This window comes from Triticum urartu, chromosome 3A (genome assembly GCF_056163025.1).
Source record: "Triticum urartu cultivar PI428250 chromosome 3A, HENAU_Tu73, whole genome shotgun sequence".
Classification (NCBI taxonomy): Eukaryota; Viridiplantae; Streptophyta; class Magnoliopsida; order Poales; family Poaceae; genus Triticum; species Triticum urartu.
In genome coordinates this window covers 681,324,084-681,393,410 of record NC_141875.1, presented here as the reverse complement: position 1 = coordinate 681,393,410, position 69,327 = coordinate 681,324,084, and the positions used below count along the sequence as shown (strand labels likewise).

Below are 69,327 nucleotides of genomic sequence, written 5' to 3'. Positions count from 1 at the left end.
AAGGTTATCTTGTCTCATTCATAGAAGATGTTGAGGCCTTCAAAAATAGTCACTCTATCAGCCCAAATTATACTAAATACGTGCCACTAGTCCATACATTGCTTGATGATAACTTCATTGCCAAAAACTTGGTAAGATTTTGTTAATGATGGTAACTTCATTGCATACATTATTCTTAAGTAAACCATTGCTAACTATATATGTTACTATTCCATTTTGGAACAGAGGCTCCCGCAGCAGGTTGTGCCTGATATGCTATTTACTGAAGGTGATATGCATATGGTTAGCTTACGACCAACTCCTTCGGAGGCTTACCATACTGCATACTCGATTTCTTCAAATGATGGAAGGCTCAAAATCAAAGAATGGAGCAAAGTGATGAATGCGCACACGCAAATAATTGGAGACAAAATGAATGTGCGCAAGCCACAAGTTGGAGATAGGTTTATGTCCATTCTCCATTATGGTGAAGGACCGGTTTATCTGTTTTATGGTATTTTAGCTAGGAGAGAGGAGTAGGTCATAAGTATTAAGAACAATTAGTTAGTGTTGATTATATATGACTACAATGTCTTAGACTTGATGGTGATGCTGAGTAGGAGTAGTGATTATGATTACTATGATGATGAGGAGGAGGAGTTGTTATTATAACTAGTGACGAAGTTGTTATATGACATTGGACGAAAATGATGATTATGAGGAGTTATGTGACAATGATGTATTATTATGATAAGTTGTTAATGATATTATGATGATGATGATAAGTTATTATGTCATTGGGTGAAAGAACCGCCGATTAGTTTCAAATGGATGGATCCAAAGTGACCATTGGTTACTTTGGATCCATGCACTTGAAACTAATCCAAGGTTCTTTCACCTAGTGATTTAATAACTCATTATGCTGTAAAAACAATCTCTAAATTGCTATTGTATGAAAAATTGTATACAGGTATATGAATACGACCTAAAATTCAAGAGAAATGGAATAGGGAATAATAGTAGTAGAGATTGTTTTCGAAAGCGCTACTAGTAATTAGCAGTAGCGCTTGACTAGGCAACCGCTACTACTAAGTAGATATAGCAGTAGCGAGTGCATGTAGGCGCTACTGCTAAGCATTAGCTGTAGCGCCTTATCAGTAGCGCGCCTACCCGCGCTACTGATAGGCCAAAAACCGACGCTACTGCTAGGCTTTTCCCTAGTAGTGATGAGGCGATGGACGCCGAGTGAAATGGCCATACGCAACCCATACAGAAGTGCCTCGTATTCAGCCTCATTGTTGGAGGAGTCAAAGTAAATCTGGAGAACATAACTGAGTTTGTCACCACGGGGAGAGACCAACACCGGAACCATTCAGCATCTTGGACCCATCGAAGAACATGGTCCAATGCTCCAAGTGAATTTGGGATGGAAGTTGTTGTTCGATCCACTCGGCGAGGAAATCAGCTATTGGTTGGGACTTAATAGCCTTCTTTGCTTCAAACTTGATATCCAGGGGAAGGAGTTCAATCGCCCACTTTGCCACTCGACTAGTTGCATCTTTGTTGTTCAAAATCTCCGATAACGGAGCATCGCTGACGACTGTAACAGAATGATCAGAGAAATAATGTGCAACCTTCTTCGTGGTCATGTAAATTCCATAAACAAGCTTCTGATAATGGGGATATCTTTGCTTTGATGGAGTCAGAACTTCAGAAACGTAATATACTGGGCGCTGAACTTTATAAGTTTTTCCTTCTTCCCGCTCGACCGTGAGTACTGTACTGACAACTTGTCCAGTGGATGCAATGTAAAGCAGTAAAGGCTCTTTGCTGATTGGTGCAGCAAGCACCGGCTGGGTGGAAATCAGGGCTTTGAGCTCTACAAACGCTGCATCAGCTTCAGGAGTCCACTCGAACTTATCAGACTTCTTCATCAGTCGGTAAAGAGGCAGTGCCTTTTCACCGAGACGAGAAATGAATCGACTCAAGGCGGCCAAACAACCAGTAAGCTTCTGGACATCGTGCACACGCACAGGGCGTTTCATCCGAAGAATGGCACCAACTTTCTCTGGGTTAGCGTCGATCCCTCGTTCGGAAACGAGGAAACCGAGTAACTTTCCACCAGGAACTCCGAATGTGCACTTTGATGGATTAAGCTTGATAGCATACCTTCTAAGGTTGGCAAATGTTTCGGCAAGGTCAGCCAGCAGGTCGGAACCTTTACGTGACTTGACCACAATGTCATCCATGTATGCTTCCACATTCCGACTGATTTGAGTGAGTACACTTGTGGATCATCCTCATGAATGTGGCTCTGGCGTTCTTCAGGCCGAATGGCATAGTGACATAACAGAAACTTCCGAATGGAGTGATGAAACCCGTTTTTATCTCATCGGGTCCATACAGTCGGATCTGATGGTACCCGGAATAGGCGTCCAAGAAGGACAAACGCTCACACCCCGCAGTCGAGTCGACAATTTGGTCGATGCGGGAAGAGGAAAATGATCTTTCAGGCAGGTCCGATTGATATGCTTGAAGTCAATGCACATGCGAAGTGAATCATCCTTCTTGGGGACCATGACAACATTGATGAGCCACTCGGAGTGGTAGATCTCTCGGATGAACTCAGCTGCCAGGAGCCGAGACACTTCCTCGCCAATTGCTTTTCTCTTCTGGACGGCGGACCGTCGAAGATGTTCCTTGACTGGTTTTACTTTTGGGTCAACTCGCAAACGATGCTCAGCCAGTCCCCTGGGTACACCTGGCATGTCAGAAGGTTTCCATGCAAAGATGTCCCAGTTCTCACGGGGGAACTGGATGAGCGCTTCTTCCTATTTGCTACCGAGTGTTGTTGAGATATGGGCCGGAGCAGCATCGGGGTCGGTCGGGTGAATATGAATCGGCTTCGTTTCACCGGACGACTGAAATGCAAAATCCGTGGCAGGCTTCTTGGCTCACAGCAAATCAGTCGGATCTGCATTTTCCTGATACTCGTGCAGTTCCACTACTGCCATCTGTGCATCGGCAAATTTTGAGCCCTTTTGGAAGCACTCTTCTGCCTTCTGTCGATTGCCAGTGACAGTGATTACTCCTCTGGGGCCAGGCATCTTCAATTTGAGATACACGTAACATGGTCGAGCCATAAAACGTGCATAAGCGGGTCTCCCCAGAATAGCATGGTAAGCACTCTTGAAATCCACTACCTCAAACATCAACTTCTCTTTGCGGTAATTCTTGGAATCACCGAAAACCACGTCAAGGGTGATCTGGCCGAGTGACTGAGCCTTCTTGCCAGGTATGACGCCATGGAAACTCATGTTGCTTTCACTAAGCTTGGACATCAGAATGCCCATTCCTTTCAAAGATTCAGCGTAAAGGATATTCAGGCCACTGCCTCCATCCATCAGCACTTTAGTCAGTCGAGTGCCTTCTACAACCGGGTCGACCACCAATGCTTGCCTCCCGGGGGTGGCTATATGCGCTGGGTGGTCTGATTGGTCGAACGTGATGGCAGTCTAGGACCACTTCAGATAACTGGATGTTGTCGGAGCAAACATGTTCACCTCCCTGTTAATAACTTTCAATCGACTTTTGCTTTCAACATCAGCAAAAATGATCAGTGTGGAATTGACATTGGGAAAACCATCATCATCTTCTTCTCTATCTTCACCTCTATCCGACTCCTTTTCCTTCTCCTTGGGTTGTTTCTCTCGAAACTACTGGATCAGGAGACGACACTGTCGAGTGGTGTGTTTAGGGTAAATGAAATTCCCCTCTTCATCTTTTTTGGTATGAATATGGCATGGTAAATCCAACACATCATTCCCATCTTGATCTTTAACTTTCTTGGGAGTCCAGGTCCCTTTGGGCTTTCCATTGAACTTTCCTTGGGTAACAGCTAAAGCTTCACCAGGAGCAGCTGGTTCGGCCTTTCGCTTCTGTTTTTGACTGGAATTCCCTCCTCCGGTTTCTTGGGCGACTGTTTTGTGTTTGCCACTCCGGAGTCGGTCTTCCTCTTCACCATTGGCATATTTGGTGGCAATCTCCATCATTCGAGTCAGAGTCATATCTCCTATCTGGTCGAATTTCAGATTCAACTCTCGATACTTAACGCCTTCCTTGAAGGCACAGATTGCTTAGTGATCTGACACATTCTCCACTGTATGGTGTAACATGATCCACCTCTAGATATAATCCCTCAAGGTTTCATTCAGTTTCTGGACGCAACACTGCAATTCTGTCAACCCTGCCGGCCTTTTGCAAGTGCCTTCAAAGGTCCTAACAAACACTCAAGCAAGTTCCTCCGAACTATATATGCTGCCAGGAGCCAACTGATTCAACCACACTCTGGCTGAGCCCTCCAACATCAAGGGGAGGTGCTTCATAGCCACATCATCATTGCCGCCACCAATCTGCACGGCCACTCGGTAGTCTTCAAGCCAAGTGTCTGGCTTGGACTCGCCGGTGAACTTACTGACTCCAGTCGCCAACCTGAAGTTAGGAAGAATCACTGATGCTCTGATGGCTCTGCTGAAACACTCGGGTCCTGAGACATGCACCCTGCTAACAGTCGGATGATCTCTATCATGGCCTTCTCTGTGAGCCCTGTTCCTATCGACCAGACCTTGGACGAGGATAGATCTTGCATCAAAATCTGGCTCTCTGGGGTCGACCAGAATTCTTCATTCGTTGCTGTGGGGGCGCCTGTCATCTTGTCGCCGAGGTGTGTATGACCCACTCCTCGGAGGAGGCGTGGGCACTTGACGACGGCCATCGTGGTCGGGTCGATGATCATACTGCCCGCGGTTCCTGTACTGATCTTGCTGGTGCCCACGTTCCTCACGCCGCGGAGGCGGTCTTGGCTGTGAGCAGATTGGACAGTGTCTGCCACTACAGATCTGCTATGAATCATGTTCCGCGACTGAGATGCTGCTGTGTTTTGCTCTCCCACTGCCCGGAGTAAAGCCCAGATCCGCATCAAACCTCGGCCAGCTTCTGACTGGGAAGGTTGAATTGACTCTGCCATTCGAGCTGCAGCCGTGAGATTCTAGATCAAAGTTCGGTATACCTGAGTCGAAGGCGGAAAAAGTTGTCGTCGACTAGATTCGGGAATCCGCTACCGAGCACGCTCGTCGAGTGCACGCTGGAGGTTCTCCAGTCGAGTACGCTCAGCCAAGTTGGCTAGGCGCGCCTCCTCCAAGGTCTGGGCCTCAAGGGTTTCTCCAACGATAGGAGTGTGAAGTGCATCCATATTAAGGCGGCGAAGATCTTTCCTCCGCTGCGAAGAGAGGGGTTCGGGGCGGTACTCCTCGTGAACATGCGATGGGTCGCCGACGCCATCGCCACCGTCTTCACGGGCGAAGCCAGGAGGACTGCGTGGTCCATTGACCATCAAGACTTCGGCCGCGGGGTCGCTGTTGTCGCACTCGGATGCAGTCTCGACAGAGCCAGTCGACAGATCGAACAGGCCGTAGAGAGTTTCATCGGGCTCTATCACCGTGATTTGTGAGGTGGTCGATTGGCGGGCCACCGCCTGTCTCATCCATCGCTGAAGCCGCGACCGATCGGATCGCTGACGCCGGCGGACAACGGGAAGCGAGGATGCCGTAGGAGCTGACTGATACTGAGTCGACGGCTGCCGAAGAAGGATGCCGCGGACACATGCGTAGAAGTGCATCGCCCCGTGGACGAGGAGCGCCTCGACGTCGAGTGGAGCCTCGTGGAGCCAAGCGGAGTCATCGGCGATGGAGACGAGCGCGCCGAGATGGATCTCACGGCCCTCAGCCAATCCTCCACCGGAAACCATGATGATGGGAATCAGAAGAATCGCAACTTCTCCAATAAACTGCTAAGACACCTGCCCCACGGTGGGCGCCAACTGTCGTGGATCTAAGACTGACAGTAGAATGAGGGGTAGGTATGAGGAGGCAAGATCCTAGCTATGGAGTAGTTGTACACACGAGTTTACGAGTTCAGGCCCTTCGCGGAGGAAGTAACATCCCTTCGTCTCGGTGCCCTGAGGCGGTCGACTGGATTGTGTGTGTGTGTGTGTGTGTGTGTTTACAAGAGATGCGAACCCTTGTGCCTGTGGAGGGGGGTGGCTTATATAGAGTGCGCCAGGACCCCAGCCGACCCACGTTACAAAGGGTTTAAGGTACATTAAAGGGGAGACGTTACTGGTAACGCTAGTAAATAAAGAGACATAATGACCATTAAAGCTATGAGGTGATGTCCGACCATTGTAGTTCGGAGCGACTTTAGACCTTCTGGTGGTCGAGTGATAGTCTCCGCGGTCGAGTGACTTCAAGTCTTCCGAGTGGAAGTCCTCATGGTCGAGTGGATGATGACTCCTCTTCGAATGCTTCTGGTTTTAGGGTGATGTCCTAGGGGAGGGTGTCTAGGTCAGGCCTATGACCCTACCCTAGGTACATAGCTTCATCATGGATCTTTTCTAGAGAAGGAGTTTCTCTCGAAAGAAGTGAGTGGGAGGAAAGTAGAACTTGATGAGGTTACAGTACCTTCTCCCGAATTAGAAAGTGCTTCATCACAGAAATCAGTTCCAGTGATGCCTACACCAATTAGTGAGGAAGTTAATGATGATGATCATGAAACTTTAGATCAAGTTACTACCGAACCTCGTAGGTCGACCAGAGTATGTTCCGCACCAGAGTGGTACGGTAATCCTGTTCTGGAAGTCATGTTACTTGACCATGACGAACCTACGAACTATGAGGAAGCGATGATGAGCCCAAATTCTGCAAAATGGCTTGAGGCCATGAAATCTGAGATGGGATCCATGTATGAGAACAAAGTGTGGACTTTGGTTGACTTGCCCAATGATCGGCAAGCCATGGAGAATAAATGGATCTTCAAGAAGAAGACTGATGCTGACGGTAATGTTGCTGTTTACAAAGCGCGACTTGTTGCGAAAGGTTTTTGACAAGTTCAAGAAGTTGACTACGATGAGACCTTCTCACTGTAGCGATGATTAAGTCTGTCCGAATCATGTTGGCAATTGCCGCATATTACGATTATGAAATTTGGCAAATGGATGTCAAAACTGCATTCCTGAATGGATTTCTTAAAGAAGAGTTGTATATGATGCAACCATAAGGTTCTGTCGATCCTAAAGGTGCTAACAAAGTGTGCAAGCTCCAGCGATCCATTTATGGACTGGTGCAAGCCTCTCGGAGTTGGAATATACGCTTTGATAGTGTGATCAAAGCATATGGTTTTATAAGACTTTTGGAGAAGCTTGTATTAAAAGAAAGTGAGTGGGAGCTTTATAGCATTTCTAATATTATATGTGGATACTGTTGATCGAAAATAATACAGAATTTCTAGATAGCATAAAAGGATATTTGAATAAGAATTTTTCAATGAAAGACCTCGGTGAAGCTGCTTATATATTGGGCATCAAGGTCTATAGAGATAGATCAAGACGCTTAATTGGACTTTCAAAAGCACATACCTTGATAAGATTTTGAAGTAGTTCAAAATGGAACAGTCAAAGAAGGAGTTCTTGTCTGTATTGCAAGGTGTAAAGTTGAGTAAGACTCAAATCACGACCATGACAGAAAATAGAAAGAGAATGAAAGTCATTCCGTATGCCTCAGCCATAGATTCTATAAAGTGTGCTATGTTGTGTACCAAATATATTGTGTACCTTGCCATGAGTTTGGCAAGGGGGTACGATATTGATCCAGGAGTGGATCACTGGATAGCGGTCAAAGTTATCCTTAGTTACCTAAGAGGACTAAGAAAATATTTCTCGGTTATGGAGGTAATAAAGAGTTCGTCATAAAAAGTTACGTCGATGCAAGCTTTTACACCGATCCGGATGACTCTGAGTGTCAATCTGGATACATATTAAAAGTGGGAGCAATTAGTTAGAGTAGCTCCATGCAGAGGTCATGCGCTAATTTATTAGAGGTCATGCGCTAAGAGAATGGTTAATAATATAGCTAGCTGATGGATATATGACGTTGCCATGTCATCTATAGCCAAACTTATAGCTGCCAAGTACCATAATTAGATATAAAGATGTGATAGTTTATTAATACATGGCCCACCTCCCACTCTCACATAGTGCCTAGGAGCACGTGCTGCAACTGACTCTTATTCTGTAACTGGCTCCTCTTCTCTCCCCTCCATGTAAGCTGAAAAATAATATTCGAACTCTTATAACCTTCTTACATAAGCTGATTTATTACTTGCTCTAAGGGACTTGGGTCCAAACCATGGTTTTCGCTTTCAGTGAGATTTCGGTGAAATTCATTGAATTTCAGTAATTTCAGCAGGCACTGAAATATTATGTTTCGGCCAAAATATTTCAGAAATTTCAGTATAGCACAACAATTCCAATATTTTTCAAGATATTTTTAAATTTTTTTAATTGAATTCAAGTGAATATTTCGGTCATTTGGCTGAAATGAAAACTGAAATCACTGAAATTCGATTTCGGTTGGTGCTGAAATTTTTCTGAAACTGAAATTGGAAACCATGGTCCAAACACATGAACAAATATTTTAAATAGTTTGCTATAGCATTTTTGTTGATGTGAAGAAGAGAGATGTGAAAAAGTAAGGGGAGTAGGCTCTCATGCAAGAGCCTAGCGTTATAATGATGTGAGCTATAAGGTAGCTTAATAATTACACACAGATATTAGATAGGATATTAGTTGTGTGGTGTGGCGCTTACAATGCACATATCGTACTTGAAATTGCTGGAATGCTGGCCTATCAATACCCTTGAAGAAGCATAGGATCAACAGATTTTAACTAAAAAGAGAGAGCAGTCACCGCGTGCCAAGAACCGTTAGCTATCTCCAAACTCATCAAAAAGATAGAAAGGAATTATTCCTCTTGTGGGAAGCTCTCGGTAGTGGAAAAAAGACATGGACGCTTCTAGTGTGATAAGGACATCTCTGCGCCCATATCGTCATGCATGCTAAAGAAGATACAATATTGCAGGGGCACTCCTAGGCCCTGGCGCGTTGGCCCAACAGTTCGGTCTGTCACGCCCCAGCCCATCCGATACAGCGAGCCCCAGCCGTCTGATCCGCCCTGGCCACCGGTCACCACCCCACTCACATCGACCTGCTTCTATCGCAGTCCGGCGCTGCTGGATGCGCTCTTCGTCCCCATCGCCATCCTCGTTGCCGCCGGTCGCCGTCGCAACATCCGTCCTGGCCCGGTCCAGCAGGAAGCCGTCGCCCCCTTGTAGCAAACAAAATGACGATGTCTTGAAGCACACCGACACCCTGTGTCGTTGTAGCACCTAGCAGCCGCCGTCGTCACTACACTGTCGTTGATGCACTGTCATGCTGCCGGTGCAGCTCTCAACGTTGCTGCTCGCCACAATTTCCGCGTCAGTTTGAAGCTTTTCCCATGCCGGTTGAAGCTTTTTTCGCAGATTGAAGCTTTTTTCATCTACGATCGAACCTTGTTCTGTAAACGGTAGCAATTTTTTTCATCTTCCAGTGCCCGGTTGAAACTTTGTATATCTTTCGGTTTAAACTTTTTTGACCTAAGGTTGAAGCTTTTCTCGTAAGGGTTGCACCTTTTTCAGTTTGATAGTGGCTGGTTGAAGCTTCCTCTGTTGATGGTTGAAGCATTTTCTATATAGGCTTGAAGCTTTTTTATCAATGGTTGCAACACTCGTATCAGTGGTTGAAGCTTTTCTGTCAATTGTTGCAATTCTTATCCGCTTGCGCGGTGCCGTGGTTGAAGCTTTCTCTATATATGATTGAAGCTTTTCTATCAAATGATTGCAGCTTTTCCTTTGTTGGGTAGTACCAATTGAAGCTTTTCCTATCTATGGTTGAAGCTTCTTTCAACAGCTTTTGAAGTTGTTTTAGGTGATGGTTGCAACAATTGCGTATGCACGGGGACTTCCATTCCAGCAGGCAGCCATGACATCTCCCCTGGCTCGGCCCCAGTGCCGGCGACGGCCGAATCCAGTATTAGTGGTTGCAACAGCATAGTGTCCCCCTTGTACATCATCGTTGGTCGCACCACTGCTAGTCGGAGGCATCCCGTGCTTGGCCTCGTCACACGCGGCCATGGCGAAGGGCGCGCTCATGGCGACGTACGTGTCCATGGCAACAAGGGGCCAGACGGCGTCCGTGAGCTCGTTGGGCGGTGGCCTGTGGGGCGCAAACGGCACGAGGGGCGCACGGCAGTGCCTGCGCGGGAAGGGGGTGGGGGCAGACGGTGATGGCAGTGCCTGCATGAGGGGCACGCACGGTCCACAGGAATCGGACATGCGTGTAGCGATTTGCCAAAGCTTCGGCCGGCGCACCGACTACAAACATTTTCCATATTGCGTCCGATAGAAAAGAATCCTTTAAGATAATACTATCGGATCTGAATTATACTCCCTCCGTTTCTAAATATAAACATTTTTAGAGATTTTTCTATGAACTACATACGGATATATATAGACCTATTTTACAGTGTAGATTCGCTCATTTTGCTTCGCATGTAGTTCATATTAAAATTTCTAAAAGGTCATATATTCAAGAACGGAGGGAGTATTCGTTAAGGCATCTCAACCGAACACCGCATCCGTCTGTGGACTGAGGGGCCAGCCCACGAACATAGATGTGTGAGCCGATCAAAAGCTATCCCCTAAATGTCCACTAGTACGCGCAATTTCAAATTCAAATCCATATGATCATAAAACGATCGTCGGATCACGTCAGCCCCCGATCACAACCAAAAAGGGGGCAAGTATGCATAGGTTTTATATGTCCCATCAAAAAAGAATATCAGTCAACAGTTTGTGGAAAAAAAATGGATTTTCTGCCCTTCAGACCGACAATCCGAGCCTCCACGCTTAATCTGTCGTCGTCACCTATGCCTCCTTCTCCGTCGCTGCCGCTGCCTCGAGCTCTTCCTTATAATGCTTAAACATCTTGAAACGAACGGCTTGCACAGTCATCCTTGCTTCATCATCTAAATCCTCCATCTTCAAGCTAGGTCAACATCTTCGCGTCCTCCGAAGCAGTTGCGATATCAACCTTCTTCTCTTCGAGCATGGTCTTCTTCTCTTTGAACTTGAGCTTCTTCTCGGTCGGTGCCATCAACATGTTTAACCTCTGTCCTACATCTTCGATAAGATATCCTTGAATCTCTCCGTCTTCCATGCCACCGCACCATCTCGCTTTGCCCTCTCCTCCGTCCACTTCTTTCCTCGGAACCCTCTTCTAACCTTTTTGGGTGGTTCTTTTGTTGGGTAGGTTGGATCACCGATTTCTTCCTCAGTGCCATGGGCGACGGTCTTGGCAATGTATTGATTTCACTTGGGTTATCCATTTAACTTCAACCAACAATGCATGACGGTGAAATTCTTCTTCTCCAACTTCAAGAATACACTACACGCACGGAAAGGCTACAAAATAAAACATTCTCAACAATGCATATCCGACCAAATGATCTTCACAACAATGCATATCCGGACAATTGATCTACACAACAATGCATATCCGGACAATTGATCTACACAACAATGCATATTATATCCTGGTCTTAATTTGATCGAATCTTATATTCAACCTTTCTATTAGCTGGCCCTAGGATGGATAAGCACGTTGACCCTATTATTCGACCCAATAAGCAGCCAGAAGAGCCATCTCCAGTTAGCATAAGACAAGCAGCCAGAAGATCGCTCTCTCTTGTTCAAAGTCTCTGGAGGTTCACCCTGCTGCAATCAGAGCCATGGATTCCTAACAGATGGTGCATATGAATCTATCTACTATCTACTACCACTATAAAAGCACGAGAGGGGCAGACATTTTTAATCTGATCCGTTTAACCGATAAATCTAATGGTCAAAATTCTCTTCGTGTTTAACACCAAGCCATCAACCATGGTGGCGTACGCTAAACACAGTTAACGCAAATCCCATCTGCCCCACCCAGTCACCCACGAAGCCACGAGGCCACGACTCACCGCGCCCTTCGCTGTCGCCTCTCCCATCCCCCACGCCCTCGCCGCCGCTGCCTCTCCAGTCCCCACGCCCTCACCGCTGTCGCCCCTCGCCTCCTATGCCATCCCGACGGCCTCATTGCCCCGCGTCGCTCCGGCCACCCTCACCCTCTCACATCTGCACCGCCGTGGCGCCTCAACTCCATGCCGCCTCACAACCCCGCTGCAATCTTCGAAGCCGTCATAAGAGGCGCATCAAGGACGTCGACGAGTTCCGCCTCCCCGAGGTCTGGATCAACGCCAGCAAGCCCCTCCGGGAACCAAGACCCCTCCCCACCCGGAGTCCTCTGCCGTCGACGGAAGTGTAAGCGCACGAGTTGCAGCAGCCAGCGAGTACTCGGAGTAAGACCAAGGACGTCCTGTTGGAGGCGGAGTACAAGGAGATAAGCGAGATCATAAATTAGTTACGTGAGGTAAGTGTCCGGCACTCAAAGTATCACAGCAATCAAATTGATGCTAATTGACTGATATACCTTTCCTTTGCATCCTCCCAAACAAAGTAAGAAGCAACTTGTATGTGATATTATCTTCCTAGCAGTAATGAATAGTAATAATCAAATAGAATAAGACAAACGTATAACCCAACTTCTGATTCTCTTGGTGCATGTACATTGTGTTTGTAGCTATAATAGACAGTGCTAAAGATTAATCAATTTTGTAACAAAAACATTTGTATACTGCTATTTTCCAACATGTTTTTGTGACAATGAAAGGATTAAACATCGGTCATGATCATTTTTAACCTGTTTTCCACTTTGTTTGGTGATTACAGCACAAATTCTCGCGATACTGCAAAGGTCGGCTTAGATGTTTAATCATAACTAGCCTGGGGCGCGGCGGACGAGAAAGGCAGAGGTACGGCAGCACAAGAGCAGGATGGAGCCGGCCGCCTCTGCGTCCCGCGGTCCTCCTGCTGAGGACGACAGTGATAGCGCCATGGACCACCGTGAGGAGAAGACTGGAGCTGCGGCGTCATCCTGCAGGACGTACCCGCGAGCGCCGGCCGGCGTCACGTATCCCGCTTCACCGCGCACCACGGATCTGCTTCTCCGGTGCCGATGCCTCACCACCGCGCACCCCCTTCTCCCATCTCCTCTGCAACGGCTCGCTCCCTCCTCGATCTCACATCCTCTTCTTTGCTGCACCATCATCGATCCACACCTCCCCTGCCTCTGAACTCCGACGCGGGGCTGGGAAGGGGGCTCCTCCGTCGGCTGGGAAGGGCTCTAGATGAGGAGGGCAGGGGAGAGGCGGCGGCTGCGCGGGGGAGGGTGGGGAGTGGAGAGCGGGGGAGGAGGATGGACGCGGGGCTCGAGGAGCACGAGGGATTGGCTGATAGGGTTTCACCCCACGTTCTCGTCGTCCCCACTGCAGTAAAATTCGCTCACGTACGCAAAATTAAAGCAAAACCACCTAATTCTCTCGACCCCACAGCCAACGAGCCCCACCCATCACTGACCTATAAAGTTGCTGCTGATGTACAGAAGGACCAACGGTTGACCAAACGCCAGCAGACAAAATCGATCAACAGTAAAAGATCAAACGGACGACGAAGCTCAGCGCGCGCAAGGCCTCCAGAATGGCGGGTTGCGTAGAAGGGTTTATATGTTCAATTGTTCTGCTCAATTGTGTCACTCGGCATTTCTTGGACTACTATTTGACAGGCCTTTCCAAGTTCCAACATTAATCTTTCTATCCACGGAATGCAGATAGCTTATGAGTTTTCTCTGCAGGTAACCAAACTGAAACGTGCTTCTCTCTGAAACCCTGATATTGTAAAGCTTCTTTGTCATTCACTGATTCAAGTAGCAGGAAAAAGCCTTCTTACTCTTTACACAGATTTGCTATTTTTGGGAACCAGGTGGAAGAATCCTCCACATATTATGCCACTAAGGTAACAAAAGTAGTGCCCTTCTATTTCCACTCTTACTTAGACTATCCTACTGCATGGAAACAAATTTACCATTTTGAATATTTTGTCTATGCTATGTAGAACAAGAAGCAGATCCGCCACGTACTTTTGTTTCTATTCTAAAATCCTACCTACAGAAAGAAGCTCTCTTCTGGATGAAAAAAAAATACATCCTTGCTTGAGTGCCTGTACTGTTGCAGACAATATGTGATTTTCTGTGTTATTTGTGTGATTTACAAAGAATTTAAATGGTCAGTGTAATTATTATTTTTAAAACTTTTCGGCAGGGATCGAGCCATCTACGTTAATGTTTTCTTGGGTAAAGAAACAACCAACTTTCAGGTTCAAGTTAGATTGCACGAGCAGGGGGTGAGAAGTTTGCGATGGTTCTTCATGTATGTGCCATTTAGGTTTTATTTGAAAAGACTTTTCAATGCTTTTTGAATGTACCGATTAACTATTCCAATGGCAGATGAATGCTTATGATTGCCTTTTCTTGTGGGTTTTGGATACTTATGATTGCCTTTCGTTGAGGATTATGTAATCATGTTCGTCGACAGAATTGGTTAGTTGTCTACCAGAGATTGATTTTGGTAATATTTGTGCTTGTTTGCTGACACTATGGTCACCACACTGATATTAGTACTGTATTTTCTTATTAGCTTACACTTTCATTTTCCTCACTGGACCGTAGTTATGTGGTACTATTGTGAGAACTACTTATGTGTTATCTTTTTCTTTGTACATGCAGTCAAATGCAATGCGTCTCGGAAAAACATGTCATGACTATTTCCCTGATATTGTTGGATCCAAGGGGGGAGCAGTCCAACTACACAGAAAGAGATATAAGGGCTATGAGAGGCTGTGATACTAGGAGATGCACTTAGAACACTATATTACAAGGTGTTCTTATTGTGTGCCCCATGGCATTATTGGGTCAATGGAAGGTAAGCATGCTTATGTGGGTGATCATGAAAAGATGTAAAATCTCAGGGATTACAATTATTTAGTAGATTTTTAGCGTTTTCTATCCAGTTAAGGGCTTAAGTCTGCCATCTTGCAGGCAATCTTGGTAGGTTGAGATGTTTGAATAGCCTTTGATCCTAGCATGGTGATAAACCACTATGCACATTACCGGGCAAACTAAAAATACACAGTTCTACACATCATTCTTCCCAAACCGTGCAGATTAACTAGGTATGCACTACATGATTATTGCTATTACTCACTGGAATAATTAATAAACATGAAATTTGCAATCGATAGAAACCTGAGAATTAAAAGATGTCCTTGATTTGGCTTGTTCTTTTCTCTTTTGTAGTACACAGTGGTACAATTATATATGGCAACTGTACAAGTATTCATTTTCCTCTCAAACTTATAATTTTATTTTAAGAAATTAGTAGTAGATGCAACAACAAAGGTGCTATTGGTCCCTAGACACCTACATATTCTTCCAAGTACAGAAGGTACAATTGTTGATTAGAGCTTGTATATACACATTGTAAGGAAAGTTTTAATTTCACTCGACTGGTATGCAGGTAGATGAAATTGAAACTTTCCTTTATTGCCAATGAGTTATTGTTGTGTATTTTTACATGCCGACAGTTGAAAGGTGATAATAATTTGTGCATGTCTAACACATAGTTTATTCACCCACTAGAAAAATCACCAAGAATGTTGTCTGCAGAGATGTCTTGGAGGGACACCACAGGTTTGTTTTCCGACACGCCAATCCATCTTGTTATATTATTAGGACATATTACTCACCTCCTTTAATTGATTTTTAGTGATTTATTTGCATATTATGCATACAATGATGAGCTGTTATATTAGGATAATTGAAACCAGGGAGCTTTTTACTAAATAATAGTATAAAGATGGTACTGAAGGAGGCTTTGCAACTAGCAAGGTATTCTGTTTACAATCTGATTGTGATATTTCTTAAAAGATGTATGGATGTTGTATTCTCCCAGACAATTTAAAGCACGGTTCTATATGCTCACCTAATTTGGTAACTTTCAATATTTTGTCGGGCCTTTCACCTCAACTGTAGGGATTCTACCTAAAGGTTCGTCTCTTATTTCTCTCTGTGTGTGATTGTAGCTATATTTTACTTCGTTTGTGTGAATAATATTTGCACTGGTGTATGTATTTTACTATAAGTAAACATGTGCTACAGCAAGGCAGAGTTGGTATAGTTTCTTTGTTGATATACTAACAAGTTACCCTGTGTGATTTCTCTACTGTTTGGTGCAATGTTCGCGTGCAAGATTACTAGGAGCACCTGTGCAATTCCTCGACTGTTTTACACAGTGAGTGTAGAACGGGAGGACTCCCAGGGAGGCACAGCATCCAGGGGCATCTCCTTCATTTGGCAGCCGCTTCCATTTGCCACCAGTGAAAAGCAGACGTGGCACTGCATCATTCACTTGCCTATCATAGATTGACCGATGATGCGGCTCTCCGCTCCACTACTCTATCTTATTTTGTATATTTCCTCTCTTTATATCCACACCTTAAAGTATAGCATGTAAATATGTTTAAATTCAAAAATAACGTTTTGCCTGTTTGGATTAGTAAAAATGTAACTAAATTCAGCGGGTGGTGTTATTTGAAGCCCGATTATGGATTTTTCCTTTGGTATTATTTCTGATCTGATCTAGAATTTGGTATGATGTATAACCATCAGTTCAGTACATGATTCCTTTATATCATTCCAAAGGATTAGCAATGAATAGCCTGTTTTCTCTTTCTTTTTTCTAAGAGGGGTGAAAGTTATCAACACGATTCACTAAAAATTGGCAGAAGATGTCATGAATATGTAAGTATGGGAAACTGCACTCTCTAGGTCTATTTATCTATGGTCTTGCTTCTTAATTCGATTTTATCCTGTATGGATTTTCAAAGCAGACATGAGTGTTATCCTTTGTGTTTATCATGCCTTCTTGACTGGTAAAAAACACATTCCATATGTTTGAATTTTAGTTGAGTAAATGAGCATGAGTAAAAATAAATTCAAACACACAAAAGCAAAAGCTTTGTCGTTTAGTTGATTAAGCATAAGATAGTTAATCATGGCAAACCAGGCAAAAATCAAAACAAGAAGGCGAACCCCACTCTCGACGGCGTGCCAAATGCCATAACAAACACCAGCAAACGAAAAAGAAGTCATGAGGCACTCTTCCGGGGCAATGAAGAGACAAGCATTACACATGCCTACAATACTTGCAACCCACGACACAAGGTCCATGTCGTTGAAGATGGAAAGCTCTCAAGGTCGCCGCCCCGACATCCACTGCTCCAACATGCCTTGTGCACTCAAATGATGTCGCTTCTGAGGTCGTCGCCCCTACATTGCCATTGAAGAGACGTGCGTTGCAAGTATTGTAGGCAAGTATTCAGGTGTCTTAATTAGTTCAGGAGTGTTGTTTCTACGGTCCCTTCTCCTGAAACTTGGCTTCTGAAGACTGACTCGTCAAGAATTTTTTCACACTATCTCTACTCCTAATGTCTCAGTCCGTACGTGGTTTCGTTCGCTCGTACCCTTCCCCTCCCATGAGAGGCCACCCCTCGATCCCATCCCACTTCCACCGATTTTTTTTTGATTTTTTTATTAACCGAGACAATCCCAAAGAAACCCTACAAATGCCAAACAATATTAACCGATGACATCCTTTCCAAACAATAATAACCTTTCCAAATAATACTTTCCATACACAACAGGAATCAAATATTAACCGATGGCATCCTTTCCAAACAATAATAACCTTTCCAAATAATACTTTCCATACACAATGGGAATCAAATATTAACCGATGGCATCCTTTCCAAACAATATTATCCTTTCCAAATAATACTTTCCATACACAACAGGAATCAAATCGCATCGCAATCGCAAACAGATATACAACGCCAATCAATCTTTCCGTTCTTTCCATCTTACACCTCCAATGCCCAAAAATAAAGCGACCAATCATACTCTGTCCATCTCACGCCTTCCATATACAACAACAAACCAATTTTCAAAACATTTCTGAGCGGGACGGGCGAGGCCTGTTTCTCCATGCTTCCAGGTCTCGGTTTGGGATCCTACCAGTTTGCCATTGGAGCGGGTGGGCGAGGCCTGTTTCTTTCAAAGTTTGCCATCGGAGCAGGAGGCACCGGTGCCGCCGCGGCTGCGAGCAACAGGTTAGCACCTACTGTTGTTCGACCGAGTTTAAACCATAGGGCAGTAAGTTGTGCACGCTTCACAATTTCCAACTTTACCTTTGTTGGTGAGTGCCGCAACTGTTCTTATGTAGTAGCCCCAACTGTTCATTATAGCTCCAGCGACGCACACATGGCCTTCTTATGTACGAGCGAGGCATCGAGCTGTTAGATTTAAGGAAAAAATGGTATTAGAATCGCTGTAAAAGAGGTAAATCTCTGCGATTAGAATCTATACTCCTGTTCTTGATATGTACAAATGCAAAGCTTCGATTGTCACAATTTTTATAGATGGCAGAGTGTGTAAATCACTTTTTAGTAAATCACCGGTTTTGTTCTACAATGCCATATGGAGATATACAGTAGTTCTCAACTGTTTTTCTAAGAACTCTTTCCTCAAATAGTATGCAAGGGGATGAAAAGGTTACTGCCCTGTTCCGATGAGCTCACAGATTTTAATGTGGCCCATTAAAACTCCTTGAGCTTCTTGCTGGACGTCGACTTCATCATTTCTAAAATATCTTCCAGACTTTGATGTTTGTCTCTTCAATGAACTAGGAACCCAGGTAGTGATGCCTCGCTGGGGTATTGGTGAGCATGTGATGAGTTTTTTGCACGTTTTATAACCTGATGAGTGCATTCAACAACATAAATCACTTCAGTAACAGGGGAAAATCAGCAAAACTAAAAACTATTTAAAAGCAGGAAGGAATAAATCCAATGCAAGCTTCCATTGTCACAGTTTTTATAGATGGTAGAGAGAGGGCGTAAATCACTTTTTAGTTAAGCAGGAAGGAATAAATCCAACATTTGTTGCATATATATGTTTAGTTATCACAAATATTGAGGGTTTAATCTCTGGCGCTTCCTTAGTGCTGAGTCATGGGCTTTCCAAGTAGTTGATGTTAATGGGTCTGAGATATTGTAGGTTAACGTATGTTAAATATACTAGATGGTACTTGTTGATCTGTTTTTCCAATGATAGTTGTCTGTGACAGTGATGTCCTCAAATGACTTGACCCCGTTTGGTTCTCGGTGGGAAAGGGTGAATCTTTATAAGCAACGCCGACAGCGACAAATGGAGGCAACAAATAACTTCCGACGCCCTCTTGGTGATATCACCAATGTTGATATACTCCCGAGCGAGGGTCCGGGTATATGGAATTTGAACAATATTGATATACCCCTGAGCGAGAATTTTCATCCGCTTGGTTATTTTCTCACGCCGTGCCCATCAAAAAAAGTAGACTTTCAGCGACCAGATTTGTAGCTTCTGTAATGGGGAGTGTGAATGTGTATCCATGGGGTGTATAAGAATACACAAATTCAAAAGGAATACATTTAGAATAGTCAAAACTGGAAATTGTGCATTGAACTGACCCTTTCTGCAAGGCTATGGCTGTCAGTTGCTTGACCCCTTCTTGCCCTCACATGGATGAAACCTTGCTTTGGTGGTGGAGGATTTTGATCAACAGCCATAGTAGTATTTCTTGAATCAGCTTCATCATCTTTTCTGAAACTACCACTCTCATCATTGGATTTATGTGCCTTGAAACACTTTGCTTCTGTGTCAGTCTGCACATTAAGATTCCAGTGAATTAGCAATTAGGACAGACGGGAGAAAGAACAATGATCACTTGCTCTCTGCATAAGCTGTGTTGTGGGCATTTTTCTTTATTACTAGAATATAACAAAAATATTGTAAACCTCCTTCTGGCCTGCCAAGTGAAACAACTATTAAACTGTCAATCGGCACAGCACAACTTTTATAAGGGGAACAAAAATGGCACTACTAAAATCAAATATCACATATGACAATAATGATAGCTTGCAGACCATCACGAATATGATGCCTGCTAAAATATCACAGTAGGTTATCATGTTTATACTCAATCTATACTGTACTCACTGGACGATTTTATACTCCCTCTTCAGTTATAAAAAAACACAGTACTCTGTATTCCCGAGTAGTCTCATTGCAAACAATAATATTACACGAAAATATCACAAATATATTAACTTTGATCTCTGTTAATAATTAGGAAGAAGGTCATTTCTACTGAAACCACAATGACAATGTCAATACACTGCAAATGCCAGTGAACCTGTAATCCCAGTCCACGTTGTCGGATGAGTGGAGGAAGGGGATGGGAGGGGGCGGCGGTGGGAGAGAGGGAGCCGGTTGTGCTTGCATCTGATCGCCGTCGGCGTGGACTGGCCGTAGTAGGCGTGGGCGGGGACGCCGGCGTGGGCGCGCACGAAGTGCTCAGGGCGGTCAGCGTGTACCGCCTCCGATTGTCGTCGGCTGTGTGCTCGGAGAAGAAGCCGCGGGAGGCGAGCAGGCGGAGGAGACACTCGAGGACGGACGGGTCCGGGTGGCCCGTCGGGAGCAACTCCGCGGCCAAGGGAGAGGAGTGGACTGGCCGCTGCCTGATCTCTCGATCTGCCACTTCTCTTTTCTGATGAGAACAGGGGAGGGGATGAGAGGGCGCGGCAGTGGGAGGTGAGGGCGGAGGCCGGCAGCTGCGGGGGTGAGGGCGGAGGCCGGCGACCAGCAAGGGTGAGGGCGGAGGCCGGCGGCCGGCGGCGATGCGGGGAAGAGGAGGGCGACACGGGCAGGGGAGTGGATGACGTTCAGAGAATGGACTGGCTGTGGAGTCAGTGGCGTAGCCACAGGGGGTGGCCAGGGTGGTCCATGGACCACCCTGGGATGCGGCCCATTACCTTGCTACAATATGTGAAAAAAGAGTTGGGTTAAGGCCCAAGTCCAACAAGTCACGAACAGGACCACGTCTACACGATCAGCTCGTTCGTTTCCTCTCCTTTTTAGCTCGTACAATCCTCTGAATTTTTTTTCTCGTCGCACGCTGAACCGCTGGAAGACTCAAACCGACGCAGGGCAACACAAGATTGGCCAATCTCAAAAATACAGAAGCCCTAGCGTCTAGCAAGACGGTGATCGCCGACCCGCGGCCAGCTGGCCGGCGGCACTAGCAAGACGCAGGGCGGAGGTAGACTATGCACCAGAGCCCGGAGGCCGCGCACAGCGCCGCATCGGTTAAGGAAGGAGCCCCACTTCTCCACGGACTTCACATCTCTTCTAATTCGAAGTATGATTTCCAAATCCCTTAGGTAAAATACAATTTCACCTTTATAGTTTGAACAAGTTTAGCCGTGAGTGCAAACTTTAAAGTTTTTCGCAACTTGGAATTGACAAGTTGAGCTCAATGATTACATGAGTTCATTTGAACTGATAATTGGTAAACTGAAATTCCTTTTATTGTATAATTGTTGAAAAATGAAGAGAACCGAAGACATTGCATCACATACATTAAGTGATATGCTTTCTTTAGAGTAAATGAGAATGTTATAATCAAGACTTTCCGGACAAATAAGGTGTGTTATTCCGACAAATAAGGTGTGTTATTTTCTTTTGGGCAAATTTAGGACCTAAACCATGATTTTTTGTGTGCTTTGCAAGACCCTATTAATATATGCTTTTGGGAAATCATATACCAGTATGTGCATATTTTGCATTCGTGGTACAAAAAAAGATGTTCATTGGACCACACTGACCTAAAATCCTAGCTACGCCACTGTGTGGAGGGATAATCCTCAGCTTCGTCGCCGCCTGCCAACAGCTTCTCGAGAAAAATTCTGGAGTGCTCAATGCCTTTTTTTAGATAGCTTGCCGGACATGGTTTTTAGTTGAATCGTCACTTTATATGTATATATTGTCAATTTGCCATTTTTAGTGGACTTCAATTTTTATACAATTGTGATCTTCCCCAAAATATGCTTGCCGGACTAAATTTAGCATGCATTATATTTATATAACTTCCCCAAAATATTTCAGAAGCCCGTGGCAACGCACGGGCATTCTACTAGTATCTTGTGTTACTGACAACTAAATTAACGACCCAAAGGAAAATAAGAACAAATTTGGGATTGATTAAACTAGATTTCTGAAAAAATACGAGTCCACTGCAGAGAGCTGAGCAGAAGTGCAGAACAGGATGAAGCCCCTTGTGGAAGTCGCGATTGTTGATGTATGCAGAAACACAAGGACCTTGCCGTGCAGAAAGATGGTGATCGCAGACTTGGGATGCTCCTCTGGCCCAAATGCGGTAGCACTGGTGTCGATCGCCCTCGAGACAACCCGCAACCACTTTCTTCAGTTGCAACACCCACCTCCGGAAGTCAGTCTACTCCTTAATGATCTCCCATACAATGACTTCAACGTAGTGGTGAAGAGCCTGGTTGTGCTCCGGCAAATCAACGAGCCTATTGTTGTAGCTGGTGTTGTACCAGGGTCATTCTACGAGAGGCTCTTCCCTAGCGGCTCCGTGCATCTTTTCTGTTCATCCAACAGCCTTCATTGGCTCTCAAAGGTATGAATTTTACACTGCTCCAGTAGCATTTGTCCCTTCGCTATCTGATCATTTCGAGGTACAGGCTCCTGAAGATTTAAGGATAAAACAAATCCCTGCATATGACATCGATGAGAATGTCAGGCATGAAAGACTCCCAGTGGTCGCTGGAGCTTATACACGACAATTCAGGAAAGATTTCACACTCTTCCTGAAGCTGAGAGGCAAGGAATTGGTCCCAGATAGCCGGATGGTTGTTTCCCTCGCAGGGAGGCGTTCAGATGAGCTAGTCACCGAAATCACTCACGTCTGGGGAACTACAGCTCAGATTTTAGGCGTCATGGCCTCAGAGGTAAATGCAAGACTTTACTTTTGTCATTTGCTAACGAGCATGTGAGTGTTTTGACTTCCTGGTTTTGTTTTTAGGACAGTGTGCCATTGCCGAAAAAGGGTTTCCCCCGCTTTGTATACAAAGCAACCAACCGAACCATACAGAGATAGATGCTGGGGCGGAAGCAGCACAGTCACGCCCAAAAGAAACGACAGAGAAAAAGCAAAAGAAACAAATGCCGACAATGGCGGATCAACAAAAACGAAGAAGCCTCGCGATCGCTGCGCCCACCGGGATCTTCCACTAGGCTCCAAGACTCCGAAGCGCCGGCACCTATCAACACCTCCAAGAAGGATCGTGACGACAACGACGCTGCTGCCAAGGGTTTCCCCCGGTACACAACGAGGCGAGAGGAAGGGTAGCCCTCGACGCCCTCCCGGAAGGTCAGGTGGCACCCACAGGCGCCATCGCGCCGGTGTCGGCCATGCCGACAAGGGTTTCCCCCGATCCCAACCCGCACCTCGGGCGCTCCGGATCCAGCCACCAAACCAACCACCACCATGCGCCAACGCAGTCATGAGCCCCCCACGCCGTCTCACCACGGCACCGCGAAGTGAGGACAGCGCGGCGAAGAATCTGGGTCGGGACTAGGGCATCAGCACCGTCGGCACGCGGGAGGGCCCCACCTTCACCGTCAGCGACGGTAGCCGTCCGGACGCAATAACAGGAGCACACCAGGCCCGTGGGCCCACAGGCCCGGCCGAGCCCTCGTGGGCCCGTAAAGCTCCCGCCTTCGCGCTGCTGCTGGCACGCCATCAGCGCCGACTCCCCATATCTGAGCCGTTCCTCCTCCTCACCGCGTCACAGACAACGAGGCCACACCGGGGGCCGGCCCGCTAGGACCCATATGGGGCCCGTCGGGCCCAGATCTGAGCCCGGGGCGCGATGTCGGCCACCCCGCACCACCACGCCGCCCCGCCGCCAAGGAGCAGCGCCGCCACCACGTCCGCCGCCGGCCCCCCCGCCGGGTCACCGGACCGCCGCCAAACCGAGCGACACCGCCGCCGCCCCCCTGCCCTGAGCCAGGAGGACATGCACGCGGGGAGAGGAGATCCTGTCGCCGCCGACATCCCCCGGGCCGGAGCCGGGGGCGCCCGCTGGCGACGGCAGGGGAGAGGAAGAGGATGCGAAGCCGAGGGGAGAGACGCAGGGGCCGCCCCGGCCGCCTCCCGGGGAGGCGGCGCGAAGGCGGAAGGAGGGGCTGGGAAGGAAGGGCGGGGAAGGGGGCGGATTCGGGCCGCGCGCCGGCGTGGGCGGCCGGATCCCGCCGGAGGCGGGCAGGGGAGGTGGCGGCGGCGAGGGTTTCGGGGTGGGAGCGAGTCGCGGGCTGGTTAAAGTTTTTCCATCGACAGTGTGCCATTGACAAAGCCAAGTTTGATTCTTTGTACATACCGGTATATGCACCTTCCCTTAAAGAGCTTAGGGAGATCATCCAAGAAGAGGGCTCCTTCTCAATCACAGAGATGCAGGTGCACGACCCTGCAAGCGGCATGGATAGCACGCTCCTCACCCCAAACAAGATAGCGAATTGTATGAGAGCTGCATTGGAGCCGATAATGGTCCAGCATTTTGAATTATCCGAAGAGGTCATGGATGAATTTGCGAGGACCACTGAAAGCACTTGAGCCTGCAAGGCAGCTCGCAAGTCAAGCAGACAAAAAAACCGATAGTTATGCTGGTTGTACCGCTCACCAAGGCATGACATGATAACGGCTGTGTTACCTCTTAGTTTGTATCATTCATCAATTCAAGACATCTATGTAAAAGTCAAAATCAAACTCAATGGGATTTCTGAGAGACGAAACAGAAAAATATCGTTTGTAATAATATTCCATTGGTTGAGCCAAGTATTTGTCTTTTTTTCTTTATCTCAAAATGCATTTGAGTATGATATTGAAGTTTTTGTGAGGTACAAGATATTCCCTTCCGTTCTTATATGTTAAAAATCATTCCTATATAAAAAATATTCAGTTTTACCATGATAATTTACCATTTTAATAATTTGCATCTCGATGGATTATTATTTTGAGCTCATATGCTATGCTTATTTATTATCTGGCTTCTTGATGTTTATGTATGCATTAGTTCTGCACTTGTTTGTGTCCATTGGCAAAGTCAAGCATTGGATCCAGGTTGAACGATTTACAATTACAAGTCTGCCAATCTATAATTTTATTTTATTTTGCCTCTGCTAGTTACAGGTTGTTAGTACAGTATCCTGATCTTGATTTGACCAACCTTTCCTTCCTATGGGCTAGTCCTCAAATTAAAAACTAGAAAGCTGGATGGGTTAATTAGCCTGGAAAATGTGAATCAAGGACAAGGTGAAACAAACTATGCTCACAACTCCGGTTTTCAGGTATATTATCTTCTTTCTCCTACGAACTAGGGGGCAAAGATTATTTCTCCGGTGCACTAATTCATTCTTGTGGAATAAGCAACGAGTCCTAGAAAAGCATTGTCCTGTCGACAAGTCTTATTTTGGTGATGCAAACCAGGCATCGTCATGTTTACACTAATGTCTAGACTGTTCCCCAATCCTCATCAGCTAGCTTTTGGACAGAGATGGTATATAATAATATTTCAGGGCGGACAAAAAGAGTGATTAAGGTGCCAGATGATGATCAACTGAGACGTGGCATGTGAACACCTACTACTTACCCTGCAAAAGCGGAAAAAGAACACTTGCTACTTTCAAGTCCGGAAGGCGTCAAGTAACCAACACTGCCTTACAGGTAAACTACAAGAGAAACTCTACCAGAGTTGCCACATTGGCCCCATCACTTTTTTTTTAAACGGTTAATTAACGAAAAATCGGGCTAAAACCTTCACAAACTGCCGAGCGGCACATACATGATACCCCATCTGTCATGAATAGTTCCCGAATGGTTCTCTGTAGACTATTCACATCTGAGTTTCTCTTTTTTATTTCTCGATGTATGTTTCGAATTTTGATCTGAAATTTTTAGGGGTTATCCTAATATGTGCTGTGAACATGCATGCTTTTTTTCAGATTTTTTCGCAATGTTTAAATTTGAATTTGAACCGCATGTCACCGTGCATGTCATCGTAGCGCATGCCACCTGATTCCTGTCCATCCCATACACCCCTCAACTAAGAGGGCCTCATCCAAGATACACTCTGAGGTCATCGTCATTACTTCTCCTCAATGAGCGTCATCACCCTCCCTAGTCTTCGAGTAAAGCGACTCCGACTTCGCCGAAGACGAACCTCAACCCAACCCTCACCGTAGAGGCTTTGAAACATAAGAAGAACCGTGCCAGACCCAGCCACCCACATCGAAGGCAGCAGAACTCCAACTTTGATGGAGAGGTCCGAAGGAGAAATATGCATGGTTGGCGCCGTGGAAGACAATCGAACAGACCACCTGCTGCATGTCATTGTTGCCGCAGGGCCCCACCGCCGCCATGCGCCACGCACGCCACAGCGCGCTCGCCGGAGGACAGAGACACCGGATCCGGTAGGCCCACGCCAGCGTGCTCCATCTTGACACTCCTCCACCGCGCAGCGCGAGCCATGGCCCCTCACACACTACCACAAGCGATGCCCACCACCGAAACCAACGAATATGGGCACGAGACCCTGATCCCCACTGCCACTGACTACTGTCAGGCCTGCTCACCCCAACACTCGGCCTGCCGGCGCCCAAGCCGCGGCGCCCCCGCAATAGATCAGTGACTCTAGGGCCCTCCACATGACTAGGACGCCAGCGACGAGCTCCCATGCGCACATCTGCGCCCTGCCCCTCAGTGCGCTTGCAAAACAGAGTCGTGTTGCCCCTGCGCTCCCCTGACGCGCCGTCCCAGCGCTACCTCGACTCGCCATGCCAAAGTTGACTCGTCGTGCCGCCCTGCCTGAGCTCCCGCTGAAGTGGTCATCCTGCGCTGCCCACCCCGAGCGAAAGGAGAAGGACCCCGCCGGCGCCAAGCCGCGCGGGCTTTGCCCGACGACGCCGTCCGACGGCAGCGAGGGAAGGTGTGGGTGGTGGGTTGACGTTGGTTGTGGCTAGGGTTCGCTCCTGGCCGCGCACGGGAGCGACCAGGGAGCGGGATATCAGAAGAGATATGACCTAGCCTGATCACTATAAGAACCACCAGTATGGCTATTTTTGCCCAAAATGGCATTGTAGCATAGTCGTCATCCCACCCTTGATCGCCATAATTTTTGGAATGTGCTCAAATCAAGCCTGCGAGTCTCCATATTTCAGGGTTGGGCGAGGGCACACCCTCGGTCCACCCAAATATTGGTGTGTCGGACATTTTACCATGCACACTCAATTATGTCGTCGCCCACATCCACGCGCTGCTTTCGGTTTGTGCCACCTCCCAACGCCCAGGCCCCCGTCATTTTTGGCCCATGTCGCCTCGCTAAGCCGGTCCTGGACCTCCCACGCTCCGAGCAGCCCTGTGTTGCCTCCGCTAGGCCGTTCCCAGACCTTCCGCGCTTCGATGGAGCCCCGTGCCTTCTTCCCACCATCCGACCGCGTCGCTCACTCCGCTGCACGACCTCAATGATTTGCCAGAGGTAAATTTCGTAAACCCTTTTTTCCTACATTTAGTTTAGCCGCTCATCTATTTGTGCAGATGACATGGGATTCACATCATGTGTAGATGGATAGATGGTGGATCTAATGTTTTTTGATGATTCATCGTCGAATTCGAGTTGTGAGTCTAAGGGTGAGATCATGGGCGCCGAAGAAGATGAGGTGATGTTGATGGTTACTAAATGGATAGCATCAACCAGAGCGGAGAGGAAGCATGTCGAATCGCAGCTTGGCCATGCGACATTTCGTCGAAACGGGTATGCCAGCTCATGCTCAACTACTTTGTATTTGGTTGCACCTTCCTGCATGTTACGGCGACTCTTCCGCGTGACCGAACGGCTGTGAGATAATAACATGATCATAGAGGATGAGAGTATATGCCGGGACCCATGGACTATGAAGATGTTAACAACCTCGTCAGGCCTCGTAGGAACGCAACCCGCATTCAAGCATTTCTCTCTCATCATCAGCTGAAGAAGGATCTAATTGAGCATCATTGGTAGCTAGATGGAATATAGGTGTTTAAATTGCTTTAAAATTCATCTGTTTTACTTGAACAATTTATTTGATTGGATTATTTGTTAATTTGGATTAATGGTTTGTGATCATTTTTGTTGAATTGTTGACTTGTTTGATCTAAATTATTGTAAATAGGCTAAAAAGAACGTATGACCCAATGGCAGGTGGATCCTACTTGCAGGGGAAATATGAAGGCTACATTATGACGACTTTGTGTTTACTCATAACCTCCACAACCTTCAAAATATTATGGAGCATGCTCCATATGTGATATGGAGGCTGTCAATATGGCAACTCTACTAAGAGCATCTCCGGCCGTTGGCCCCCCAGGAGGGGCTAAAAATCACCCCCTGGGGCGCACCGACGCTAAATCGCGCACTGGGGGCGAGATGCCTCCCAGTCGCGGCGCCCACGTTTTTTTGAAAAAGTCAAATACGGCGCAAACACGGCTCAAATTTATCGCAAACATCGGCGAGTTCGTTCAAATTTAAACATATTTTACAAAAAAAAACTAGCACGGGCTGCCCCCGCCGTCTCCATCGCCGCTCCTCGCCGTCTACCTCGCCGCTCGCCGCCCGCCGCCCGCCTTTGCAGTTTTACATGCCGAGGAGGCGGTAGAACCGCGTGTAGTCGCCACTGTCGTCGTCGTCGCCGTCGTCTCCGCCGCCGCCGTCCCTGCTGCATCCCTCCCCCGGTTGGCGCGGCGGGTTGGACGGTCCGAGGGCGTCGTCGTCGTCGTCGCTGTCGAGGACGACGATGCCGTGCTCGTCCTCACGCCCACGCTTGCGGACGGCGATCTCCTCCAGGGCCCGGGTCTGCCGGGTCATCTCCGTCCGGAGGTAGTCGTCCCGCGCCCACCACAGGGCATCCTCGTCGGAGAAGCCGCGCCGAGCTATCTCCTCGTACTCCGCGGGGAGGCCGGGCTCCGTCTTGGGCTCGACGAGGACGAAGCGGCTGGTGGGGGGTGGGCGGAGTCGCCGATGCGGACGCCGGAATTGCGGGTGCGCGCGCTGACAGGCGTGTCCTGGGGCTCCGGCTTGACGGGGCGGAGGCAGGGAGAGCCCGACGAGCGACCGGACGAGGAGGAGGAGGAGGACGCCCCGGGCCGCTCCATGCGCCTCAGCGTCCAGGAGATTCCACGGCGGCGTGAGAAGGACGGGGGAGCGGGGTACTCGAGGCGTGGCGTGTTGCCGCCCTCGATGTACTCGAGGACGGCCTCCAACGTGCGGCCGGGCACGCCCCACCACCGGCGCCGGCCATCGGAGTTGAGCCTGCCGGAGGGCACGACGCCGTTGGTGGCCTCGAGCTGCTCGGCGTGACGGCGTCGGAAGTAGGGCTCCCAGAGCGGGCTGTCGGGGACGTACCGTGGCCCCTCCCTCGCCGCCCGCGGCAGGGATGCGCGGATACGTGTGATCTCCGCACGCCGCGCCGCCCCGATGGGTGGTGGTGGCACTGGCACGCCGGCGGCGCTGATCCTCCAAGCCCCGGGCACCCGCATGTCTGGCGGGACCGGGTACTCGGCCTCGAAAAGAACGCGAGCCTCGTCCTCGTGAAGATGGCGGCGCCCGAAGCCATTCACCGCCGCGCCATCGCCTGGAAAGCGCTCGGCCATTCTTCTGGACTGGAGACGGCGAGAGGAGGAAGGGGGGAGAAATGGGTGCGTCGGCGGTGTAGTGTCTGTGCGTGCCTCCGGCATGCTGGTGGTCGGCTTATATAGGCGGAGGCGCCACGCGGTAGGCTTGGCCGGCGCGTTACGCGTGGCTTGATGGCGTGGCGGCCGAGGGGACGCGCCGGCCTTCACTGCGCCGCCCGGCCTTCACTGCGCCGTTCGTGAGGCATCAATGGAGGCTGACCGGCGCGGCAGCGCGCGCAGCGCACAGCTTTGGCATTGATTCGCCGCGGGAAACGAGGCGATGAGGACGACGATGCGGCGAGAAAAGAGTCGAGTCGCTGACGCGGCGGGCCCGCGGCTCTTCGCGCCAAAAAAGATTCGCCCGGTGCTTCCGACCGACCCCCAGCGCGCCGAGTTCGGGTTGGGTCCGCCGGTGCCAATTTCGGCCTGAGCCGGCGAAAACTGGGCCCTTAGGGGCGCGACTGGGCCGATTTTTTGACGCCGGCGGCCGAAAAATCGCCTGGGGGTCTTTTTGGGGGCGCGGCTGGAGATGCTCTAAAGTTGCTCTAAAATGAGAGGATAAGGTAAAGTGATACTCTTTATGCCCTGGCGTGCAGCTAATGCAAGGTAGCTAAATGGAATAAGCATCTCCCAGATCGATCTCAATGAGTCCTAGAAAAAGGGTCACGTAAACTAAGCATTGTGATGTTTAAACAACCGCACTATTTGGCCCGCATGCCCAACATCTTTGGGACAGAGATGATAGATAATCAAGATTTCAAGGCGTTTTTTATACATGCTGTGCTGAGAAACAAGTTTGCATAACAAAAAGAATGTTAGTACAGCTTAAAGTGTACGCATGTGTAGGGAAAAAAGGAACAGCAATGTGAACAATAAGTAAGCTAAACGAACGAAGGGTGGCCAATAGCATAGATCCTATGCGTGCACAACTGAAAAAAGACGATTGGTTGATGCCTGTCAAGTTGCCAGATACAAGCTTGGTACAAAGGCAAGGGAACAAATACTTAAACAAGACTAGCAGATTGCAGACAGATTCCTGGAACGGAAAAGACCATGCCAATTGCCAGAGCCAAGGCACCGTGATGCCATTGCCAATGCCATGCAGGTACATCCCTCCGCGCAGCTATATAAAAACGAGCTCAGCCAACCACAACTTCGCATCGATCGCCGCCTAAGGCGTCCAGCTTCTTCGTGTTCATGTTACAGTTTTCCACCACCAAATATGCCACAGCAAGGCAGCAACCAAGTAGCAGCATCCCAAAGTTCAATGGAGCGAGATCAGCCGCGCCGGGATGATGAAGGCAACAAGCACCCTCCTTCAACTTCAATGGAGTACCAGCTGAAGGCGTACCTTCTGCTGCTGGCCACGCTGGTGGCGACGGTGACGTACGCGGCGGGGCTCAACCTGCCAGGGGGGGCCTGGCCGGACACGCAGGATGGGCACCTCGCAGGCGACCCCATCCTCCCGGACGCGCACTACCGCCGCTACCTGGCCTTCTACTACTGCAACGCCACCGCCTTCGCGTCGTCGCTCGTGGCCTGCCTACTCCTCCTCGTCCTTGACGAGGAGAACACAAATTGGGCGATTGTCCTGCGGGCGGTCATGGTGCTCGACCTGTTCGGCCTCATGGGGGCCTACGCCGCGGGAAGCTGCCGGGACAAGTTCACGACCATCTTTGCCTCACTGCTGGTCACTTCCGTCTTCGCCTACATTATGCTTGTCTTCCTAAGTTCCGTCTTCGCCTATGCCTTCCGTGGTAGTGTCTGCACCCATGTCATGAAGTGGGGAACCGTCTTCGCCGATGCCTTCCAGAAGGTTTTTCCCAAGAGTACACAAGGATCGAAGAATCCTGAGGAGCAAGGCGAAGATGAGCACGAGGTGTTGATGCTGCTCGCGACCTTCGTCGTCACCATCACATATGTGGCCGGACTGGGCCCACCTGGTGGGTTCTGGAGCGACAGCCGGGACGGCCACCGCGTGAGCGACCCGATCATGCAGGACCACAACACCAGCCGGTACCAGTCATTCTTCGTGTGGAATACCACCTCATTCGTCGCGTCCCTGCTCATCATCGTGCTGCTCATGGACAAGAATCTGAGCAGGACCATCTCTGTAAGGTTTGTCGCGCTCTATGGGTTCATCGCGGTGGCGCTCATCGGCCTAGTGGGGGCCTATGCTGCAGGAAGCTGCAGGGAAGCTGATGCTACCATCTACGTCGTTTCTCTGGCTGGTGCGGTTCTTGCAAGCATATTTCTACAGGTGGCTATTACTAGCGCCATGAACAAGGAGGGCAGTTGGGGTGAGAAACTACTCACACCCATACGTCGTTTTACTTCACAATGGCTGAAGAATGTAAGAGAGTGGTTTACTCCTACTACTCCTAGCCCTAACAGGTACGCAATCACGTATATATTGTTAATTCTTCTTTGGCAAATTACCACTGGCGCACATATTTCAACTCTAGGATGCAATTAATTTTAACTCTCTATTTATGCAACTACCAGGGATACACAACATGCTGACAAAGTATTGGAAAGGAATCGCTCTCTTGTCATGCTGCTTGCTACTCTCGTGGTGAGCATCACTTACACAGCTGGACTGGATCCACCGGGCGGCCTCTGGCCAGATGACCGGGATGGGCACAAGGGCGGCGACCCGGTACTCCTCACAACCCATCCTACTCGGTACAAAGTGTTCTTCTATAGCAACTCAGCCGCCTTCGTGACATCCTTAGTGGTCATCATAATGGTTCAGAGTAGATTCCTGCTAAAGCGCCATACATTGCACGCAGCCATGATACTGGATTTGTTTGGCCTCATAACTGCATACGCCGCGGGGAGTGGTAGGGATTTAAGCACCTCCATCTATGCTATCGCCCTCGCGGGTGTTGTCCTTGTGTATGTGGTGATCCATATAGTGTTTTTCACATTAGAAGACCAGCAGGTGGACAGCCCCCAGGATCTCGAAAAGTTAGATAAGAGGCGTGAGATGCTGCTGCTGCTTGCCATCTTGGCTGCAACGCTCACTTACCAAGCTGGGCTCACCCCGCCAGGTGGCTTCTGGTCAGCAGATGACAGGTTTGGTCATCATGCCGGGTTTCCGATCCTCTTCGATAACTACCCTCGCCGATACAATGCATTCTTCTACTGCAATGCAGCAAGCTTCATGGCATCTGTGACTCTCATAGTTCTTCTGGTGAACCCCACCCTATACAAGCCGGGCATAAAGTGTTATGCACTGTATATGTGTATGGTGGTGGGCATGTTTGGTCTCATGGGTGCCTACGCTGCTGGAAGCTCCCGCCATGTGCGAACCTCCATCTATGTGTTCACTTTAGTTGCTGCAGTCTTTGCCTTCGTAATCATTCAGGTGGTCATTTTCTGGATACAAAGTTATTGCAAAAAAGAGCAGCCATCTACCTCATCTGGTCCAGTGAACAAGGACTCTCGTGAGCGTTCTGAAGAAAAGGACCTTCGTGAGTACTTGATGCTGCTAGGAGTCCTGGCTGCAAGTGTAACATACCAGACTGGCCTGAAACCACCAGGTGGCCTCTGGCAGGACAACAACAACGGGCATACCGCAGGCAACTCGATCCTCCATGACATCGACAGAGGCCGGTTCCGTGCTTTCTTCTACAGCAACTCCACTTCATTCATGGCTTCTGTCGTCGTCATCATCTTGCTGCTTCCACTGAGCGCCCACAAGTTGCCACTGTGGCCAATGCATACTGCCATCTTGCTAGACATGATGGGCCTCCTTTGCGCCTACGCGGCTGGCAGCACAAGGGAATGGGGGACGTCCAGCCATGTCATCGCTCTGGTTGTTCCTGTGCTCGCCTATATTGCAGCTTACGCGGCGTGGTCATTGTTCCGCAACAAGGGCCGATGTGTGGCAACAAAGATGCCTCGTGACCAACCATCCCAATGATATGTCGCAACGGAGATGCCGCATGTGACATGATTCTTTACCTGGTTTTTCATTTTATTTCAATGCAAATGATGTGTGTGTAATTCTACATGTACTTTCCGTATGGTGTCTACAAATTATTGTGTAATTCTGTATAGTCAAGGTAAGAAAAAATATACTTTCTAGTTTTAACATTGCAGGCCATTGTGTACAACTATTGACTATTGACATATATTGTCAAACACTGCTAGTGTGGGGCTTTCATTTCGAGTGTTTTCATTGGTCCAAGCAATATTGGCATCTTTATGGTTGAAATTGCTAGCATTCTTTAGCAGCAATTTTTGCATCTCTGTATGTTTCATTTGGTTAAAATATTGTTCTTTCTTCAATTTATTTTAACTTGGCATCCTGTGTCCCCTACCGCTTGGTAAAAATTGAAGTTCATATCTTAGTTGGCCTCAACATAAGCACTCATCAAATGTTGTCAGCACCTGGTTCTGATGTAGCACCAATGTTGGCCAACTAAGAGATGAACTACAAAAGCACCAATCTTGTCCCAATCTCCCAGTTCAAGTGGTTAGCACGAGTAAGTCGATGAGCTAAAGAATGGGAGGTTATGTGCAAACAAGACTATTTCATATTGAACACTTGCAGTTGTGCCCGACTAAACCATATTGCTGCTACTTCAGGTAAGAAGTGGTGAAAAAGTATTTGAGTCAAACCTATACATATGATCTTCAAGTTTCCATATCAAAAACAAGAATGGCTATCAAAATTTCTTTTTTAAAATGACTCAAGGTATGTCAAAACGTCACTTATTTGTAAACTGGAGGGTACAAGGTGTTTCTCAGGTTTTAGATATTGTTCGATGAGTTCACACAGAGCCAAGACCTCCATTATGGAGATTTTCAGAAGATTGAAAATTCAGAAAGAGATGATAAGAACCACCATACTTGCATATTGCAACTTACCTCAAAATAGAGAATGCTAGTGGACAATTAAAATTAGGAAGTACTCCCTCTGTAAACTAATATAAGAGCGTTTAGATCACTATTTTAGTGATCTAAACACTCTTATATTAGTTTACGGAGGGAGTATCATCCTTACATTCTATTTGGAGGGTCAAAGGAAAACTCCTTATCCTTATGCTGATATGCTCTGCTCGTGATGATCCTCGTTGATCGACCGGAATTTGACGATCTTTTGAACTCTTGCGAGATGTTTCACCTCCTTGGATGGTCCTTCCTTATTAGTGCTGCCTAGCTTGTCCTTATTTACTTTGGGAGGTGCACTATGATCATGAACTGGTTTTGGTGAAGCATCTGAGAAACACATTTTAAGAGCAAATGCATCAACAGAAAAAAAAATTGCATTAGAATGCATGGAAGGAGTAACGATGCTCCTAATGAGTGGCAATGTTAGCCTGCCTTTCTGATAAGTTCAATAATTACATATTTCTATTTCAAATATACCTGGAGTAAAGGGATCCAAGAATGGGAGGTTATGTGCAAACAAGACCATTTCATATTAAACACTTGCCAAAGAAAGAGGAGCAGAGGTATGTTATCAGAGCAAACACTTACCACTTTCCGAAAATAAATAATATGTGCCGACCGTTTCTTCGTACTCTCCAATCTGTCATTAAACAAGGCCTCAGCTATCAGCTCACTCAGCAGGTAGGTTAACGATTGGAAGCCTTAAGTAGAAATTTTCCAATAATTTTCACAGCAGAAGTAACCACAATGGAAGGAAAACCAATGAAGTTTACTGGTACAGGTAATATCATTCAAACCAAATGGCTTTTAGTGCTATAAAGCAATAAAAATAATTTACGGAATTCAAATACGGCTTGGTTCTATCTACTCCTCACGGACTTAAACAGGAAAAAATCGGGTAGAGTTTACAAAATTTTCTTGATAAATACTCTACAGAGACTCCTATAAAAAATGCTCTAACATTTCTAGATAAATGGGTGTATCCAAACAGCATTTTAACATGACAACTCTAAGTGAAGTTCTAACAGTGATACATTAGCTTATATATGTACACACAAAGGATCTACATCATACCAACACACTGACACTCCACATCTAGCGGTATGGTCAAACATAGAAGAGAAAAGTCCACATTTCAACCCTCAACTAACCACGGCGTTTGATTGTCAACCCTCAACTCTAAAACCGGTCGGATTTCAACCCTGAACTTGTCACACTGTCCACTTTACCCCCCTTGACTCGGTTTGAGGCTAGTCAAGTGGTTTTGACCCGGTCAAAGCTGACTGGGCAGCCCAGTCAGCATGCCACGCACACAGGTCCAACCTTATCCCCATCTCTCTCTCGTTTGTTCAGTCTCACCCCGATCCAAATCGACCTGCCGCCGCGTTGGTCGCCGCCGCCCGCAGCCACGACCTCCTCGCCGGCGACCGGCAACCGGGCGCGCCGCCACCGCCGCCTGGGACGCCGCTGCCTGGGGCCAGCACCTCCACCGCTGCCTGGGACGCCGCCGCCCGCGGCCACCACCTCCACCGCGGCCTGGGACGCCGCCGCCCGCGGCCACCACCTCCACCGCGGCCTGGAACGCCGCCGGCCGTGGCCACCACCTCCACCTCCACCGCAGGTTTGCCCTCTCTTCCCTCCCTTCCTCCCTCTGTTTCCCTTAGATTTTAGTTGCTGCTGCTAACCCTAGCCGCCGGCGAGCTGCTGCTGCTAGCTTGGGCGAGTTGTTGGTGCTGCCACCGCCGGCAAGCTGCTAGCTTGGGCTAGCTGCTGCTGCTGGTCCTGCCCTTGCACCCCTTGTTAATAGTGATTTTCCCCCTCTCTCTATTGCTGAAACCGTAGTAATGATTTCTTATTATGTTTTTTCATCTCTTGTAGATTGAATGGATCCTCTGGATTTCTTTGTTGTGCGATTCCATTTCAATGGTGCATTTGTGCGTGAGGGTCAAAATTTGGAATATGTTGGAGGCAGCGAGGAAATTGCTCATGTTGAGCGGCGCAGTTTGTCCTTACGCACTCTCATTCTAAATCTGAAAGTGCATTACAGTGTCGCTCGACAAGGAGTAATCATGATGCTGCATTGGTTATATCCTGGAAAACAATTGTCTGATGGATTGATGGCATTAGTTGATGAAAATTCCGTGAAGTACATGCTCTCATATGAAACAGATGGAGGTGTAGTGGACATATATGTTGAGGACATTAGTAGTAATGAGCCAGAACAACAAAGTTATAGGGATGATGAAGTACCCGCGGGCGGTGATGAGAATTCAAAGCAAAGTTTTGGGGATGATGAAGTACCTGCTGGTGGTAAAGAGGAATCAAATCAAAGTGATGCTGTTGATGGCAATGGTACCGATTCTTCATCCGATAGTGACTTTGTGTTATCGGATTGCTCAACATCCGATGATGAGGTGGAGGAGATTAGGCAGAAGTACAAGGATTTCAAGAGCAAGAGCAAGGGCAAGGGCAAGGACATCACTGCTATAGAGAAGGCCATTGCACCTCCGACAAAAAAAAAGATAGTAGCTGACTCAAGTTATGAAGATGATGAATCATATGATGAAGATAGTGATGGTCAGCTTGTTGTTCATGAGTCCGAGTTTCCAAAGTATTCGAGTCAGGCTGAGGTGAAGAAATTCAGTTTGGGAATGAAGTTTAGTGGAAAGAAACAGTTCAAAGAGGCAATAGTGGACTATGGTCTTAGGAAGAGGAAGGAAATAAAATTCATTAAGGATGAGGGTGACAGGGTGAGAGCAAAGTGCACTTGGCCAACTTGCAAATGGGTTTGTTTAGCGAGGAAGACTAGCAAGTTTGAAAGCTGGCAGATTACTTCTTTCATTGATGAGCACACATGCCCAAAGAGGAGAGACAACAAGTTGGTGACATGCACCAGAATAGCCAACAAGTTTGAGAATTTGATCAAGTCAAACACTGACTGGTCAGTCCAAAATTTGAAGGCCACGGTGCAGGAGGAGATGTTTGCTAATGTACACATATCGAAGATCAAGAGAGCTAAGGCAATTGTCTCAAAAAGGATTCAAGAGTCAAAATTGGGTGAATATAGCCAAGTCTTCGATTATCAGCTAGAGCTTCTTAGAAGCAATCCTGGTTCTACTTGCATAGTGAAGCTAAACCCTGACAATGAAGTTCCAACCTTTGACAAATTCTATATATGTTTTGATGCTTGTAAGAAAGGTTTTCTGGCTGGATGCAGAAAAGTCATAGGTTTGGATGGATGTTTCTTGAAGGGGAGAGGAGGAGAGGTGTTGAGTGCAATTGGAAGAGATGCAAACCATCAGATGTATCCGACAGCGTGGGCACTTGTAGACAAAGAGACCAATGAAACCTGGGATTGGTTTGTTAGCCTGTTGTGCTCAGACTTAAAACTTGGAGATGGATCGGACTATGTTATTATTTCTGATCAGCAGAAAGTAATTCTCTTTTAATCACATTTTATCATATTACATTGTGTTGTATGTTGTATGTTCTGACTCATGTTGTCGTTGCTTGTAGGGTATTCTCAAGGCTGTTGAAAATTGGCTACCAAGAGCAGAGCATAGGAATTGCGCAAGGCACTTGTATGCAAACTGGAGGAAGACCTACAGAGAGAAGGAATGGCAGAAGCTATTTTGGGCATGTGCAAAAGCTAGTTCTCCAATGCTTTTCAATCTTGCAAGAGCGAAGTTAGCACAAGAGACTGTTGAAGGGGCAAGGGATGTGATGAAAACTGACCCACACCATTGGAGCAGGGCTTGGTTCAGGTTGGGCTCTAATTGTGACTCGGTAGACAGCAACATTTGCGAGTCTTTTAATAAGTGGATCGTGGAGCCTCGCTGTTTGCCAGCAATCAGCATGTTTGAAGCCATTAGGGTGAAAATAATGGCTAGGATAGAATATCAAAGAACCGAGTCGGACAAGTGGACTGGCACCATTTGTCCCACGGTACTTAGAAAACTGAAGAAAAGCATAAATGCCTCTGCCTATTGTCATGCTGTTTGGAATGGTGAAGATTTATATGAGGTGACTCATAGAGAACATAGGTTCCAAGTGAATCTAGAAGAGTGGACATGTAGTTGTAGATATTGGCAACTATCTGGTCTTCCATGCCCTCATGCTATATCATGCATTTTTTTCAAAACCAACAACATAGATGATTACATTGACAAGTGCTATAGCATAGAAGCATTCAAGAAAACTTATGCTTTTTGCCTTCAACCTGCGGAAGGCAGACCTGCATGGCCTGTGTCTGAGAGGCCAAAACCTAATCCACCAGGGGAGATTATGATGCCCGGTAGGAAGAAAAAGCAAAGGACCAGAGAGCAACAAGAGAAGCCAAGGTGTGCCACTAGGGTTTCTAAGAGAGGTACAAAGATAAGATGCAGCATGTGCAAGCTACATGGGCACAACAGGACATCATGCAAAGCAAGAAATGGCACAGGGAGTTCAAATACACCAACTCCTGAGCAAGGCCAAGGTCCTGCTAGAAGCAAAGCACCATCAGCTGCTTCCAAACAGCCTGCTGCAAGCCAAACTGCAACAAGTAGCCAAGCACCATGTGCTAGTCAAGGGCCAAATATGGTACACTATCCAGGAAATATGCATGAGCAAACCTGATTACACTATCATGTATATATAACTAACATTTGCCATGTTTCTTGTAGCCTTCACGCCAGAGCAGCACTAGGCAGAGCAAAAGGAAGGCCACTGAGGAAGTGGCTGCACCTAACCCAAAGAGAAGGGCGCCAACTGGAAGCAGCAGCAGGTCCAACAATTTCTCCGGAAATACAATTAATGTGCAAAGAAGCTCCAATGTCAATGTTAATGTATCTACCGGCAATTCTAGCGCTAGAGCTAGCAGCAGAGTTGTCAAGCACACAAAGAAGTATGCGGGGTTTCGAAGGCTGCTTGGATTTCAATCATGAATCAGCTAGCAACATCGCTGCTTGCCAGAAATGCATTATGTATTGTGTGAGACATCTATGTGTTGTGTGTGAGACCTCATCTATGTATTGTGTGTGAGACATCTATGTTTTCTATTTGAGACATCTATGTGTGTTTGCAATCATCTTTTCCGTATGATGACCAAATGCTACCAAATGGTACCAAAATGCTGCCCAAATGCTGCCCAAATTTTGAACCGAAAAAAAGTGCCCAGAAAATTCTGAAATTTTTACACAACAACACTCATATGATGTTCAGATAGCTGGGAAATTTTCAACTTAAATGGATTTATAGATTGAGAGAACCATCAATTTTTCAAATTCAGCCACTATTCAGTCAAAATTTTGAACCGAAAAAAAAGTGCCCAGAAAATTCTGAAATTTTTACACAACAACACTCATATGATGTTTAGATAGCTGGGAAATTTTCAACTTAAATGGATTTATAGATTGAGAGAACCATCAATTTTTCAAATTCAGCCACTATTCGGTCAAAATTTTGAACCGAAAAAAAAGTGCCCAGAAAATTCTGAAATTTTTACACAACAACACTCATATGATGTTTAGATAGCTGGGAAATTTTCAACTTAAATGGATTTATAGATTGAGAGAACCATCAATTTTTCAAATTCAGCCACTATTCGGTCAAAATTTTGAACCGAAAAAAAAGTGCCCAGAAAATTCTGAAATTTTTACACAACAACACTCATATGATGTTTAGATACCTGGGAAATTTTCAACTTTAATGGATTTATAGATTGAGAGAATCATCCATTTTTTAGATTTACACGTGGCATGCTGACTGGGCTGCCCAGTCAACTTTGACCGGGTCAAAACCACTTGACTAGTCTCAAACCGAGTCAAGGGGGGTAAAGTGGACAGTGTGACAAGTTCAGGGTTGAAATCCGACCGGTTTTAGAGTTGAGGGTTGACAATCAAACGCCGTGGTTAGTTGAGGGTTGAAATGTGAACTTTTCTCAACATAGAACATCACTGCTAAAAGTTCGATGAGATAAACTTCAAACAGGCACTCACCATCTTCACGCCATCACCTACTATCAAGTTAGGGGCCAATGTATCCAAACCCTGAAAAACATGTTTACAAGAACTTAGTGGACTAGTCAACCACTAAATATCTCACAGAAACAACATTGACTTCTTCGCATCAAGAAATTGTGATACCAGTCTAGTCGTCTGTACACAGTAGGGCGCCAAAAATCTAAATAAGCAGGAGACGTGCTGAAAAATTACCATGACCCAACATGATTACTGCCCAGATTTTCTCATAAAATCTACTGAAGAGGCAGACACATCCTGAACAGCATTTTGTATCTGATTATGGTAACCTAAAAACAAATCTGAAGGAGATTTCGGCCAAATACAAGAAAGGCATCTAGTCCCTTGAGGTAATAGTATCAGTGGGCAGTACCAGACCAGCGCTAGTGTAATCAGCACATAGCCTACTGCTTCCTCTTCATGTTAAACAAGCAAAAGAAATGCTGTGGAACTATACTCGCCATTTAAACATTTCTGAAATAATCAAATCTAAACTCGTTCTTGATATCAATAGCATAGAGGTAGCAAAAGTGCCTAAGGAAACATTCACAACAGAGACTAATATCCTTTCGTACTAGCTAGTATAAGCTGCGGACACAGAGAAGAAGCAACTTACAGAGAGTATATAAGGGGCATCTGGTTGAATGTTGGAATACAGACAACCATCCAACTCTAGCAAGACATACTCTTCTTCTTCTTCCTCTTCCTCTTCTCCGATTTGCTTGTCTCTCTCGTGTTCGTTTGCCATCTCCAACAAGAATTCGCACTTACACAGCAGTAAAAGTAAGATCAGCACTTGGCCAATCTTGCCTGCAGAGTCCAAAAGCAGGGGATGAATGCACAAGGTACAAAAACCTGTAACTGCTTGCATTAGATAAATAACTAAGAGGATTAAATCCAGATGCAATGTGGGCATACTTCAATCTTTTCATAGTTTAGGAAAAAAAATTGCTACCTGACCAACCAACAATTAATCACTGCACCAGTAATCTGTCGATCTCTGAAATTCCTTCCGGCGTCCCCTGCTCGCCGCCACCAGCCCACCGACGCACCGGGGCCGCCCACCGTTACAGCGCCCCTCTGGCCGCCTGCCGCCGCCGACTAGCCCCCGGGGAGGCCGGGAACGCGAGGCCGCCCACCCGCCGGCCGCCGCGAGCGCGTACCGTACTGTACCTGCACGCCCGGGATCCCGTCGCTTCCTCCCTGCACGCGCGCGCCTGCTCGACGCCGCCGTGGAGTGGAGGAGCAGCGTGAGGGACAGCGAATGAAAAAAGAAAAAGAGTAGTGGGCTCTCCAAGCTCCTTCACTCAAAGGCCTCCTGGACTTCTTCGCAAATAGGCTGGAAGCACCCCGCTGGTTCTGCCAGTGGCTCCCACCCAGGCCAGTCACTATCATCTACTACTCCTATAAAAGGAAGAGAGGGCGGAGAACCAAATCATCCTATCCATCGAAACCTGCAATCCGATGGTCTACATCCCTCCAGCCTACTAAACGTGTTTTATGCTTTAATTACCCACCATGCCATCATTAACGAAATTGGCCACTTACGAAACGTAATCCCCTCGCTAATGAAACGACTTAAGTCCCACGCTCGCGAAACAGACTCCCCGCCACGCTCGGGAACTGCTCACCCCCACGCTCGAGCCCACCACGCTCGGGAACCGCTGCGCCCCCGCCTCCCCATTCTCACCGTCAGTCGCCCCACCCCGCCCGCACCGGTCGCCTCCCATCGCTCAGCGCCGCCGGTCGACAGGCTCCGCACCCGCCGCTAGCCCCCGCCCCGCCCGCTCAGCGCCGCCCCCGCCCGCACCAGCCGTCTCCCGCTGCTCAGCGCCGCTACTCGAGGATGCTTTGCCGGCTTCCCGCAATTGCCATCGACATCAAGCCTGGAGGGAACGAGCTCCTCTTGGCTCCCATCTGCCTCGCCTTCGCGACCACGGTCCTCCGCTCCGCTCGCCCTCCGTCGGCGGCCGCCGATCCTCTCCTCGGACGCCGCCCCGCCGTTCCTCTTCTGCTTCCCCGCGAGTGTGAGCAGCCCCCCGCCGGTTCTCCTCTTCTGCCCCAAGAAGGCGGGAGAGCGTGAGCATCCCGCCGCCGCTGCCCGCCGGCCTTCATCTGCTGCCCCACAGAAGGACGTAAGCGTGGGGTGGGGGAGTTCTTTGAAATCCTTTAATTGGGTTACTGAGATTTAGTATTTCTAATCTTCTTCAGTCTTTCGAATAATCGATTGCTGAGATCTTGATCTTGATGTTGCATTTTTCTTGTTTTATTTAAGATTGGTTTTAGATGTAGAGTTGGGTTCATTTTGGATGTGAATGTTGGTTTTTAGATTACTCAATGGTTCATTGCAGAATGGTTTTGGTTGTTGGTGCAGGGAAGCTTTGCATCAATGTTGGACCCCCATTCAAAGTCATGTTCATCCCGGAAGAGTGGAGGCAGATTGTGTTATTTGCACAAGGTATACACAGTATACGTCTCTAACATCATGTCAATTGATTAAACAAGAGAAAAACTTCTGTTGTTTTGTGAAAGTACAGTCGTATGTCTTATAATATTGTATTCCGCTGTAATCCTTGGTGCAGAATGCCAATTTTATGCCATCAAGATCATCAACCTTCCGATGGATCTGAGAAAGACACCACCTATTGCTTGTCTGAACTTGTGTTGTTCATTGTTTGTAGGTTTCCCAATCTCTCCTGAAGCTTATCCTTTTTGATAGAATCGATCAATTAGCCCGTCTCAAGGTCTTCCCAGATATGCGGCCCTGTTGGAACAAATGGAGTTGGAAAATCCACATCATTTAAAGTCTTAGCTGGCAAGCTGAAACCTCATGTGGGATGATTCAAATTATATCTTCTAAAAAAAGATATTCCCTATATTGTGACCTGCTCAAGATAGTCTTATTTAGCTTTGCACTATTTTTTGTGCAGAATCCGGCAAGAGATCATTACATACTTCTAGGGTTCTGAGCTTCAGAATTATTTTACATGTATATTGGAGGACCTGAAGGTAATGCACCGCTACCTTACATACTTCTTTGGACAATTTTCTAATTTGGCAGGTTTAATTCAAGACTATAATTTTCTAATTTTCTAATTTGGACAATGTATGTGCCCCTTAGAAGACGACTTTATAAAATTCATATGTAGTACTATTTTTTTCTGTGATGCATAGCCAGGACAACCTAACTATCTGATCTTTGGGATGCTACTTTTGTGCACATAGGCAACAAAAACCGGTAGCAACGACAATGTTTGCTATGTAGATCAATACCTCCTACATATGCATTGTTTCCTGTTATGATCAATTCTTGCTACACCTACATTCGAACCTATGATGCATTGCGAGACCTGGAACGGCTTCAATTTTGTCTTTTTTTTTGTTTCAGAGTTGTTTAATCCAGCAATGAAACGCAGGTCATCGCCCATTCTATTCGCAGCATCGGCACACACTGCCGCTGCTGACCATCATTATTCGGTCGTAATCCCGGCGTCATCCTCCTGTTGTGCCCTTGGCTTATTGCCTCGAGGTGCCACCCAAATGCGCGTGGCTGCAAAAGTGTTTCAACATGGTCAGGCGCAGGTAGATGACAACAAGCTGCAGAACAATGAGCAGCTCGACAGAGGAGTACCGACGCAACGCTCGCCATAGGGAATTGGGAAGGTACAGAGTTGGGTACGTAATCTTCCTCGATCGTCACTTTTTTTAAACTATCTTCGCCACAGAATGATTCTTGATGGCACTACCTCTCATTTATGTTTCCTTTTCAGCATAATCATATCCCAGTGTGTTGTATATTCTTTTCTCCAATGAGGGTATGTTGCATGACCAATTCATTTTGACCTTCTATCTGATTGCCAGTCTGGTGACGACTTTCTGATAATTTGTATGTCTTTTGGATTGATTATTAGTTTCTGAAATTAAGGTACTGTGATTTGGGAGGAATAGATGCGTATGGACTGTTGTTACATTGCAGGAGAATGAATTGTGATCATTTTCCTATTGTGTATACTCTGTTCTACGTAATCAGATTTTCCTTTAGCCTCTTAAAGATATTTCTCCACTTCTTTCTCATTGGTTTGTTTGCAGCCTGATTATATGTTGTATGTGCTCTCCCATTAATGTCTCAGGCCTATTAATCCATATATTAATTGTTCCTGAATTTCTGCAGGCTCCCCTAATCACTATATTTATTGGGAAGCTTGGTACAAGACAATCTTAGTTTGGGCTATGATGCAACAATAGGTATGTGCTTTTTAACCGTGTTTTGGGTGTTCATTTTTAAGTGCAGTACAAATGTCATGTTTCATATTTCTCCAACAGCGTAATAATATTTAGAGGTTCGGTAGTAAACTCTTGCATATAGGTACTCTCATATACATGTTTCTATCTTTTTACCTATTTTTGTTTGCCATTTGTTTACGCGGGCGCTTGCTAATTTTACAAGTTATCTATTGTATATTGCCATGATGCTTTTGATGCCAAAATCATGTTTTTTGCTGCTCATGTTGGCACTGTCCTCCCCATTCTCCAGGTAAAGTTTTAGGTCTAAGCTCTGATGTTCTATACAAATGGCAGATTTCAAAAATAATGAAGTATGATGTGCATGTTTCATGGATTATAACAACATCTTGGTTCTTTATTTTAGGTTCAAGCTGAGTGAACAGTATTTTTGATTCAAGTGACTGGTTTTAGCTTGTCAACTTGACATATGTATGCATGAATCCCACTTTTCACATCCTTTGATTCTTTGGGTCATTTTAGAACCTCCGATGTGTTTTTATTTGCAGTATACAGCGTCGACGAGCAGAAAAACACTTCTGCGTTGCACAAGGTATCTTATCTCTGAAGCTAAAAATAAAGAACCAAGATGTTGTTGCTGCCTTCATCCTCCTTAACATCCGTACAACAACAAGCACGACAACCTAACTTGCCTCTCTTTGTTTGTACTCCCTCCATCCAGAAATACTTGTTGGAGAAATGGATGTATCTAGAACTATTTTAGTTTTAGATACATCCATTTTTATCAATTCTAGGACAAGTATTTTCGGACGGAGGGAGTATTTCATAGGGGAAAGTAGTGGCTGCACCCACCTCCCGTGCACCCACGCAAGAAAACATAGCAAAAAAATAAAAAAAATCTGAAACTTTGTGGGAATGATCATCAACAAATGTTATGGGGGCTTGCAAAGTTTTGGTGGTCAAATAAAATTCAAGGAGCTCTCTCCAAAAAAGATAAAATTACAAAATATGCTCAAACAGTGCACTTGCATTTTGACTAATTTTCAGTGAATTTGTTTTTTTGTAGAGAGCTCCTTGAATGTTATTTGAGCACCAAATTTTGCAAGCGCCCATAACATTTGTTGATAATCATTCACACAAAGTTTCAGAATTTTTTGAAATGTTTTGGTATGTTTTATTGCGTGGGTGCACCGTGGGTGCACCGAGCCTGGGTGTAGAAAAACTACTCTCTATTTGATAGTGACATGCCAAACTGTAATTGTTGGAGATGCTACAGGCACTCCAGGTCCAACAACCCACATCGTATCTGAAATTGAATATTAAAAGTGGTTAACTTATGGCCTTGCTATTTGGAATCTTGAACAACTTCATTTGTTGCCGACTATAGAAATATACAATCTACTGATTTAGCCACATTTGTAGATCTTATGTTATTACTGCTAACATTCTTTTTATAAATAGGTTTTGATTGCCAAAGCTGGACTTGACTGAGCAGATACGTTGACGATGTTCATCAAGGGGTTGTTGGATATCTTGACCGGTTTGCAGTACTTGGAAGAAAACTTCCTAGGTAACGTTCAGTAGATAAATGATTTTAATGTTACATAGCACACTCCTCTCTGCATGTTCCATGCCAAGTGGAGCAAACCCTGTTTTACTGCTTTTGTGTGACTGTAGTTCGGAACAAGATTCCTTCAGTGGGTTCTACATTTTAAGTTTAATATGAGAAATGCTGTCAAATTATCAATATGCATTTATTATTGTAACTCAATGTGAATCGAGTTCTTTGTATTTCTTTGTGCTTGTTACTGGGTATTATTTGTTAAGACCACTCTAAGCAGAGAGAATCAAAACAAAGGATGGTAAGCTGAAACTTACTGCATTTGTTTTTGAAAAACTACCATTGTTTCCAGAACACACATAAACTATAGCTTTTTAGTAGCAAAATCCATTCTTATTCTCAGATTCTCAAATGCAATAGTGCATGAAAATAGATTCCTAGCCATAGGGAAAAACTATGTTGTGAAGCCCAATAAAACTTGAGAAAACGGGTTAATGATGTGGTCAAAGCAAGCTTAAATAAGAGGTAAAGACGCCCAGATCCTGGGATTACCAAAGTTAACGTTTACGTGGCATTCTCATGTGCCAATGCTCGTGCGACCATGGAGTTAATTGTAAGACGTACTAGAGGTGAGTTCATTATAGCAGCGTCTCAGAGGTATGCAAATATTCCAAACTCTCTGGTTGCTGAAACACTTCTCTCCAGGATGTGGTACGTACGACCTGTGAAGGAGGAAGAATGGCCTGATGTTACCTTTCAATATGATTGTCAGGTACTGGTGGAGATGTGGAACTAATGAAAACAGAACATATTAGACATTATGGGCCTCCTGTGTGAAATTGAGGAGCCGAGCCAAGCCTTTTGTTCCTTACGGTGTCTTCTATTCTTAGAGGCTGATTTCTGTGTGCAAAGCTGCCCCTGCAGGTTAGTGACCGGAGACTGTGGCATAATGCTGCTCCGGATCAACTTGCTTTTTGATGCAAACTGACAGTAATCATGAGGAAGAGAGTTGAGCTCCTTTAATTGTGAAAAAAGTCCCTTTGATCTTTTGGTGTTAAGAGGATTGTACTTCACAATATTGGTTCAATGCCGTTGATATTTTTATGTGAGATATCTGCTTTCCATTTTAGTGCTCATTCAGGTGTGTTTTGAGTATTTGCAACATGTGATGGAGTGTCAGGATTTTCATAATACACTATCAATGCCTATGCCATTTGCAACTTTACATAAGCATTTGGTTAGCAACCTCATCTAAGAAGTATGTGTTGATCTACTATCCCTTGTTCTTTTCCTCAAATTTTAGTTATGAATTGCTTACACACCATAATATTCAAGACCAAATGTAGGATTATGTCTCCATGTACTAAGCATAATGCAAGGCTTTTTTCTATCATAACTAGATTTCTTATTCTCTTTCAACATATAGAATATTCAATAGATTAAATATATTATTGTCTCTATGTAGAAGGAGGACCGCAATGATGTCCCACTTTTGAAAAAAACAACTTGAGTGACATCACAATATAGTGTATCCATTTAACTCATACTCTCTCCGACTCATAATACAAGATTTTGCAAGCTATTTTTTTATTGCATATAGGTGTGAATCTCATTTGATCAACGTTCGAGACGTGCGTTGCACGTGCAAGCTTACTAGTCTCAAAAAGAAACACCAGGCCAGTCACTTAGTTGAAGCTGGTAGTTTAGCTAAATTTTCTTTATTTTTGAATTTTGGTAGACATGTGTGGGTAGTCCAGCCACATGATTATGTAACAATTCTTGTGAACCTCATTGTTGAATAAAGGGTGACAATGTTTCTCGAAAAAGAAAAACCTCACAACCAGAGTGCCAAATCTCTCCCTCTTTCTTTATCTGTGTAAGAGAGAGGCCTCTCTTTTTTCCAAATACATGATGGAAAACAAGCTATCCATGAAACTCCTGCAGGAGCATGCGGTTCAATCAAGTCATATGGCAATGCAAGATACACACGTTGCAGATGGAGATATGACTACACGTCCATGACAATGTCCATGCTACAACCCCCCCCCCCCCCCCCCATTTTAACAAGTCAACACACGTAGACCTTCTTGTTTTGCGATGAGTAACATAGTGGCTTGGTGCGGTGAGAAGATCAGAGGCACGGAATGGAAGATATGATGTGGGAGAACGGAAGGCGGACTGTGTCGGTGCTATGAGGGAAGTTAATTAGGTTATCTAAATAGTTCGTATGATCTAGTCATCTAGATTAAACTCCAGATTTCACCAGGGCTTTATGTTGTTCATGCTTGTTTTCTGTTTCTTTGACAGTAATAGTTTTTGTACTGAATTAATAAAGTTAGGTTGATTACTGGAAACGATAACCAACAAATCAATTAAACCGATGTATGTGTCATGTGATCGTTCAAGTTGTGTAAACATTTCTTTCCAGGGTGCATTGTTAGACCAGGCTGCAAGTGCATGGCGTACGCTTCTGGACAACAAAAATGAGACGCATAGTAGATATGCGTAGGGAGAATTGATTTTACCCCCCCCCCCCCCCACACACACACTCCTAGTTCCCTCGCCTTGGATCATAAACCCGTTTCTTCGCTTGCCTCCCTCTGAACCCCCCCCCCCCTGTTCTATCTAATTCTTCATCCTTTTCATATCCATCACACCCCTTTGCCTATCCAACCCCTCCCACTCAAATCCTGATGGGGATGTTACCTTCCTTCCAAGACAAACCAACCAAAATCCATGGAAAAGGGAAGGGGAGAAGCTTGCCTTACCTTAGGGCAGCAATGGAGGGGGGGGGGTGGAGCAGCAGAGCAGCAGAGGCAACGAATGGTGGGGTAGTCGGGCGCAGCGGCTCTGCCGCCTAGGTGCAGAAAGAGGGAGAAAAGCGAGAAGTGAAACGAACGGCCCATCCCCCGTCTTTCTTGCGCGTTGAGAAAAATGCATCAGGGCATATTAGTCAAATTGGAATATAATTAATAAGACATGATTTCTTCCATTTGTTAGCTAATTGAGCAGATAACCATGTCAGGGGGCAATCAGCAAGAGGTGGACAGAACAAGGGGGTTCAGAGGAAGCCAAGCAAAGAAAGGGGTTTAGGATCCAAGGCTAGCGAGGGGGGGGGGGGGTTAAAATCAATTCTCCCAATAGCGTAGATAGGATATCGTGTGATGTCGTGATGGATATTAAATGTTGTTAACGGTCTTTCCAAGAACAAAGTGCCCTATGCTTTTTTTTAAAAAAAAACTTCCGATCTATTTATTTTCAATCACGGCAGTACAACGTACACCAGAAATAATAAATATTACATCCATATTCGTAGATCACCTAGCGACAACTATACAAGCACTCAAGCGAGCCGAAGGCGCGCCGCCATCATTGCCCCTCATACGTCGGAGCCGGGCAAAATTTGTTGTAGTAAACACTCGCAAGTCGTCGTGCTAGGGCCTCATAGGACCAATGCAGCAGAACAACAACTGTCGTCGATGAAGAGTAGCGTAGATCGGAAGGATCCAACCTGAAAACACATGAACGTATACAAACTACTACCAGATCCGAGAAAATCCACCAAGAACAAATCCGCCAGAGACACACATCCACATGCCCACCGATGATGCTAGACACACCATCGGGATGGGGCTTGGCGGGGAGAATCTTATTCCATCTTCAAGGAACTGTCGTCGTCTCGTCTTCCTAAGCAGGACGCAAGCCCTAACAAAACACGAAGGAACAACTGAAAACATAGCCCTCCCGCCGGCAAGGGCCGAGATCCACCGTGCTGCCATGGCCCTAAGGCCACTGGTAACGAGGTGGACCGACGGCGGCGCTGGCGGGAGGCAGGGAAACCCTAGACTTTTCTTGGGGTGCCCTATGCTTTGATCCTATTGTTCAGTTGGATGAGAAGCAAAAAATGTTTATAAACATTTTATACTTAAGGATTTTCATTGAGTTTTTTCTGATTAACTGGACAACTCTCTTTTGCTTAACTAATAGAGTCCATTCTTGGCTAAAAATATAGACTGGGATCTTTGAACTCCGGCAAGAAATATCTATGTGTCCCTATATTCTCCTCATCTAAGAACCAAATAATGATTTGTGGGCACAATGGATTAAGCGTAGCTAAGATGGTTAGTTTTATTTGTGGTGGAACCAACACACTAAGATTCAAGTCCTAGACTTGACTAGTGGTCTCATTTTTCTGTATTTATTTCAGTCCTTTCAGCAATGTGAGTTTAGTGGGAGGAGATGTTCTCATCGATTACAAATGCATTTATGGTGACTTCGTCAATCTTAAGATTGTGTCGGCCGGCTCGGCATAGGGGGTGTGTGTGTTTATATGGATGAGTGTATATACATGTAGGTGATCATATGCGTTTATACTGTGCTAGAAAAAATGATTTGTGGACAAGTTTATTGTTCATATTATGTGGTGAATATAGAAATCTTACAGGTGACATGTTTTGTTTCAGAGAAAAGATCATCACTATGAAAAACCACAATGCTCATACAACCACGCAGCACACAATGGCATAAAACCACCAGCTAGGCACTAGGCAGCCATGGTAAAATTGAAGTTGCTGCACGTCGTCTGCCTGCCCCACAGCAGCGAGCTGAAACCGAGGCGCTGCTTCTCCTCGTCGAACACCAGCAGGTTGTTCTCCATCTGGAACCCTCCGATCACCGCCGCCGGCAACCCGCCATGCTTGTCCACCTCCTCCTGCTTCATCTCCACGAATGCGAGGCACGCCGTGTTGTCGTTCACCTGCACCATGGAGTTGCCGCCGAACACAGTCCAGTTCCTGCCGCCCTCCAGCATCAGGTCGATCTGCGGCACGGCGTAGCCCAGCCGCGTGGACCCCAGCTCCGTCGAGTTGTAGCACAGCTCGAACGGCGCCACCGCCGGCGTGATCCTCGCCCTCCCCGCCGTGGCCGTGTCGAACGCCTTGATGAACGCACGGTATACGTCGGGCCGGAGCGCCGTGTACGGGATCGTGGAGCACAGCCCGAGAACCAACGGCGCGCCGTACCCGTCGTCGAGCTGCAGCCGGGCCTGGTTCACGGCGATGCCCTTGTCGGCCGAGATGTAGTATCCGGGGGACTCGCCGTGCTTGCGCAGCGGCGTGTACCCTGCCAGGGTCGCGTTGACGTCCGGCCGGCCCGGCGGGAGGAGGAAGAGCGGGCCACCGCAGAAGATGGCCACGCCGGCGCCAGAGCCGGCGCTGGGGAGGCAGAGCGCGAACTTGTTACCAACTTTCTGCGTGTCCGCGACCTGCGCCGGGAGCGCGAGGCCCGAGCGCGCGAGCCCCGCGACGCCGGCCGCACCCGCCGGCAGCTTGGCCAGGAGCGAGTCCGGCGCGCAGGATGCCACGGCGGTGAACGACACCTGATACAGAGGATTCTTCCCGTCGGTGGCGTTGGCGGAGAGCGTGACGCGCGTCACGTCCCCCGACGCGGTGTCGCCGGAGACGGGGTTGTGCGGGTGCGCGGTGCACTTGCAGCGGTTGCGGCTGCGGGCGTCGGGCTCGCCGTAGCCGGTCTGCGGGCAGTTGGGCGGCTGGAACCGGTGCGCGCGCATGCAGGCGTCGCTGCTGCAGTCGAGCGTGTCATGGGAGGGCCCGTCGCACGTGGTCCAGACGATGGGGCCGGAGAGGTCGAGGACCAGCGGGCGCGTGTCCCTGAGCGGCGCGGTGTAGAGGGAGGTGGCCGCGTCCTTGGTGATCGCGGTGACCAGCGGCATGCCGCCACCGTCTCCCGCCGACACCGTGGACGCCAGCGCGCAGAGCGAGGCGGTGGCGAGGAGTAGGAGAAAGTGGAGGGGTTTAGGTTGCCGCATTTCAGCCGCCATTGTGCGAGCAGGTCAGGTTGCGAGCGAGAATGCTAGATTGCAGAGCTCATATATGGTGGTGGCGGCCGGCCGATGCAGGCATACGTGTGAGATGATGTTTGCTCGGATTCTGACTTGCCAGTCTTTTCTATGTTATCATCAACGGAAGTCATCCGGGCACGATGTCGAGGCGCCATCCAAGAATATTGCGTTGACTATAGAGGTTAGAGGATTAGAGATCGGTTGTGTCGGTGATGATTTTTCTTATGTGGTGAAGCTGGCAATGGAAGATCAGCGCGTGCATGCCCTCCACCAAGTTCTTGGTCTTATTATCATTTTTTTTAAAGAACTGTACCCCATTAATTAAAAAATCAATAGAGTTTTTTGTGTGAAATACTCAATAGAGTTTGGGATATAAATGTGGGAGGGCTGAACAGACAGCCAAATTTGACATCCACGATCTAACACTCATCGTGTCAACAACTATGAGCATGTATTGGAAAGAAAAAACTATGAGCGGGGGGCTCGTTCTAGCTTTCTAGCAGTGATAGTGGTTGTTCAGTGGTCCAAGAATCTTGATGTAATTTTTATTGTGTTGAGATGATTTGTGTTTCGGGCTTTGATTTCCTCTGTGATCTGTGCATAAGTTCCAGCAATTCCTATATAATAATTAGAAAAGGGAAGAAATCCCGTACAAAGTCAATTTACAAATGACACGAGAAGCTACAACCTCTTTCATGTCGTTCTTTCCCGTTGCAGCATCGCCATTGAGTTTTTGGGGCAACAAGTAAACCCAACCTCATCACATGCAAGTCCCCCATGCAACAATTCCTAGTGTAATAAGATAGCGTAACAAAATAGTGTAATCATCGTAAAAAAATGTTTTATGTTATGTAAAATTACAGACGTAAAAATATAATTTAAAATATACATAAAATGCATTTTTTTCTGGTCTTATGATCTATATTTTTGTTTTTTATGCCAAATTTTACGTAGTGAATCAACATAAATATAACTATTTGTATTTCATATGTAATTTATTTATAAAACTTTATCTCGGGTGAAGAATAACTTATTATGCACCCTGGGTGATGAATAGTAACACTATATATATACTAGCAAATGGTACATGCTTCGCATGTGAGAATGTACACAATTTGCTAACTGATAATATGTTCCCTGCTCAGCAATTAAGATACATGATCCTTACTTACTCCGTACTAAAAAAACGCATTCCAAACACAGGAATAGAAGATAGTTTTACGTACAGGAAGCCACATCTTTTTTTTTTTGACATCATACACGAAGCCGTATCCTAATTCCCTAGAACAAGCAATTACCGGGGAAAAATTGAGAAGAGCCCAATCCTATCGCATTACGTATCTCTTGCGTCCTGGTTTATTTTCCTAAATAAAGTTATACAGAGCCAAAAACTCTGTATTACATTCAACTTCAACATGTCAAGTCACTGCTTTCCTTTCATGCCATAGAAGATCCGGCTACTTTGTTGACTAAAAAGTAGCATGGGGCTGCACTGCTCAGGGAGACCATTTGGCAGAGGCACAACGTACGGATTGTTCTAGAAGATAGTGGAAAAGGCACCTGGCCACTGTGGACTATGAATCCAGGCGTTCTCAATCGTCAGATCGACATAGTTAACGGTTGTGATTGTATGGTATGAGAAGGAGTTTGAAGTTTGAAAACTGGCACAATATATTCTACTTTAACATTTTAATTATGTTCATATAGTATATATAAGATACTGCAAAGTGAGTTGCATAAAAAATTACAAATTGACCCATGATTTTTATTATATTTATGAAATACATACATATTTATACGTAAAAATGAGCATACTCAAAATACGATACATACTACCAAAAAAAGTAGTATATATACTATCTAAACATTCTTATATACTACATACTGCACGTACGTACTCTCCGATTTGATAGATACTATATACAACATACAAATTAAAGTGGTGGTAACTACCACCGATGGTAAATAAAATTTGTCCTATATAGATTTTCTACAAGTGCTTGCCAGAGAACTAGTTAAGGGTTTGAACGGTGCAAAAGTTCTTAAAAATTCTGAAAAAAAATACTGAACCAACACACCTATAATATAACATGATCCAACGGAGAGATTAAAAAATACGACTGTACGTGTCCTGGACAAAAAAACAAATAGTTCAATATATATTTATGTCACGGTGAGCTGAAATGCTTATTATTTTTGCCGAGGACACATAGATGCATATTTTGACAATCCCTCCGTTGGATTATCTTATTACATTAAAGAGATGCTCCCATATAATGTAATCTTGTTACAAGAAATGCCCATTGTGTATTCAAATGTATTGTTCATCATGTATAAAAGAAGTCCATTAAGTGTTTCCAAAGGTTCATCTATCATTTAAAAATGTTCATTGTGTATTTAAATAATGGTTATTTTGTGTTTAAAAACTTTTCTTCATATGTTAAAAAGATGTTCTTCTTGTTTTTATTCCCATTTTCCTTTTTATTAAAGTTTCTTTCTTTTCTTTCAGTACCCCGTTCCCTTGCGTATGTTATAAAATGTGCAAACTGTTTTTCAAAAGAGCTCATCATGTTTTATAAAATTTTCATCCCATATTTCAACGAAATGTTCAACGTATATTCTGAAAGTGATCGTCATGTTTTAAAGAAGGTTCATCATGTATTTTTTTAAATGATGTATTTAATAATATTATTCATAATGTATAAGATAATGTTCATCGTGTTTATAGAAAAGGTTCATCATCCATTTAAAAATGTTTATCGCCTATTTCAAAAATTGGTCAGGGTGTATTTAGTAAATATTCACCTTGCATTGAAAAATGCATTGAAAAATGCTCATCAGATATTAAAAAAATGCTGAGGGTATATTTAGAAAATTTTCATCATGTGTTTCAAAAAATGGATTTTGGGTATTTTTGAAAAGAGTTTATAATGTTTTAAAAACAATTTGGAAAAGGTACGTCGTGTACATTAAAAAGTGTTCATCACATTTTATAAAAATCCATCATGATCTCCAAATATTTTAGCAGTGTTTAGAAAAATTTGCACACCTCTTATTCACATATTTTAACCAATTTTAAATTACATGAACGTATTATAATGGTGAGTGATCCAGTTGAGCTGAGATCAATGGCAAACACTTTCTACCAGGATGTTTACACTTCAGAGGGAGTACAAGGCATACAACAGGTAATTGACCATGTACCTCGTAATTAAGGTGACAGCTGCGATGAATAGTGAGCTATGTGCTCAATACACTCGGGAGGAAGTCAAGAAGACACACTTCCAAATGTTCCCCACTAAGGTCCCTGGCCCAGATGGCTTCCCTGCCCAAATTTATCAGAAGCACTAGGATGTCTGTGGAGATGAGGTGACAAATGTAGTGCTCAAAATTGTAGGGGCCCTGGGGGAGGGGGGGGTGGAAGAGAGTCCGAAGAGTATTAATGATACCATCATTGTGTTGATTCTGAAGGTGAATAATCCTACACTCCTATCCCAGTTTAGACCCATCAGCCTATGCAATGTGCTCTATAAGATAGCTTCAAAGGTGGTGGCAAATAGGCTCAAACTTGTGTTGCCAGATATAATATCGGAGAAGCAATCATCATTCATTCCAGGTAGATTGATAATAGATAGTATTATTTGTGCTTATGAGTGCTTACACTTTATGAAGCGGAACATGTCCAAGAGTAACAGTTGTTGCGCTTTGAAACGAGATATGAAGAAAGCCTACGACAGATTGGTATGGTCATATCTACGGGCCATTATGAGTAAGTTGGGGTTTGCTCAGTCGTGGACTGACACAGTTATTGCAATGGTTTCTTCGATTTCTTTCTCAATTTTGTTTAATGGAGAAAAGCTAGAGAGCTTCAAACCTATGAGAGGGATTCAGCAGGGAGATCCTATCTCCCCTTACCTATTCTTGATAGCAGCAGAGGTGCTTTCATGCCTCCTGAAATCTAGTTCTCAGTCATCTATGCTAGGTATTCAGGTGGCTCCCACGGCTCCGGCCGTTAACCATCTTTTGTTTGCTGATGACAACCTATTGCTTTTTAGGGCTAGTGTGGAGGGTGCAGAGCATGTATCAAACCTACTGAATTAGTAGTGTGGTGCTTCAGGTCATGGAATTAATAATGGGAAATCATCCATCTTCTTCATTAAAGGATGCCCACAGAATATAAGAGAAGGAATCAAGAACCGGTTACAGGTACAGAATAAGTCTCTTAGTGAATGGTATTTGGGCATGCCAACTGATGTGGGCCAATCGAAGAATGGAACTTTCAAATATTTGCGCGACAGAGTTTGGTAAAAGGTTAAGGGATGGATGGAGAAGCTTTTGTCTGCGGCAATGAAAGAGGTTCTCATAAAATCCGTAGCTCAGGCAATTCTAGTTTACTCTCTGGCTTGTTTCAGACTACCCGGAGGCCTGTGTGAAAGTGTTACTTCAATTATACGGTAGTTCCGGTGGGGTAGTAAGAGAGGAAAACACAAGCCTGCGTGGGTTGCGTGGGACATTATGACCATGTCGAAGTACATGGGGGGTCTAGGTTTTCGTGACCTGGAGCTCTTCAACATTGCAATCCTGTCAAGACAAGCTTGGAGGATCATGAACGACCCTGGTTCGTTGAGTGCAAGGATTTTGAAAGCTGTATACTTCCCACATGTTTCACTATTAGATGCAGAGCTGGGATCTCAGTCTTCCCAGATTTGGAGAGCAATCCTAGATGGGAGATACATTATGGCGCAAGGTATGATTAGAAGGATTGGAGATGGTGAATCTACTAATATTTGGTCCTATAATTGGATTCCAAGTGAAAGCTATAGGAGACCTATCACTTCGCTAATTCAAGACCCCCCTCAGTTTGTGTCCGAACTGATTGGACCTTCAACAACATCATGGAGAGTAGAGATTGTCCGTTCAGTTTTTACACCTTTCGATGCCGAGGCAACACTAAAGATACCACTATGTACAAGGAGGATTGCGGATTTCTGGGCATGGAGTGAAGAACCTCGTGGCAACTTTACGATTGGCTCCGCATATCTCATGTTGGTCCAGACAAAAGTAAACAGAGAGAGATGGCTAGAGGAGCGTCAAGGACCATCCAACACCCGCAAAGAGAGCAAGGAATGGAGATTAATATGGAAACTTGAGGTTCCATCAAAGCTTAGGGTCTTCATCTGGCGACTAGCAAGGCATTCAATCCCAGCAGGTGAGGTCCTCCATCGGCAGAACATGGCCACTACTAGAGCCTGCTTCGTGTGCGGGGTACATGACACATGGAGGCACGCTTTGCTAAACTGCCTTGTGTCGCACAACACATGGGTACTGTCTTTTGAACCTGTACTTGATCAACTGAGCATTCACCAAGAGGAAAATGCAAAAGGAGCGGATATTGGCAATCCAGTCGGCATTGTCATGATCGGAGTTTACCAGGTTTGTAGTGACACTATGGGCTATTTGGTGCGCCGGAAGGAAGGCTATTCATGAATGCATTTTCGAGATCCCTCATGCCATACATGCCTTCGTAACATCATACTTATCAGAGATACAAGTACTCACTCCAAGCGGGGCAACCCAGGTGAGTGCAAATGCTCGTCCGAGAGGTTGGCTGGCACCACCAGAACATCATGCGAAGGGCTTACTCTAGCCAAGGATCTGAACGAAAATGGAATTCATGTCGCATCAAACTGCAAAGGGATAGTAGAAGAAGTTCACAGAGGAAGTGGTGCTACCTATGGAGTTATCATCCACGAGATTAAACTACACTTGTTAGTTTTATTTCATGTAATGAGTTTAGGAGCTTAAATGTTGAGTCTCACAATTTAGCGAAGCATACTTTGAATCTAGGAGCTGACCACCATGTTTGGTTAGGCCAGCCCGATGGGATTCCTTTCGTCCCTATAACGGTTGTGATGTTAGTATCAAAGACACATCTATATAGTGCAAATCTAGATGGTAATCAATTAATTCTTAAGGCTGCGCTTGGAAGGGGTGTAATCTAATGCGGATGTATTTATTTTACAAGTGTATCTTATCGGCCACGAGCAGATTACCAACCGAAAGCAAAATGCTGAACAGAGACCTATTTTTTTTCACAGAGGTATTTGAAACGAAAATTGTAATCCAAACAAAGCCTAATAGATCGCCTAAAAAAGCAATCTGAAATACACATCATATGGAAACTATAATCCAGCCAGTTTGGTCGTATGGAGAAACAAACAATTTTTGCTAAAGAAAAACATGTAGAAAGTACAGATGTTTCAGGTCTGAGAGCTCCAGGCTGCAACAGTACTTCCTCCTTGTCCATTTTTTAGTTTTCTTTTTCGAGACAGTGCTCCTTTTAATACAGGATATATTTTTTTTTCTTTGAGAAATATTATAAAACAATTTAAAATATTCTGAAACTTTCAAATCATGCAAAATTTTATCATGAAATTACATTTGTAGAAGCCGTGGCTAAAAAACAGAATCGATGCTCCAAAAATGTCAGTTCCAACAACATTTTGGAGTGCTAATTTTATTTTGTCATGGTTATTTCACGATGAAATTTTACACGTTTAAAACTTTTGCAATTTTTGTCATAAAAAATTTCAGAATTTTTTGAATTTGTTTTCAATATTTTTTTGAATTTTACTGATCACCCGAGCTCATTTGAGCCGGGGACTAGAAGAGTACTTTCGCTCAAGTGTGGGCTTCACAGGGCCCAGAAGCCAGAAGAAAGAGGAACGGTCCAGTCCTCAACTCCTCATCAAGAAGATCGGGGAGGAGAGAGAGAGCAAGGATGAACGGCGGCGGCAAGAAGTTCGGCGGTGGGCGGCTGCCGACGGGGACTCCGTCGCTGGCCTGGTCATCGGTGGTCGTGGTCGTCTCCCTCCTCGCGGGGGCCTCCGTCATCCACAACGTCTACAAGCCCGACATGGTACAGTAGTCTCTACCAGCCACCCATACGTTGCCCCATGCCTACAACCTGTTCGACGCAATGCACGCTCACTACTTTTTTTTTTCTGATTCCCCTGCAGACCATTCCGCCGGTGGAGAGCGCCGACGGAGGAGGCGGCGGCCATGACGACAAGCAGAGCTGAGCTGGTTTCGGGGAAAGCGGAGATGGATTATGTTCCTTTGCAAGAAATGTTCGGCATTGCATTGCCATCTGCGTGCCTCCAGTCTGTCAGCGTATCTCGTTATGCTTACCAGAGGAACACCCACTCTGCTGCTCGTTACACACTGGAATCGAACCAAAATTGTGATCTACACATCTTATTCAAAGGGGTTTACTTTTTGCAGGAGATATTATGTTCCTGTTTACTTTTTGCAGGAGATATTATGTTCTTATTTAACAATACATTTGATCCCAAACCTCCAGGGCTCTTTCACACCTGACATTCTCATCGATGTCATATGCTGGAATTTGGTCTATCCTTAAATCTCCAGGAGCCTGTTCCTCTAAACGGTCAGATAGTGAAGGGACCAAGGCTACTGGAGTGGTGTTAGATTCATACCTTTGAGAGCCAATGTAGGCTGTTTGGATGAGCAGAAAAAAAATGCACGGAGCCACTAGGGAAAAGCCTCTCGTAGAGAAATGACCCTGGCACAACACCAGTCACAACAACAGGCTCGTTGATTTGCCGGAGCGCAACCAGGCTCTTCACCACTACGTTGAAGTCATTGTATGGGAGATCATTAAGGAGTAGACTGATTTCTGAAGGTGGCTGTTGCAACTGAAGAAAGTGACTGGGTGGCCTCGAGCGCGGCCGAAGCCAGTGGTATCGCGCTTGGGCCAGAGGAGCAACCCAAGTCCACGATCGCCATCTTTCCATGCGACAACGTGCTTGTGTTGTTGCATACAGAGGGAGTATACATCAACGATCGCCACTTCTATTAGGGGCTTCATCCTATTCTACTCAGGACTCTGCAGTCGACTTGTACTTCTTCAGAAATCTAGTTAAAAGTTTCCCTATACTGGTCTTGTTTTCTTTATGTTGTTAGTTTAGCAAACTCCAGTCAGTAATACAAGATATATCCTGAACAAATTCTTGATGTGACAGTCTTTGGAAGCCAATTTTTAGGAGAGGAGATGATACCTGGAAAATGGATTTGCGAGCATAGCTAGTTTCTCCTTCTCCTTGATTCATACTCCCTCCGTACAAAATTAATTGTCACATAAATGGATGTATCTACACGTATTTTAATTCTAGATACATCCATTTTTATCCATTTCTACAACAAGTAATTTGGGACGGAGGGTGTATGCACCATCTGTTTTGTAATTCAGATACCTTGAGCCCGAGAGAGAAGGTGTGATGGAAGTAGGGATGACTTTTCTGGCTAATAGGGTCAACGTTCTTACCAAACTGAGGGACAACTCACAGACAGATTGAATAAAAGATTATGTCAAATTCAGATCAGGATATAATACATTAACAACCTTTCACTTCTAGTGTTTGTTTTAGATCAGCAAACTTGTCATTTTGAGGCCATGCCTTTGCTTGCAAACTGGAAGTCCAGTTCTTTTCTATGCTCAACTGGGGATAATTTTCTGGCTGCTTACTGGGTGCAATAATAAGGTCAACGACCAATAATAAGGTCATATTCGGATAAGAATAACAGCCTGTCACTGCTAGAGATTGTATTTTTGATAGATCAGCACAATTGTTATTTGGCATGGTTAAATTTGTTGGCTCTTACCACTGAGCATATATAGAAACAGAATGTTAACTGAACTTCCAGTACATTCTCTGTTTTACCGAAATTTCGAGTACATCGTTAGCATTAAGTCATTAACACGAACACCGTCAGCTGAGTAAGATCTTTCACTGAATAAGAATAAGAGCAGTAAATTGGAGTTTCGAGACATTGTTATGGAATGGATCACACAATAAGTATTACAATACTGTCAACTGTCGCCATGACTAACATTGTAATAAAATTGAGTTACACGAAAAAATGAAACACCCGTCATCTTTCTGAAAGAAAAGGGAGATATAAAGAATAACCAGAACAAATGTTACAGTCTCGGGCAGCCCGGGCACTTAGTTTTAGTCTTGTTTCTGCTCTTATATCCTCCCTGCAGTCTCTTGTAAGTTCTTTTTCTGTTCATAATCTCCCGAGCAAATTTAATCTTCAGAAACAAATAACACATCGAGACCATTTTGTCAAATAAAAAGGAAAAAGAGAGCAAGGTTACAATCTTGAGCGGTCATATATAGATATGAAAACTTTCACAACACTCAAGGATGTGTTAAATAATGAAGTGCTATGCATTGGTCGTCGCCTTTTAAAATCTCAAGACACGCTATAACCTCTTAAGAGGGGCGTAACAGGTCACTATTCTAGATACTAACCATAAAGATCAAAGGAGACAAGGTCACAAGGTGTGTAGTGTACCTTTACAAAAAGGCAAGCAAGTATAAACAGCAGTTACCTGGTCATGCCTTCGTGAGTGATACAACCAGCATAACTAGCGGGTTTCCGGCAACTTCTTCCTCCAAGCTGCCCGGTTGGCTCCATCGCTGCTCCGTGCATGCCATGAATTCATCCATGACATCCCCAAAATGTTGGACAATTATCGGCTCAAATACGGCTCTCATCATACTTGCGAACATACTTGGGACAATGAGCGCATTATCCACACAGCTTCGGGGGTCGTGCACCTGCATCTCACTGATCGAAAAAGATCCTTCTTCTTGAATGATCACCTTCAGCTCTTCATGGGAAGGTCCATGCATTGGCACATAGAAAGAATCAAATTTCACTCTGTCTATCACACCCTACCGATAGTACCAAAAGACCACAAATATCAAATAGTCGTGTGTTTGTTAGCAAATCATATAATGCTATGTTAGAAAAGTAAGGGCAGCGTACCTCTATGGTCATGACACGTAAAATCTGAGCCAATGTTTCCCAGAGGTGACAGAATTCAGAAGCAAGTTCATCGGAACGCCTCCCTGGAAGAGAAATAACCATCCGACCTCCTGGAACCAATTCCTTGGCTCTTAGCTTGAGGAAAAGTGTGAAATCTTTCCTGAACTGTTGTCCATAAGCCTCAAAGACGATAGGGAGCTTTTGAAGCCTAGCATGCTCATCAATGTCATACGCCGAGATCTTGTTACTAGTAAGCACTTCAGGAGCCTGTAAAGATAAGGTTTTGCTTACGAATCCAAAAGTAATGGAACAAATCAACCCATTGAGCAGTGTCAGACTCACACCTTTGAGAGCCAATGCAGGCTATTGGACGAGCAGACAAGATGCAAGGAGCCACTAGTGAATAGCCTCTCGTAAAACGACCCTGGTGCAACACCGGTCACGACAATAGGGTCATTTCCCTGATGGAGCGTGACCAGGCTCTTCACCACCGTGTTGAAGTCGTTGTGGGGGAGGTCGTTGAGGAGCACACATACTTCTGGTGGTGGCTGTACGAACTGAAGGCAGTGACTGTGTATGGCCTGGACAGCTATTGACACTAGTGTTAGAGCGTTTGGGCCAGAGGAGCAACCCAGATCGGCGATCACCATCTTCGTTGGCAACATTGTGCTGCTGCTGCTGCATAAGTCAAGGATGGCTGCTTCTATGAGGGGTTTCATCTTGTTCTGTTCAACACTCTGCAGTCAAGTTGTAGTTCCTTAACTTCCCCACTTCTTGAGAAATCAATAATATAAGCTAGGTATGAGCAAGTTTTTGGTGAAGCACTTCCGATAATTCAAGTGTCAAAGAACATAAGAGAATTAGTTGAGACAGGAGAAGACACCTGAGCACTGGAGTTGCAAGCATAGCTTGTTTCCCCTTGTCCTTGATTCATATGCAGCGTCTGTTTGGAGGCCATGGCTTTGCTTGGAGCAAGCTAGGCTAAACTCCAGATCTTAAATATGCTCCACTCCAGATCTTGAATCTTCAGAATCTAGGCCTGTGGCTACTTAATGGGGGCAATAGTAAGTCAGCTTGCTCTATTATTTTAATCTTATGGCTAGCCTAGCGACCTGTCTGTCACTGAAAGGCTGGTCAAATCCAGATCAGAAATTCAGAATACAATACTAACGACCTGTCTGTCAATAGCAGACCAACATGGTATCCAATGGAAAAAAGCATACAGGGAAAACATTTTAGACCAACATGGTATCTAAGAAGTTTCTTCATGCTTACAAAATTACCATATGAAGGAAAGGGCATATCTTATCTCTGTAAAAATTATCACATTCTTTTAATGAACTACAGTGCTCAAATTGCCACTGACACTGGACACAGGCAGCTGCACAACTAATGCATCAGCAGACAAATAATGAACTAGCATGATTAAGGACAAAAGTTAAGAATACAGTGAGAGTCACAGGCCTGAATTAAGGTCAAATGTGTAAAGAACACTTGAGAGTTAAGACGATGAAAAAACGAGCTGGGGCAATAACTGAAAGCTAGAATATGGTCATGGTGTGAACATGTACTTGGACAAGGATCAGTGGGAATCCCAACATCATATGGGGTTACTCTGACCGGCTAAGTGAGGAGAGCTCCACCGCGCCTAGGGAGGCGTGAGCTCCACCGTCGGCTGCCTTCCCGGCACCGGCGGCCACCCCTCCACCCGCCGTGCCCACGTGGGCTCGGCGTCCACTCATCTGTCGTGTGCCACTCCGGGCGCGACAGCCACCCTGCCCAGGAGCTCCGCCGCACAGCTAGAGGTTTTCCATCCGCCACGGGCACTTCATCAACCAGGCAGCTGTTCCAGGTTTGGTTTCTTCCTTCGTGTGAGTTGTGCCGCCACCCTCTTTGATGCATGCGTTGTCTTGCCTTGATGCATTGCTCGCGTCGCCCTAGCCCCTTCCCGCACTCTTCTCCGGTTCTGTCTGGCTTTGGATCCATGGATGGTTGCAGCTTCGAGAATGCCATGTTGGCCAAGTATGGGTGCGGCTCCGTTGAGACGGTGGCTGGCCGTAGTCGGCCCGCCGGCGTGCTCGCCGTCGTCCTCAACGAAGGCATTTTGCTTACCCCTAGGGCTTTTGCCACCTTGCTGGTTAGCTGATTTGGCGGTTTCGCCAACGGCTACCGTGTCAGGCCAGGCCAGCCTGGCTCTTTTCTGTTCCAGGTCGCTCAGAGTGTATTGCTAAGGAGATCGTGCTCCGCGATTTCTGGAGTTCGGGTATCATTAGGGTTATGAAAGTGCAACTATCCCTAGGTGGTTTTGGTAATTCATAATAACATATAGCTCATTGAGCTAATGCTATTCCAAGATGATTATTTCAGGAAAGCTCGATGATTGGCATGGCATGGATGTTGAAAGTGGATCCCTCAAAATGCTAAGGACAAAGGATTGGCTCAAGCTCAAAAGCTCAAGACTCTTCATTTTATATTTTAGTGATCCAAGATCACATTGAGTCTTTAGGAAAAGCCAATACTATCAAGGAGGGATGAGGTGTTGCTTAATGAGCCTCTTGCTTCATGTGCTTAGTGATATGCTCCAAAACCCTCAACTACTTTTCCATATCCACATTTGACCTAAACCCAAAGCCAAACTCGGTCCTACCGATTCTTTCAACCCTGCGCCACCGAGTTTCACTTGTCATAGCCATTGCCAAACCCTAGAAAATCGGTTCTACCGATAGGGATCTCGTTCTCACCGAGATGGGATTGCAAACTCTCTGTTTCCCTTTCGTAACTTTTCGGTCTCACCGAAAGAGCGGATCGGTCCCACCGAGATTGCAATGTAAACTCTCTGTTTCCTTTTTGTAACATTTCGGTCTCACCGAAAGAGCAAATCGGTCCCATCGAGTTTACCTGACCAACTCTCTGGTTAGCTTATTACCAAAATCGGTCTCACCGAGTTTGTGTAATCGGTCTCACCGAGATTACGTTATGCCCTAACCCTAACCATATCGGTCCTACCGAGTTGCATGTCAGTCCCACCGAAAATCTCTAACGGTCACTAGGTTTACTATTTCGGTCTGACCGAGTTTGTTGATTCGGTCCCACCGAGATTGGTAAATTGTGTGTAACGGTTAGATTTTGTGTGGAGGCTATATATACCCCTCCATCTCCTCTTCACTCGTGGAGAGAGCCATCAGAACACATCTACACTTCCAACTCTTATGTTCTGAGAGAGAACCACCTACTCATGTGTTGAGGCCAAGATATTCCATTCCTACCATATGAATCTTGATCTCTAGCCTTCCCCAAGTTGCTTTCCACTCAAATCTTCTTTCCACCATATCCAAATCCTGTGAGAGAGAGTTGAGTGTTGGGGAGACTATCATTTGAAGCACAAGAGCAAGGAGTTCATCATCAACACACCATTTGTTACTTCTTGGAGAGTGGTGTCTCCTAGATTGGCTAGGTGTCACTTGGGAGCCTCCGACAAGATTGTGGAGTTGAACCAAGGAGTTTGTAAGGGCAAGGAGATCGCCTACTTCGTGAAGATCTACTGCTAGTGAGGCAAGTCCTTCGTGGGCGATGGCCATGGTGGGATAGACAAGGTTGCTTCTTCGTGGACCCTTCGTGGGTGGAGCCCTCCGTGGACTCGCGCAACCGTTACCCTTCATGGGTTGAAATCTCCATCAACGTGGATGTAGGATAGCACCACCTATCCGAACCACGGGAAAAACAACCGTGTCTCCAATTGCATTTGAATTCTCCAAACCCTTCCCTTTACATTCTTGCAAGTTGCATGCTTTACTTTTTGCTGCCAATATACTCTTTGCATGCTTGCTTGAATTGTGTAATGATTGCTTGACTTGTCCTAAAGTAGCTAAAATCTGCCAAGAACTAAAATTGGGAAAATGTTAAGTTTTTATTTGGTCAAGTAGTCTAATCACCCCCCCTCTAGACATACTTTCGATCCTATAAGTGGTATCAGAGCTTTGGTCTCCATTTGCTTTGATTTCCATAGCTTTTGGTGGTCATAGCCTTGGTTTCACAACCTAGGAGAGTATGGCGTCTAGCGAGGGAAATTATCACCGTAGAGGTCCTTACTTTGATGGTACTAATTTTGCTAGTTGGAAGCATAAAATGAAAATGCGTATTCTTGGACATAACCCCGCCGTTTGGGCTATTGTGTGTGTTGGTTTGCAAGGTGACTTCTTTGATGGGAAAGAACCAAACCGTGAAGCTACCGCGGATGAGTTGAAGATGTTGCAATACAATGCTCAAGCTTGTGATATTATCTTCAACGGATTGTGCCCCGAAGAACTTAACAAAATCAGCCATCTTGAGAATGCAAAGAAAATTTGGGACACTTTGATTGATATGCACGAAGGTACTGACTCCGTCAAGGAATCCAAATTGGATGTGCTTCAAAGTCAACTTGACAAGTTCAAAATGAAGGATGGTGAAGGTGTCGCTGAAATGTACTCTAGGCTTGCTCTCATCACAAATGAGATTGCCGGCTTAGGAAGTGAAGAGATGACCGATAGATTCATCATCAAGAAGATTCTAAGAGCCTTGGATGGAAAATATGATACCGTGTGCACATTGATCCAAATGATGCCCAATTACAAAGATCTCAAGCCAACGGAGGTAATTGGAAGAATTGTTGCTCATGAGATGTCACTTAAGGATAAAGAGGAACTTCACAACAAATCAAGTGGTGCCTACAAAGCCTCATGTGAAGCCCCTACATCATCAAGTGAGAAAAAAAACTTCAATGAAGAATTGAGCTTAATGGTGAAGAACTTCAACAAGTTCTACAAGAGTAGAAGCAAAGATAGAAGCTCCAAGTCAAGGTCCTACAATGACAAAAGATCTTCTAGTCGAGAGCGAAACTGCTACAATTGTGGAAGACCCGGACACTATTCCAATGAGTGTACGACTCCCTACAAGAGAAGAGAAGACTCTCCAAAAAGAAGAAGCAAAAGAGAAGAATCACCACCAAGAGAGAGAAGGAGTAGAGATGATCGTTATGAACGAAGATACTCACGGAGAAGCAAGGATTCGGAAAGGAAGGAAAAATCATCAAGGAGCTACATAAAACGAAGACATCAAGCTCATGTTGGTGAATGGGTATCCGGCTCCGACTCCGACGACCACTCCGAGAGAAGTTATCACTCCGACTCCGAATATACTCAAGATGAAGGTGTTGCCGGTCTAGCACTTGTGACAACCAACTCCTACGATATATTTGACTCACAAAATGAAGGAATTGGAAGATGCTTCATGACCAAAGGTCCTAAGGTAACACACCCCGAGTATGTTGATTTTAATAGTGATGAAGATGACTTGTTAGGTGATGATGATTTACTTGTTGACAACTCTAGTGATGAATACTACGATGAAACATCAACTAATCATGCTAATCAAGATAAAACGAATGACAATGATAAGGAGAAGATTGAGGCTCTAACTAAAGAACTAAACACTCTTAAGTTAGCTCATGAAACTATCTTCGAAGATCATCGAGAACTTTTAAGAGCTCATGAGAAGTTACGCTTTGAAAAGCTCAATCTTGAGCAAGAGCATGAGTTTTTAAAGGCAATCAATGATGATCTCCACAAGAAAAGTTCTTACATTGCCAAGCGTTTACTCTTATCCACTTACATGCCTCAAGTCAAGTCTAGTAACAAGAACAAGAAAGATTCTTCCTCTAGTAGTAACAATGATCATGCTAAATCCAATATTGTTGCTTCTAGTAGTTCTCTTGATTCCACTAATGATTCTCTTAGCCAAGTTACACTTGAGCAAGAAAATAGCTTATTGAAGGGAATTATAGAGAAAGGAGTGTACAAAAGCCTTGCCGGGAGTAAGCAATTCGAGGAAATTGTGCGCAAGCAAGGAATGCACCGGAAGAATCAAGGTGTTGGTTTTGAACGAAAGTTCAATGCCAATGGAGTTGAGTGGGAAGAAGATCAATATCCCAAGACAAAGTTTGTTCCTCAACAAGAGAAGTATGACACTTCCTTCAAGGGGACACAAGCTCAAGATGATCTTCCACCACAAGACTACAAGCAAAAAGGCAAGGACAAGCTTCAAGAGGAAATTGATGCATTTGAAGAAGCTCCTAAGACCTTGGTCAAGTGGATTTCCAAGACCACTTCAAGTTCCACTTCATCAAGTACGACTACAACTCCAAGGATTCCCATCAAGATGGTGTGGATCCAAAAGAAGAAGAACTAGAGAGTTCTTGAGGGTGACTCCGCCAACATACTTCACTCTTATCATTTTGGCAAGAACAAGTGCAATCAACTTCCACATCTTGCACTAGTTCAAGGAGTCACAAACCCTCTTGTTGGTAAGACAAGGGACAAGGTAACCTAAAGTTTTCATGGACATCATCTTGTGTGTGCATCACTCTATATCTATGGATATCCTTGTTTGTTCCTTGTGGGACTAACCCATGTAGGTATTGAAAGTGCAATTCACTCAAATGGATAGCTCCAAGTGATCTACATTAACATTGAGCATCCACATCTTCAACATCTACATGAAGTCATCATCGACAAAACCAAAGGTTAGTTCATCCCTCTTAGGGGGGGATATCACATCTAGGGGGAGCTTTACTCTAAGACTTGAGCTAAAGAAACTCTAAAGATGTGAACACAACAATGCTTTATGTAAAAGTGGTAACCCCACTTGAGCTTACATGATGAGTATGACCTATGATCTGTTGGGGAACGTAGTAATTTCAAAAAATTTCCTACGCACACGCAAGATCATGGTGATGCATAGCAACGAGAGGGGAGAGTGTGATCTACGTACCCTTGTAGATCGACAGCGGAAGCGTTATGACAACGCGGTTGATGTAGTCGTACGTCTTCACGGCCCGACCGATCAAGCACCGAAACTACGGCACCTCCGAGTTTTAGCACACGTTCAGCTCGATGACGACCCCGGACTCTGATCCAGCAAAGTGTCGGGAAAGAGTTCCGTCAGCACGACGGCGTGGTGACGATCTTGATGTACTACTGTCGCACGGCTTCGCCTAAGCACCGCTACAATATTATCGAGGACTATGGTGGCAGGGGGCGCCGCACACGGCTAAGAATATGATCACGTGGATCAACTTGTGTCTTTCTGGGGTGCCCCTGCCTCCGTATATAAAGGTTCAAGAGAGGAGGAGGCCGGCCGGCCCCTATGGCGCGCCAAGGAGGAGTCCTCCTAGTAGGAGTAGGACTCCTACTAGGAGGGGGAAAGAACTGGGGAGGGAGAAGGAAAGGGGGGCGCCACCCCCCTCTCCTAGTCCAATTCGGACCAGGGGGGTAGGAGGCGCGCGGCCCACCTTTGGCT

General features: G+C 45.8%; 8 protein-coding genes and 1 pseudogene across 8 annotated transcripts; 4 read left to right on the top strand and 5 right to left on the bottom strand.

The window, feature by feature from the left end:
* Positions 1–17,685: 17,685 nt before the first annotated feature.
* Positions 17,686–21,627, bottom strand: LOC125547193 (uncharacterized). Its single transcript, XM_048711174.2, has 5 exons — positions 21,607–21,627; positions 20,196–20,795; positions 19,471–19,665; positions 18,151–18,717; positions 17,686–18,059 (listed from the first exon to the last, which is right to left on the bottom strand). The coding sequence occupies exons 1-4, from the start codon at positions 21,625–21,627 to the stop codon at positions 18,637–18,639; spliced, it is 897 nt and encodes a 298-aa protein (XP_048567131.2). The 3' UTR covers positions 17,686–18,059; positions 18,151–18,636.
* Positions 21,628–22,097: 470 nt separating this feature from the next.
* Positions 22,098–24,553, top strand: LOC125549199 (putative jasmonic acid carboxyl methyltransferase 2; annotated as a pseudogene).
* Positions 24,554–27,260: 2,707 nt separating this feature from the next.
* Positions 27,261–33,659, top strand: LOC125545950 (uncharacterized). The gene is made up of 5 exons (XM_048710008.2): positions 27,261–27,396; positions 27,483–27,672; positions 30,414–30,672; positions 30,774–31,961; positions 32,073–33,659. Exons 3-5 carry the CDS (start codon positions 30,485–30,487, stop codon positions 33,493–33,495), a joined length of 2,799 nt encoding a protein of 932 aa, XP_048565965.2. The 5' UTR covers positions 27,261–27,396; positions 27,483–27,672; positions 30,414–30,484; the 3' UTR covers positions 33,496–33,659.
* Positions 28,827–29,546, bottom strand: LOC147981535 (uncharacterized). The gene has a single exon (XM_087517145.1). It carries the CDS (start codon positions 29,544–29,546, stop codon positions 28,827–28,829), a length of 720 nt encoding a protein of 239 aa, XP_087373271.1.
* A 600-nt stretch (positions 33,660–34,259) lies between the features above and the next one.
* On the bottom strand, positions 34,260–41,779 carry LOC125545949 (uncharacterized). Its single transcript, XM_048710007.2, has 5 exons — positions 41,424–41,779; positions 41,085–41,278; positions 40,448–40,498; positions 35,058–35,109; positions 34,260–34,796 (listed from the first exon to the last, which is right to left on the bottom strand). The coding sequence occupies exons 2-5, from the start codon at positions 41,214–41,216 to the stop codon at positions 34,618–34,620; spliced, it is 414 nt and encodes a 137-aa protein (XP_048565964.1). The 5' UTR covers positions 41,217–41,278; positions 41,424–41,779; the 3' UTR covers positions 34,260–34,617.
* LOC147981534 (uncharacterized) lies at positions 35,595–40,439 on the top strand. The gene is made up of 4 exons (XM_087514003.1): positions 35,595–36,090; positions 36,348–37,903; positions 37,986–39,050; positions 39,134–40,439. The coding sequence occupies exons 2-4, from the start codon at positions 36,353–36,355 to the stop codon at positions 39,392–39,394; spliced, it is 2,877 nt and encodes a 958-aa protein (XP_087370129.1). The 5' UTR covers positions 35,595–36,090; positions 36,348–36,352; the 3' UTR covers positions 39,395–40,439.
* Positions 41,780–50,659: 8,880 nt separating the features above from the next.
* On the bottom strand, positions 50,660–52,169 carry LOC125549198 (chitinase CLP-like). The gene has a single exon (XM_048712665.2). It carries the CDS (start codon positions 52,108–52,110, stop codon positions 50,815–50,817), a length of 1,296 nt encoding a protein of 431 aa, XP_048568622.1. The 5' UTR covers positions 52,111–52,169; the 3' UTR covers positions 50,660–50,814.
* Positions 52,170–58,835: 6,666 nt separating this feature from the next.
* LOC147981533 (uncharacterized) lies at positions 58,836–59,419 on the top strand. Its single transcript, XM_087517144.1, has 2 exons — positions 58,836–59,050; positions 59,151–59,419. The coding sequence occupies exons 1-2, from the start codon at positions 58,913–58,915 to the stop codon at positions 59,211–59,213; spliced, it is 201 nt and encodes a 66-aa protein (XP_087373270.1). The 5' UTR covers positions 58,836–58,912; the 3' UTR covers positions 59,214–59,419.
* A 1,526-nt stretch (positions 59,420–60,945) lies between these two features.
* LOC125549197 (S-adenosyl-methionine 4-1-methyl-2-pyrrolidinyl-3-oxobutanic acid methyltransferase) lies at positions 60,946–63,004 on the bottom strand. Its single transcript, XM_087517142.1, has 5 exons — positions 62,876–63,004; positions 62,337–62,729; positions 61,993–62,259; positions 61,553–61,898; positions 60,946–61,249 (listed from the first exon to the last, which is right to left on the bottom strand). The coding sequence occupies exons 1-4, from the start codon at positions 62,948–62,950 to the stop codon at positions 61,557–61,559; spliced, it is 1,077 nt and encodes a 358-aa protein (XP_087373268.1). The 5' UTR covers positions 62,951–63,004; the 3' UTR covers positions 60,946–61,249; positions 61,553–61,556.
* Between the last annotated feature and the right edge of the window lie 6,323 nt (positions 63,005–69,327).

Bases quoted from the DNA above. Each gene is read 5' to 3' on its own strand.
- LOC147981533 (XM_087517144.1), top strand. From the start codon at position 58,913: ATGAACGGCGGCGGCAAGAAGTTCGGCGGTGGGCGGCTGCCGACGGGG. The intron at 59,051-59,150 runs GTACAGTAGTCT...ATTCCCCTGCAG, and splicing joins ACGTCTACAAGCCCGACATG to ACCATTCCGCCGGTGGAGAG.
- LOC147981534 (XM_087514003.1), top strand. From the start codon at position 36,353: ATGGATCCTCTGGATTTCTTTGTTGTGCGATTCCATTTCAATGGTGCA. The intron at 37,904-37,985 runs GTAATTCTCTTT...CGTTGCTTGTAG, and splicing joins TTATTTCTGATCAGCAGAAA to GGTATTCTCAAGGCTGTTGA. The intron at 39,051-39,133 runs GTACACTATCCA...TGTTTCTTGTAG, and splicing joins CTAGTCAAGGGCCAAATATG to CCTTCACGCCAGAGCAGCAC.
- LOC125545950 (XM_048710008.2), top strand. From the start codon at position 30,485: ATGCGTGCACAACTGAAAAAAGACGATTGGTTGATGCCTGTCAAGTTG. The intron at 30,673-30,773 runs GTACATCCCTCC...TTCATGTTACAG, and splicing joins CCATTGCCAATGCCATGCAG to TTTTCCACCACCAAATATGC. The intron at 31,962-32,072 runs GTACGCAATCAC...TGCAACTACCAG, and splicing joins ACTACTCCTAGCCCTAACAG to GGATACACAACATGCTGACA.
- LOC125545949 (XM_048710007.2), bottom strand. From the start codon at position 41,216: ATGGCAAACGAACACGAGAGAGACAAGCAAATCGGAGAAGAGGAAGAG. The intron at 35,110-40,447 runs GTGAGTGCCTGT...GTTTAATGACAG, and splicing joins TAGGTGATGGCGTGAAGATG to ATTGGAGAGTACGAAGAAAC. The intron at 34,797-35,057 runs GTAAGTGTTTGC...TGTGTTTCTCAG, and splicing joins TTATTTATTTTCGGAAAGTG to ATGCTTCACCAAAACCAGTT.
- LOC125547193 (XM_048711174.2), bottom strand. From the start codon at position 21,627: ATGCAAAATATGCACATACTG. The intron at 20,796-21,606 runs GTATATGATTTC...GCCGCATCCCAG, and splicing joins TGCAAAATATGCACATACTG to GGTGGTCCATGGACCACCCT. The intron at 19,666-20,195 runs GTTCACTGGCAT...CTTAATGTGCAG, and splicing joins AACGTGGACTGGGATTACAG to ACTGACACAGAAGCAAAGTG.
- LOC147981535 (XM_087517145.1), bottom strand. From the start codon at position 29,546: ATGGCCGAGCGCTTTCCAGGCGATGGCGCGGCGGTGAATGGCTTCGGG.
- LOC125549197 (XM_087517142.1), bottom strand. From the start codon at position 62,950: ATGGCCTCCAAACAGACGCTGCATATGAATCAAGGACAAGGGGAAACA. The intron at 62,260-62,336 runs GTGTGAGTCTGA...TTATCTTTACAG, and splicing joins GCCTGCATTGGCTCTCAAAG to GCTCCTGAAGTGCTTACTAG. The intron at 61,899-61,992 runs GTACGCTGCCCT...TACTATCGGTAG, and splicing joins TACGTGTCATGACCATAGAG to GGTGTGATAGACAGAGTGAA.
- LOC125549198 (XM_048712665.2), bottom strand. From the start codon at position 52,110: ATGGCGGCTGAAATGCGGCAACCTAAACCCCTCCACTTTCTCCTACTC.